The following is a 72,089-nucleotide window of genomic DNA, read 5'->3' as shown; positions in this document are numbered from 1 at the left end:
TCAGCCGCTCCTCCCCTTCCGCTGACGCACCGGGCCCACGTGTCAGCGTGTTCCTCGTGCCACCGTTGTCGTCGCCGTCTCAGACTCCACCGGCTGCCGCCGCCTCTGAATCCTATCCCAACAACCCCCAACCGACAGGATTCTTCACGCGTGCATGCCCCTATATATATCTGCCCCTCCCCTCTGTTTTCTTAAAAAATCTGAGTGTTGAAACCCTAGAACTCGCGCCGCCGCCTGCCCGCCATTGCCGCTAAAGCATCGAGCTCGGCGTCCGCTGCATCCGCCACCTTTCCACCGCATCCGAGTGCATCTCTAGCACCGCAAGCTCGTGTGGAGTCTTTTCCACCGCTTGTCGTCGCCTCTTCACCGCTGGAACTCCGTCGCCGATGCGAATCGAGGAGATCCACCACCTCTTCCGTCGCTGACCTCTTTCTCGAGCTGCGCCACCCGAGGCGAGCCGTCAATCGAGTTCCCCGTACGCCCCTCATTGTCTTCCACCACTCGCCTCGCTTCCCGCACCCAGCAACAACGTTTTCATCGAGCACCGGTAAGATCGCCGCCGTCCCGTGCTCCCTCTACCGGCAAGACCACCGAAACCCGTCAGGAGCAAACCCCAGCCTTCCAATCCAATTTCGAGCGCTGAGATTAGACCATCAACTTACCCCTTCACCCACCAATTACAAATTGCCACATCTCCCCCTTAATCCCACTCAGCCCAGTGCCACCTTAGCCGCCAAGTCAGCCGGCCACCTTAGCAGATCTGCCTACGTGGAATGCCACCTCAGCTAACCTAGCCCAGTCAGCAATTCTATCTTTTCTAATACAAAAATAATTCCAAGAATTCCAGAAATTGGTAATTTTGCAAATAAGCCCCAAACTCTTCTGAAATTCATTATAAGCCCCTTTCTTTTTACAATTTAGCCCCTAGAATTACATTTAGGTCCCTCTATTTTTACAAAAAGGCCCATAACCTTTCTTTTTTATTCAAAATAGGTTATTTTCTTTTTTAGATTAACCCTAAAACTTGTTTTTAGCATATCTTTCTCATTCTAGCTACGATTTAGGCTTTTGCGCTCCCGCTTTTGTAGCAGTGTGTACTATTGTTTAGTACATTTTTCTTAGATGTTAGCTATTGTTTGGTGTACTATTCTTAGTTAGTTTTGTTGTGTGCGTTTTTAGTTTGTTTTGAGAGCAGTCGAAGAGCAGTTCGAGAATCTCCATGACCAAGCCTTTAAAAAGTCCGAGCAGCAAGTTGGAAGAGGCAAATGTCCTTGAACATTTTGATCCCAGTTTTTGAATACATTATTTATTTCAAACATGCATGCTATTAATTTTGAATCCCATTTACTTATAGTACCATATTCCATATATTCGTTGTCTCCTAGCTGTCAGTAGTGGTTTATGGGTAGTTAATGCTTAGCTTTGCACAAGGGTATGGATGGGTTGTCAATTAAACATGACTAATGAAATATAAAGTGATGAGATGGGAATTATAGTAATTATCGTAGCAACATGGAACGTAGGGATATCTAGAAGAAGGTTGTTTGATGATGGTGCGTGAATCGCAGGTGTGTGAAACACGATGGTGGGTGGTAGTGACTACAGGTGTGTGAAACCCAAGAAGTAACGTCCAACCACAAGGCTTATATGGGTACGGCCTGGCTTAGTAATTAGCGTATCCTCAGCATAGAATGAGCCACTAGTGGTTTAGTGGAAGAGAAGAGTGATTCTTTTCGGAGCTATAAGGCACATGAGGGGTCTTTTGGGTGGTGTGACTCCACTTTGACGGGGGTGGAACCTTAGCAGGCTTATTCTTGTTGGGAGGATGCTCTGTAACAGCCTTGTAGCGTTCTCCGAGCGACACACCACTGGCGTGTGTTAAGTGCTTGGCTGACACGGCAACAAGAAAATCATGACTCAAGGGGAAAGCTGGACAACCTCTGTAGAGTGTAAAATATGATATATCAGTCGTGCTCATGGTTACGAGAGACGTGGATCCTCACATAATTAGTTGGTTTGGTTTAGTTGATTTGGTTGGTTACTTGTGAAGGGTAAATGTCAAGTGGATGGTTCTTGGTTACCTGTGATGAGTATCAAGTTGGTTGGTTTGGGACCCTGATGTGGAATTCAGGTAGTTGGGAAACATGTGGAGATATTCCTAGGAGTTGGACGTCTAGTGATGAATCACATAGTTAAATAGGGTGTTTTTATTACTCTTTTACGATAGCATAGTTTGCATTGATGGAAATTTACCTATTATAGTCTATTTCTTTAATCAAGCTTGCATGTCATATATTTCCCACACTTGCGGAGTACATTATGTACTCACACTTGCTATTTTCATCCAAATGTGCATCAAACCGCTGCTTAGACAATGGAGATATTGAAGGAGAGCCAGACTTCTACATCGATGAGGACGAAGATTTCTAGGCTGCTGGTTCCCCAGGTCAATTGCCTGTGGAAGATGGGTGCTTCGCTGTGTTTAGTTTGTGTGCCTTAGTTAAAGACTTTGAGGTCTATCTATTTTGTTTAAGTTAAACATTGTAATAATGACACTGTGTGTGATACACTGATGAAGTCGTTGCATGTATGAAACTTGATCCTGGCATACATGTGGTTTGTATCTGGTTTTTCCCCTTTATGAAACCAGGTGTGATAGAGGTGGTACCAGAGCCGTGTTGACCGTAGGATGCGAGCCTAGTTAGAGTGGTCGAGTCTTAAGGATTATTTTTGTTAAGAAAACTATTTTCGAAAAACTCTGCCTTGGCTTTTTTGTGCTTTTCTTGGCTTATGCTGTTTAAACCCTATTACTGACTCTCCCTGTTCTTTTCAAAATGTTATAGATGGCCCGGACTTGTCAGACTGCACGCAAGCACACTGGTGGTCGTCTCAATGCTCGATCGTTGACCCCGACCCGTGCTATGGCTTTTGCAAGACCGCAGCAGCCGCCCCGTGTTCAGCGTTGGAGCCGTATCTTCCACTCCGATGGACGCTGTGCAGGATGGTTCCCCACCAAGCTTTGGGAGATACTTCACAATCTGGGATCCGAGAAGGCACTTGAGTATGCAGGAGTAAAGATTGAGTATGTCGATGCTCCTCCTGAGTGGAAAGTTGAAGTGGTGATCTACGGCTCACTACCAGAGCATGGATCCTACCAAGTGACGAGCATTCACCATGCCATCTCACCGAGAGCTACTTTCGAGGCTGGAATTCATGACGTTGCACACCAAGCCCTTCTGGTCCTTTGTCACCGCCACAGCAACGACCTGATCTTCACTCAGCTCAACCATTACCCCCAGCATGTGAGTGGCTACACCGACATCACCATTACACCCGTCATGCAGAACGAACTACCAGGCTTGGAGAGCAGACCGCCCTAGCTTTGGAGCTGAGTCGTGAGTTGGATCATACCATTAAGGAGTTACAATATGTTAGCGCAGAGTGAACTACGGAACAAGAAGCGTCATCACCCGAATTGTTGGTAGACTTCTTCTTCTGACTCCGAGTCTGAGGAAGAGACTCCGCGCTCCCCACGCTGCCTTCAGGCCATCGTCGTCCGGCACCAGCACCCTGAGATGTCGGTAGAGTTATGAGTTCATTTAGGAGGTTACTTTTAGATATTTTGAGTCGTTAGAATAGCGTGTTAGTTAGGAGTGAGTTGGTGGTGTGCTTTGTAATGATTTGGATCTTTGTTTGAGTGGGTGATGTATAGTGAAGAGCTTCTTGATGGATGCATCATGATATTAATATATTAGTTAGTTTGGCAGTCTATCTCTATCCTTTTTCTGTCCGTTCTTACTTCTATTGTTATGTCTATTTCCTTGTTTCCTTATCTTCCTAGACCTATGTCAGATGGTGAACCTAAGGAACCGTGTCAACGTTAATGGCAATGCTTGTGATGGACAAGGCAATGACAATTCCCCTCCACCACCGCAGCCTTCCCTCGAGCAGTTTCTGGTAGTACAAACTCAGATTCTTTAAGGAGTGGCCCACATAATGACCCAAATGAAGCAGAATCACTTCGTTGTTGCCCCTGCACCGCCACAACAACCCCGTGACAAGCTCGGAGAGTTTCAAAGGACTAAGCCACCTACCTTCTCTTATGCTATTAAACCAATGGACGCTGATAACTGGCTCAAGGTCATCGAGAAGAAAGTTTCAGTTGCTTAGTGCAACACCAGGGAGAAGGTTTTGTTCGCTTCACACTAACTGATGGGACCTACCACAGACTGGTGGGATGCCTATGTCGCTGCTCATGAAGAACCTGACAGCATCAACTGGCAGGAGTTCAAGATTGCTTTCTGCGCTCATCATATCCCCCAAGGATCAATCAAAATCAAAAGAAAGTAATTCCTATCACTCAAGCAAGGAGGAATGACTATGAGTGAGCATGTCACTAATTTCACTCAGTTGTCCTGGTATGCACCAGAAGATGTGGATACTGATGAGAAGAAGCAAGACTATTTCTTAGAAGGCCTGAATGATGGACTACAGTAGTCTCTGGCTTCTCATGAATTCAAGAATTTCCATGCCCTTGTAGACCGTGCTATCATCTTGGAGCACAAGAGAAACATGATTGAGCGCAAGCGTAAGATGGACCGCCCAGGTCAGTTAAGCAGCAACACCAGGCCCCGTTATGACTCATCTTAGTAAGGATCTATGAATCATTCTGGTCAGCAATACAACCAGACCATAACACAGGCTACAAATCAGAACACATCCAGGAATGCGGGACAGTACCCGTGCTCCAATTTTCAGGTGCCCTGCACTTCAAATCAGACCTCTCAAAGGAACAACAACGCCGGTAACAACACTCAAGTTTCAACCAAAGGCAAACCTTGTTTCCATTGTGGAGTAGAAGGACACTTTGCCTATCAGTGTCCTCAGAAGCGTCAAAGTCAACCACCCGCCCAAGGATCAAACCAGCAACAGAACGCAATGGGAGTCAACCCCAGAATCACGCAAAGCATAATGTTGCTAGAGGTCGTGTGAACCAGGTGGCAGTTGATGAAGCTCAAGATGCAACTGATGTCGTGATCGGTATGTTCCTCATCAACTCCAACCCCGCTACAGTATTATTTAATTCTAGAGTATCATATTCATTTATATCAACCAAGTATGTGGCAAGATACACTCTACCTATAACTCTTATGAAGCATAGAATGGTTTTTAGCTCCCTACGTGGAGAAATGAAAGCAAGGTATATATGCCCTAACCTTAGTATTAGAATAAGGGGGTAGAATTTCTGGCAAACCTTATCATTTTGGAATCAGAAGGGATAGATGTCATTGTAGGAATGGATTGGTTAGGCAAATTCAATGGAATTATAGACTGTGTGAGAAAAGCTGTCCGCCTGACTTCTAAAGAAGGAGATGAAGTGGAATATGTTGCAAAAGTACCATCAGCAGTCAGAGGAATAATCAATCAAGCTGATGGAACCCCAATCGAGAGCATTCCAGTTATTTGCGAGTATCTGGATGTTTTTCTAGAAGATTTGTCAGGTATGCCACTTGACCGTGACATCGGGTTTGTTATAGAACTAGTACCTGGTACGGCTCTTATATCTAAAATGCTGTGTAGAATGGCTGCTAATCAGCTAGCGGAACTTAAGGAACAATTGCAAGAGTTGTTAGACAAAGGTTATATCCGACCTAGTTCGTCACCATGGGGTGCACCAGTAATATTCGTACCCAAGAAGGGCGATACCCAAAGGATGTGTATAAATTATCGAGCCTTGAATGAGGTAACCATCAAGAATAAATACCCTCTTCACAGGATCGATGACTTGTTTGATCAGCTTAGAGGAGCATGTGTATTCTCCAAGATCGATCTTGGCTCAGGTTATCATCAGTTAAAGATTCGAGCATTGGACATTCCTAAGACAGCTTTCGTCACCCGTTATGGATTATATGAGTATACGATCATGTCTTTCGGATTGACCAATGCCCCTGTCTACTTCATGTATTTGATGAACAAGGTATTCATGGAGTATTTGGATCAGTTTGTGGTAGTATTTATAGACAACATCCTAATTTTCTCAAAGGATGAAGAGGAACATGTAGACCATCTGAGTTTGGTTCTACAAAGACTTAGCGACAATCAGTTGTATGCTAAGCTGAGCAAATGTGAATTTTGGCTAGACCAAATTTCTTTTCACAGTCATGTCATCTCCGCTAGACGAATAGCAGTTGATCCAAGTAAGGTAGAGGATGTTTTGAATTGGAAGTCTCCCCAGAATGTCTTTGAGATCTGTAGTTTCCTTGGATTAGCTGGTTACTACCGTCGTTTTATAGAAGGTTTCTCCAAGATTGCAAAGCCTATCACCCGGTTAGTTGAGAAGGGTAAAACATTTAAATGGACCCCTGCTTGTGAGGCAAGTTTTGAAGAGTTGAAGAAAAGATTAACATCTGCGACAGTACTAGTTATGCCAGATACACAGAAGCCATTCTCCGTATATTGTGATGTCTCTCGAAAAGGATTAGGATGTATTCTTAAGCAAGAAGGCCACATTGTAGCTTATGCATCAAGGCAATTGAGGAAGCATGAGGAACAATACCCGACACATGATTTGGAGTTAGCTGCCATAGTTCATGCACTCAAGATTTGGAGGCACTACTTGATCGGAAAGAGATGTGAGACCTATTCGGAAAGTATATTTTCACTCAGCCAGATCTCAACCTCAGCAGCGTAGATGGTTAGAGCTTATCAAGGATTATGACTTGGGAATTAACTATCATCCCGGAAAGGTGAATGTAGTTGCTGATGCTTTGAGAAGAAAGGCTCATCTCAGTCTAATGACCATGCAAGATAGGCGACCCGGGTTATGCAAAGAGTTCGAAAAGCTCAATCTCGGATTAGTAAACAACATGGAAGCTGTGGTAATGGAAGTTGATTCTACTTTGGAACAAGAAATTCATAAAGGGTAACTCGAGGATGAGAAGATTTTGGATATCAAGAAACAGATTAAGGAGGGTAAAGCCACATGTTTTACCATGGATGAGAATGAAATGGTGTGGTTTGAGAAACGAATCTGTGTTCCGGATATCAAATCTATCAAGGAAACTATCCTTCGAGAAGCACATGAGTCTGCATATTGTATGCATCCCGGAAGCACCAAGATGTATCAAGACCTTAAGGATCGATATTGGTGGTATGGTATGAAGAGAGAAATTGCCGAGTATGTAGCAATATATGATATATGCTAGAGAGTCAAAGTGAAACATCAAAGACCCGCTGGATTGCTTCAACCTTTGAAGATACCAGAGTGGAAATGGGAGGAAATTAGTACGCATTTTGTCGTTGGATTGCCCCGAAAACTCAATCTAGATATGATTCTATTTGGGTAATAGTGGATCGTTTGACAAAAGTTGCTCATTTCATCCCAATGAAGACCACATACACATGACTAGACTCGTTGAGTTGTATATTGCCAGAATTGTGTGTTTGCATGGAGTACCTAAGATAATAGTGTCTGATAGAGGGAGACAGCTTACCTCTAGGTTTTGGCAAAAACTACATGAGTCATTGGATACCCAGTTAAACTTCACTTTGGCATATCATCCATAGAACGATGGTCAAACCGAGAGAGTAAATGAAATTTTGGAGGATATGTTGAGAGCTTGTGCTTTGAAAAACAAGGCTAGTTGGGATAAAAGTCTTCCTTATGCAGAGTTCTCCTACAATAATAGCTATCAGGCTAGTTTGAAGATGTCACCATTTGAAGCCATGTACGGAAGAAAATGTAGAACACCGTTGTTCTGGGATGAGACTGGTGAAAGCCAAGTGTTTGGCCCAGAAATTTTAAGAGATGCAGAAAGACAAGTACAACAGATCAGAGAAAATATGACAATATCTCAATCATGATAGAAGAGTTATGCTGATCATCGATGTCGTGAGTTGGCTTTTGAGGTAGGTGATTTCGTATACCTTCGAGTTTGACCGATCAAAGGTTTTCGCAGATTTAAAATCAAAGGAAAACTTGCACCCAGATTTATCGGACCTTTTAAGGTGTTAGAAAAACAAGAAGTAGTGTATCAATTGGAGTTACCGCCTCAGCTAGCAGATATCCATGATGTTTTCCATGTCTCACAGTTGAAGAAATGCCTATGAGTTCCTGAAGAGCAAATGCCCCTAGAAGAAATTGAAGTTGGAGAGGATCTCACCTACATGGAGCATCCTGTCAAGATTCTAGAGATGTCAGAACGAGTCACCAGAAACAAGAGCTTCCATATGTGCAAGGTGCAGTGGAGGCACCATTCAGAAGAAGAAGCAACATGGGAAAGAGAATCAGACGTCAAAGCCGAGTTTCCGCAGCTCTTCTCCGATCCTTCATAATCTTGAGGGCGAGATTCATTCTAAGGAGGGTAGGTTTGTAACACCCTAATTATCACATTTTTTAAATAGTAATGAATTTTGTTATAGATATTTATGTTAGCTCTTGAACAAAAGAGAAAAATATTAATTTATGGAGCAAATAATTGATTTAGGAATTATTTATCGCATTCATGTTGGAGTAGATGAATTAGGGTTTTTATTGTGTGGAAAATTCCCTTTTTGAAAAACCCCATGAAGCGCCGTTTAAAAATTGTGGAAGAAATCAATTCAAATCATAAAAGAAAATCCAGAAATTCCTTCTCAAGCCGTTTTTCTTTTTCCTCCTATTTTTTTCTCGGCATGTTCCTTTCGGCCTGGCCCGCACCTCTCCTATCTCTTTCTCCCAGCCTTGCTCTCCCACTTGGGCCGTCTCCCGGCTAGTCTTCGCGTCGGCCCGTTCTCTGCGCCAGCCCAGCCACTCCTCCCCTTCTGCTGACGCACCGGGCCCACGCATCAGCGTGTTCCTCGTGCCACCGCTGCCGTCGCCATCTCGGACTCCACCGATTGTCGCCGCCTCCAAATCCTATCCCAATGACCCCCTAACCGACGGGATTCTTCACACGTGCATGCCCCTATATATATCAACCCCTCCCCTTTGTTTTCCCCCAAAAAATCCGAGCGCTGAAACCCTAGAACTCGCGCCACCGACACCTGCCATTGTCGCTGAAGCACCGAGCTCGTCGTCCGCTGCATCCGACGCCTCTCCACCGCAACCGAGCGCATCTCCGGCACCACAAGCTCGTGTGGAGTCTTTTCCACCACTAGTCATCACCTCTTTGCCGTTGAAACTCCGTTGCCTACATGAACCAACGAGCTCTGCCACCTATTCCGGCGCCGACCTCTTTCCCAAGCCGCGCCACCCGAGGTGAGCCGTCAATCGAGTTCCCCGTACACCCCTCATCATCTTCCATCGAGCTCTAGCAAGATCGCCACCGTCCCGTGCTCCCTCCGGCGTCCAGACTGCCACCGCTGGTCAAAATCCGTTGGGAGCAAACCCCAGCCGTCCAATCCAATTCCGAGCACTGAGATTAGACCATCAACTTACCCCTTTACCCACCAATCACAAATTGCCACATGTCCCCTTTAATCCCAGTCAGCCTAGTGCCACCTCAGACGCCAAGTCAGCCGACTACCTTAGCAGATCTTCCTACGTGGAATGCCACATCTAACCTAGCCCGGTTAGCAGCCTAGTCAGCAATTCAATCTTTTCTAATACAAAAATAATTCCAAGAATTCCAGTAATTAGTAATTTTGCAAATAATCCCCAAACTCTTCTAAAATTAATTATAAGCCCTATCTTTTTACAATTTAGCCCCTAAACATTTCCAAATTACATTTAGGTCCCTCTATTTTTACAAAAAGGCCCCTAACCTTTCTGTTTTACTCAAAATAGGTCCTTTTCTTTTTCAGATTAACCCTAAAACTTGTTTTTAGCATATCTTTCTCGTTCTAGCTCCGATTTAGGCTTTCGTGCTCCCGCTTTCGTAGCAGCGTGTACTATTATTTAGTACCTTTTTCTCAGATATTAGCTATTATTTGGTGTACTGTTCTTAGTTAGTTTTGTTGTGTGTTTTTCCGGTTTATTTCGAGAGAAGTCGAAGAGCAGTTCGAGAATCTCCAGGACCAAACCTTTGAAGAGTCTGAGCAGCAAGTTGGAAGAGGAAAGTGTCCTTGAATATTTTGATCCCAGTTTTCGAATGCGTTCTTTATTTCAAACATGCATGCTATTAATTTTGAATGCCATTTACTTATAGTACCATGTTTCATATATTCCTTTTCGCCTAGCTGTCAGTAGTGGTTTATGGGTAGTTAATGCTTATCTTTACACAAGGGTATGGATGGGTTGTAAGTTAAACATGACTAATGAACTATAAAATGATGAGATGCGAATTATGGTAATTGTCGTAGCAACATGGAACGTAGGGATATCGCGCAGAAGGTTGTTTGATGATGGTGCGTGAATCACAGGTGTGTGAAACACGAATGAAGTCTGGTCCTTGATGGAAAGACCCAATCAAAATGTGATTGACACCAAATAGGTCTTCCGCAACAAGCAAGATGAAAACAGGATCATGACAAGAAATAAGGCACAGTTGGTTGCTCAAGGCTTCACACAGATAGAAGGTTTAGATTTTAGTGAGACTTATGCTTCCGTAGCTAGGCTTGAGTCAATACACATAATACCTATGCTACTCACCATGATTTAAAGCTATACCAAATGAACGTGAAGAGTGCTTTTCTCAATGGACCAATCTCCGAATTGGTGTATGTGGAGCAACCACCCGGATTTTAAGATCCCAAGTTCCCTAACCACATGTATAAACTCCATAAGGCATTCTATGGGCATTCTCATCAAAAAGGGTTTTGAAATAGGCATGGTATGAATGTCTTATGGACTTTCTCATCAAAAATGGTTTTGAAATAGGCAAAGCCGATTCTACTCTCTTCACTAAAAATATTGAGAATGATTTATTTGTTTGCCAAATATATGTCAATGATATTATATTTGGTTCTACTAATAAAAAATTTTGTGAAGAGTTTACTAGGATTATGACGAAGAGGTTTGAGATATCAATGATGGGGGAGTTGAAGTTCTTACTAGGATTTCAAATCAAACAACTCGACGAAGGGACATTTATATGTCAAACCAAGTACATCAAGGATATACTCAAGAAATTTGACATGGAGAATGGCAAGCCTATCAAGACTCTTATGCAAGCAAATGGACATCCCGATCTCCATGAAGAAGGCAAGGCTATGGATCAAAAGGTATATCACTCTATGATTGGATCTTTACTTTACCTTTGTACATCTAGACCTGATATTATACTTAGTGTATGCATATGTGCAAGATTTCAAGCCGCTCCAAAAGAGTGTCATGTAATGGCCGTTAAGAGAATTCTTAGATATTTGATTTATACCCCTTACCTTGGCTTATGGTATCCTAAAGGTTCAATTTTTGACCTAATCGGCTATACAAATTCCGATTATGCAGTTGTAAAGTGGATAGAAAGATTACCTCAAGGACTTACTAATTCTTAGGTAGGTCGTTGGTCTCTTGGTCCTCAAAAAAAATTCCATAGCCCTATCCATCGCCGAAGACGAGTATGTTATCGTGGGTTCTTGTTACGCTCAACTACTTTAGATGAGGCAAACATTGAGAGACTATGGCTATAATATGACCAAAGTTCCACTTTTGTGTGACAATGAGAGTACCATAAAAATAGCCAACAATCCCGTGCAACACTCAAGAACCAAACGCATTGACATCCAACACCACTTCTTGAGAGACCACTCAACCAAAGGGGATATCGATATTCGTCATGTGATAATAAAAAAACAATTAGTTGATATCCTCATCAAGCCACTAGACGAACCAGGTTTGGTGAGTTGAGAAGTGAGCTAAATATCCTAGATTCTCGTAACATGGCTTGATATGTTGCATACAATTGATTGTTTTAGTTTAGTAGCTTTGATAGCTAGAAGTTTGCAAAAATCTTCTTTTAAGTGTTATTTTCCAAAGATTTGATTATTTGATCTTATGATCATATTTCCTACTTGTGATCATTGTTATGTATTATTGTTTGTTGGCTGATCACAAGTGGTAAAAATTCCTTATATGTCTAACCTTCAAATCTCTCAAAAATCCGGATCGAATATCATCTTGAAATTATGTTCTGTCATCTTCCAGAACCCAAAAGTTCCGGATTCTAGAAGTCCCTGGCTCTCTAGCTGTCTATGTCGAGTTGACAGAACTCGAATGTTTTGGGTTCACCCGAAACTTTCGGATTCTGTCAGTTCACCCGGAAGCTCCGTGTTCTCCTCCGGGTGACCCCTCTTGGTTTCTATCTCTGCCTCTACCCGAAGGTTCCAAATTCTAGGGTCTTTAACCCTTACCCGAGAGATAACCCTTTCCACCACCCCTCATTTGTTTCTTTTCTCTCCATCAGCTCTCCTCTCTCTACCAAGGGTGCCCCCACCGAATATCCACATGTTTCTCCATCGAAATCTCATGATCTTCACCCAAGGTATCCCTCCCTAGGTTGGATACTCCGAGCAATCCTCCGAATCGACTCTAGTTCAATGGTTGTTCTTCAAGGTACATCTCAAAACCGTTTTTCCTGATCTCTCAATGCCAAGCTTTAGAGTCAATTCCCTTTGGTATTTTGGTTGCTTACCTATCCTAGAATCATGTTCCTTAAGGGTTTGAAATTCCGTTAGTTAAATTCCTCAAAACCCTAAATCCTACCCATGCTCGGGGAACCCAAAGGTTTCGGGTTGAACCCGGAAGTTCCAGGTTGGCCAGTAACTGCCATCAAGATCATGTTTCTCAATTCCAATTCTTGTTCGATATTTTCCCTATCTCAAGCATGTCACTCATGTGTTTCTCAGGACAGTGTGAGATGGGACACAAAGAGTTTATTGGTCAATCTTACCAAAGAAGAACAAAGGCTCGACATGATCCCCTAGTTGAAGCATCAAGCGATTCAAAAGGGAATGGCAGTGGCAATGGAAGTGATGGTGGCAATGAGCATGCACAGCATGGGGCCCGTAAGGCTTTAGAAAGTTCCACTATCTAGGTCTGGCGGTATTCACATTAACGAGATGGCTCAAACCGTCAATGTGGGTCATGGTGGTACTTTACCACCTAGAAGAGGAAAAGGTGTAGGCAGAGGAAAAGGAAAGGCAGTGGCCTCTGGCTATCGAGCAGAAGATGAAGAGATGGATGTGGATATGGGTGGACAAGAGGGAAGGTCTACCTTATCACCTTTGGAGCTTCATAAACCTCACAACACATATATGAATATAGGTGGGATGGGCAGAAAAGTGATAAATTACATGGTCAAGGCCGGCAAATGCAAGAAGGCAAGATATGAAGATCCTTTTATGTATGAGAAGAATGTAACAGATCCTCATTTTTGAAATGACTTCCAATTTGACTTCTATGAAACTATGATCCTTCCAAAGAAGAAGCCTATCACTCCCATACAATGGATTGATTGGGATTATATGGTCAAGAAAAATGATCCAAGTTTTAATGAGGTGAAATCCGCTTGTGAGCATAATAAAATCAAGCAAATCATGGGATTATAGTATAATTGGAGTGTTGAGGTGATTGCACAGTTTTACGATACTCTCCATTATGATCATGAATTGGATGATTGAAGGTGAAAGGTACAAGATCAAATACAATACCTTTGGTCGTTTGTTTGGGTTTGATGTTTGTGACACTAGCAAGTAAAAAATTTACGTTGAGCAACAACTCACCACCGATGAAATGGATTTCATGTATGATCATAATCTTGTAAAGTGAAATATGGAACAACTAAGGGCATGAGGCCTTTTTACAAATATCTAAATCTCTTGTTTCGCGCCACTCTCTCTCTCTCTCTCTCTCTCTCTCTCTCTCTCTCTCTCTCTCTCTCTCTCTCTCTCTCTCTCTCTCTTTCAAAAGTGGTGATTCTACTAGTGTGCAATCGATTACAAGAAATTTGCTTGCTAGGATGTCAAATGAAGGTGATCCCTTTAGTGTGGTTGGTTTCCTTTGGGAAGAGATTTTTACCACATCCCACACACCAAGCAAGAGTTATGCATATTCTCCTTACATTGTGTTTATGATAGAAAAGGTGACAAAGAAGGAATTCTGCAAGGAAGTCAAGCAAGAGCCTTTGAGAATAAGGTTGATGAGTACCAAATCACCTTCTATATCATCCTCTCAACTATCTTAAGCGACTCCTAGGAGGGGTCCTTCTCCTCCTTCACGTCAATCTTGATCTTCTTCATTGTCAATTCATCCTATGTTAAAGGCAATTTTCAATGTGTGCACTCATAATGCTGTGAAAATCAAAGAGCATAAGGATCACACCAACATGAGGTTGAGAAAGCTAGAAGAGAGGCAAAAAGCAATTCATACACATTTGAGGATTGAGCCTCTTGCTCTCCAGTGGCTTCCGAGGAAGAAGTTAGCGAGCCCGAGATTTTTGAGGACCCATGGGCTTGGTATGATACTGCTCAAACTGCTGCCGGTGCTGGATCATCTCATGCTCAAGCAAATGTTGAGGAAGAATCAGAAGGAGAAGATGTTGGAGGTGCCGAGGACATCTCCAATGCCGAGGACAATGATGAAGATGGAGATGGAGATGAGGAATATGAGGAGAACAACGACTGAGCTTTCTTTTTCAACTTCTCTTTCCTTTTTGGTGACTTGATGCCAAAGGGGGAGAGAACATATTTTTTTGCTATCTGTTCTATGGCAGTTCATATTTTAGCTAAAATCTTTATCTTTTCCGATATTGGACATGTAAGACTATTTATTGTAATGGTGTGATGAACTATGCGGTGTGCTAGATGTTGAACTTTAAATTTGTAAGAACATATTTATGTTAGGGTGAGATTTATGTGATGATAATACATGTGATGTTTTGGTGTAATGTTGTTTCTATCTTCTTTGTGTGATACATTTTGATATATGCATCACGATTATATGTTCACTCACATTTGTTGCACCCCATGAATGCTAAGATATAAGGGAAGCTATTGCAAAATCTTTTTAAATATGTGCATTTGATGTCAAAATCAAATTTTAATCAATGCACACATTTAGGGGGAGCTCACCATATGCCTTAGGATTCAAATTATTTATTTTAATTATCTTTTGAAAGTTTTAATTGTGTTGTCATCAATCACTAAAAGGGGGAGATTGAAAGTGCATATATGCCACCTATGTGGGTTTTGGATAATTGATGATAAATGATTAAGGGACTAATAAGTTTAATGAGTTTATTAACAGGTATTAGTCCCATGAAGAATTTATATGATGCTAGGAAACCTCAAAAAGGGAAAAAGAAGCAGCATGTGAATACTCTATAGATTTAAATTTGTTTTACTTTTGAATTTGAGTTTAGGAATGCCAAACTATCAAGAGGGTGCGTGTAGATCTACTTGAAGATGTCTCAATGCTCAAAGTACACTTTTAGATATAAAAAATGAGAGACACAAAACACCCCACGAACACCGGAAAGTTCTTTGGTGCCCTGTGGACTTAGAAGTTTCGGGTGCAACTCAGATGTTCCGAGTTTCTGGAACCTTCGGGTGGAGCTCCTAGCAGGGTTGCTTGGTTTGGTATGTTAAATCCAACCCAGGAGTTCTAGGTTGACCTAGAAGTTTCGAGTAGCTGGAACCCGGATTGATTCTAGGCAGGGGTGCTCGGTTAGAGCCTCTGAGTTTAACCTTGAAATTCTGAGTTGACCTAGAAGTTCTGGGTGCCGAAACCTCCAGATTGTTTCTGAGTAGGGGTCCTTGGTTGCTAAGTCTATAGCTAACCTGGAAGTTCTAGGTTAGATCCGGAAGTTTCGGGTTAGTCTAGAAAGTATTTTTAATGGCTAGTTTTTGGTGGTTGGGTATAAATACCCCCCTCATCCCCACCTTATATTGGCTACTGAACTACCTTGAGACAAAGCATTCAAAGCCCCTTTAGAAGCTCTCCCCACTCCTTTTGGTTTTAATTCTTACAAGGATTTGAAAGTTGGCTTGAGATTTTGAGAAAGAGTGCTAGTGAGCGTCATTCTCATCTTTGAGAACTTGAGTTCATCGTCAAGCCATTCAACACCGCGTTTGTTGTTCTTGGAGGTTCATCCTCTAGATGGCTAGACATCGCTCAATGAGCACCCAAGCTTGTGGTGTACCTCAGGACATTTGTGAAGGTTCATCCTCACCTCCGTAAGTGAAAAGTACATTTGAGTAAGCCCAAGATTAATCTAGGTGGTTGCTTAGTGAGGATTAGAGTTGAAAGAGACCGGCTCTTTGGAGATCCTCAACGGAGACGTAGGAACCTCAAGTTAAGGTGTCCGAACTTTGGGAAACAAATCTTTATCTCATTGCTTACTTGAGTTCATATTTATTCTGGTCGACTTTTGGGCGATTTGCCCGATCTACTTGATTGTGAGCTTGTGACTGCAGGAGAACTGTTGAAAAGTTTTTAGACATTATTTGGAACATGTGATAACCGTTACAATCAATTAGACTTGCTTAAGGGCACTTTAATTTCGAATTCGTGTTCTGTACCTAGATATTCTGGGTTGAGCTCGGAACTTCTAAAACTCGGAAGTTCTAGATTAAACCCAAAAGTTCTGGATTTCGTTAATCCGCTGTGAAGTTTTCTTTTATAGGAACGCTTATTCACCCCCGCCCTCTTGGCGATATATCGACCTTTCAGATGCTCCTACTATTTTCTATTTTCTCTACTAAAACATTGTTTATGTACTTATTGTTTACGTTTTTCTATTGTCGAACGCGCGTTAGGGCTGCCTGAGTTGTAAGCATATAACTGATTTGGTTGTGGATGTTGGGGAATTATTGAAGCACTAGTTATCCACCAATAGCATAGCTTAGTTTCTATCTAGGATCATGTGTAGTTCTTCACTCATGTGTGTGGATCGTTCTTTGTCCGATTGTGTTTGTATTGCCAATTTGTTTATCTAAATCACTGGGTTGTGTCAATGGGTATCAGAGCCGAGACTTCCTCAGCGAACACGCTAAGCAGAGGATCCAATCAAGGCGAGGGTTGCACAGTAATTGTTCGCGTGTAAAATTTTTGGAGCTGAGGCTAGGTCTTGCTGAGGTAATGATAGCGGAAGATCGGATTCAGGTTTGGGTTTCTCAACTTGTTCAAGTGTAAAATACCTCTACCAATCTCCGATCTCAAGCTGCGGTAGACAAGCACCCAAGGCTAAAGGTGAGGAGAAATCCAAGCTGCCTGGGAGTGGTGGTCTATGGTCAAGACGAGGCATCAGAACATCCAAGTGGAGATGAGTTCAATCGGAGAAGAATCCATACGGGCGGAGATCGACGAGATGAAGAAGGATCTGGCTGATCTGAAGGAGTTGAAGTATGAGATTGCTGAGATCAAAAGGTTACTGGTGAATGGTCTGACCAAGCCCCCCGATCGACAAGCTAAGGCAGATGCCAAATCTGGTGTGCCATCAACAAGCCTACCAGTGATAACTCCAACCGATGGTAACAACCTTCCTACTTTTAACTCTTCAGCAGTGGCTACTGTTCAGGTTAGTCAAGGTATGGGGGGAACATCCAGTGGACAATTAGGTGGGGTTGTGCAACTACCTTGCTCAGTTGATTTGTCTATCTATAGTGCATCTATTCTTCCTACAGTGGCTCCACTGAGAGAACCAAGCATGCGTGCTTACCCAGGTACAATCCATATGGGCTAGGGAATTGCTTAGTAGAGGGTAAGGACTTTGTGAGCACCAGGTAAACAGATTGAGAACTTGAACTAGAATTATGCTGAGGCTGTGATTAAGGGACCTAGGTTGGAGATACCCCTATTTGGTGGAGAGAACCCCGGTAGCTGGGTCAGACAATGTGAGTGTTTTTTTGACATTACTGGTACCCCTACAGTCAATGGATGAATCTTGCCACAGCTCATTTCACTGAAAAGGCTAAGAACTAGTTTGTTGGTTTAGGAGTACCTTGGTACATGATCACCTGGGATCATTGGAGCATAATGTTGCGAGATAGGTTCCCACCCCTTGGAATCTATGAAGCAATATCAAAGTTTTAGAATTTACAACAATATGGGACTGTCCCATAATAAATTTGAGGAGTGAATGGCACTTTTGAAGAGAGAACATCCATATTTACATGAATCATTCTTTTTAAGTTGTTTTATAGGTCGCCTCAAAAGTCATATTCAACATCAAGTGACCTGCCATTAGCCCAACAATCTGTTGGAGGCACACTGGTATGCAAAACATTTGGGGATGTCCAATCATTTTAGGAAGCATGTTAACACCAAGCCTATCACAAACAATATGAACTCAAACAAGGGTTACTTTCATAAGGAAGGAACTTCAACTAAAAGTCCTAGCAGAATGGAGAAGGATAAGAAGGCATGTTGGTTTTGCTAAGAGCCCTGGACTAGTCAACATAACTGTAAAGTCAAAAAGAGGTTACATGCACTTTTGTTGGAAAAATCAAGAGAGGAAGTGGAGGAGGATGAAGGAGATCACAACACACAGTAGACATTTGTGACAGCCCCAAGCAGTCCTGCAGAAATGCAATTCCGTATTCCACCTTCTCAATAGAAGGAGCAAGAACAACTCATGATGGTGTCAACACATGCAGTGAGGGGCGCATCTAGCCACTTTACATTTTTTTTCCATTATCATTTATGTGAATGGGGTCAAAGTAGTGGCATTGGTGGATAGTGGGAGCACTAACACTGTCATGAATTATGAATTTGCTATCAAAAGTAGCTATCCACTCAATCATGTTGAATATAGAAAGGTAACTATGGAAGATGGTGGATAATTAGTGATGGACACTATATTTGAGGGAATGAAGTATAATATACAAGGGACATGGTTCAATAACACATTCAAACCATTGACTCTCAAGGGCCATGATATTATTTTAGGGGCTGATTTGCTTTATGAACATAGTCCTGTGAGCCTAGACTTAGAGAAGAGGGTGTTTTCCATCATTAAAGAAGGAAAGGGGATAACATTCACAAACCATACAATTCCAAAGAGCAAGTGCCTAGTGAACTCTAACAAATTGGAGAAGATGCTTAGGACAGAGGTGATGGGCTGCATGATTAGGATAAACCTGGTACAAAGTCTGGCAGTAGAGAAGAGGGAGTTGGTTCCTACAACCTTGAAGGTTATGGATAAGAATCTTGCTGATGTGTTCCAAGAACCTAAAGGAATGCCCCCTGAAAGGAGTTGTGATGATGCTATACATCTCAAGCTTGGGGCAGAACCCCCTGCCTCATACCATACAGGGTACCTCACTATAAGAGAGGAGCTATGGAAGAGTTAATTAAAACTTTACCTGATTCAAAAGTGATAAGGCCAAGCATCAGTCCTTATTCATCCCTAGCTGTAATGGTGAGGAAAAAATATGGGTCCGGGAGGCTTTGTGTAGACTATAGAAAGTTGAACTCCTTAACAATCAAAAACAAATTTCCAATGCCAATAATTGAAGACCTCTTGGACGCACTTCATGGAGCTGCTATCTTTACTAAACTAAACCTATGGTCAAGATACCATCAAATTAAAATGCAAGTTGAGGACATTCCTAAAACTGCTTTAAGGCACACATGGGGCATTATGAATACACAATGATGCCATTTGAATTAACTAATGCACCTTCCACATTTCAGGCACTCATGAACTCAATTTTTGCTCCATACTTAGGTAAGTTCATTCTTGTGTTCTTTGAGGACATTCTGGTCTATAACAAAAATGAAGTTGATCATCATGAGCACGTTAGGATGACCTTGGAAATTCTTAGAGAAAATCAATTGTTTTCCAAGATAAGCAAATGTGTGTTTGTTGTTACTCAAGTGGAGTATTTAGGCCATGTGATAAGTGGTGATGGAGTTGCTATTGACCCATCTAAAATAGCAGATGTTATTAGCTGGCCTAAACCAAAAAATGTGATTCGGCTGAGAGGGTTCTTAGGACTCACAGGCTACTACAGAAGATTTGTTAAGAGCTATGGGAAAATATGTAGACCCTTGTTTTGGATCTATTGAAGAAAGGATCATTCACTTGGGAATCAGCTCAGGTAGAAGCTTTTGAACAACTGAAGAAGACCATGACCACATGTCCTGTATTAGCCCTGCCAAATTTCAACCAGCCAATCATACTAGAATTTGATCCCTGCTAATTTGGGATAGGAGATGTGTTGATGCAAGCAGGTAGACCCATAGCTTATTTTAGCAAGACACTTGATTCTAAGGCAGTTGCTCAATCAGTGTATGACAAAGAGGCAATGGCAATCTCGGAAGCTCTTAAGAAGTGGAGTGGAGGCATTACTTGTTAGGCAGCAAGGTAATCATAGAAACTGGTCAGCAAAGTTTGAAGTGCATTACTACCCAAATACTCATGGATGGGATTCAACACAAGCTTCTGCTTAAATTGTTAGAATTTGACTATTCAATAGAATACGAGAAGGGAAAGGAGAACTTGGTAGCTGATGCTCTATCAAGGAGAGGAACTTCATGCCAAGCCATTACTGTCATCAAACTTGAATGGATAGAAGATGTAAAGCTCAGTTATGAGTCTAACACTCAATGCAAGAAGATCCTAGAGCTTGATAGGCTAGATTCGGTCCAAAGGGAGAATTACACATTAGAAGATGGAGTCATCAAATTTAAAAGAAGGATCTATGTAGGGGAGAGTAATGAGTTGAGGGAAAGGCTCATCCACAACTTTTATGCTTCAGCCATGGGTGGCCATTCTGGAATGAGGGTAACCAATCACAGAGTTAAGAAAACCTTTTACTGGCCAAAGATGAAGGCTCATATAGAAAGTTTCATAATAGAATGCCCAGTTTGTCAAGTCACAAAGTCAGAACATGTGAACATGCTTGGACTGATGAACCCATTAGAAATCCAGATCTGGCTTGGGCTCACTTGAGCATGGATTTTATTGAGGGCTTACCTAAATCAAATGGGAGAGATGTTATACTAGTAGTTGTGGATAGATTGACAAAATATGCCCACAGTTCAGCAGGTAGTTCAGCTCTTCTTAGATCATGTGTTCAAGCTACATGGGGTGCCCCTCTTAATTGTCAGTGACAGAGATAGGATCTTCACAAGCAGACTATTCCAAGAAATATTCAAGTGCCTGAAGGTTGATTTGAAGTTCAGTATAGCTCACCACCCACAGACTGACAGCCAAACTGAGAGAGTAAACTAGTGTTTCGAATCATATCTAAGAAACATGGTATTTATGGAGCCCAAAGACTGGTATGATTGGCTGCCAACAACTGAGTGGTGGTACAATACCACCTACCACATATCACTTAAGGTCACTCCATTTTAAGCACTATATGGCTATCCTTCTCCACAAATTGGGGAATTTTCCATCCCTTGCAATGTGCCTGAGGAGGCCAAGGTTACAATCTCACAGAAGGAAGACATGCTGAAGGAGCCCAAGAGAAACCTACAGGAAGCATAGGAAAGGATGAAGAAGTATGCAGATAAGGAGTGAGAGAGTCTTTGAAATTGGTGACATGGTCTACTTGAAAGTGCAACCATATAGGCAAAATGCTCTGGGGGCTAAGGGGATCTCTAAAGCTCGGGTCAAAGTATTATGATCCCTTCAGAGTATTAGACAAAATAAAGCAAGTGGCTTACAAGCTCGTATTACCTGAAGACTCCTCTATACACCATGTTTTCCATGTCAGTCAATTGAAGAGACATGTTGGAGGGAGAGCAATTCCAATGCCGTGGGTGCCATTGGTTGGTGAAGATGGAAAAGTGAAGACTGAACCAATTGCTATCTTGGGCAAGAGGGTGGTGCACAGAAGAGGAGAACCAGTGGCCCAATAGTTGACACAATGGCTTAATTTTTTCATGCTACTTGGGAGGATGTTCCCTTCATGTGTAAGGTCTTTCCAAAGTTTGCACCTTGAAGACAAGCTGCTTGCTAAGGAGGAGGCATTGTCAGGACCTGAATCTTCAGCTTTCAGAGTTGTGGTTGAAGTGGCGATCTGTTGAGTTGACGATAAAAGTTGAAATCAAGGTGAGCTCATCCGACGGCTAGTCTGAAGGCGCATAGAATCGGATGGCTCCTACTATTTTCTATTTTCTCTGCTGAAACATTGTTTCTGTATTTACTGTTTATGTTTTCTTATTGTCGGTCGCACCTTGGAGCAAGAGTTCTTTTTGCCCCAGCAACTACGACGAGAGTTTCTTCTAAGGAGGAGACTCAAGCTTGGAGACGAAGTGTAAGAGAAAGGAACACCACGAATGTAAAATAGATCACTCTGGGAGGAGTATCAAAGCGTGACTTGGTGTGTTTTCACCTCTGCGTCTTTTTTATTGTCTTACCCGTCTCCTATGCCCAGATGACCATGGCCCCCTATTTATAGGGTCGTGCGTAGCTTGGCGTACAAGTTGTCATAATGTACAAATATCTAGGATCTGACCGAATTACTGGGCCTTATCTCGGATAACTACTTTCTACCCTATCAGGGAGATAAATATCCATCGTGGTAACTATCGTGGTGCCTACCCCCTGGAGTGCGGCGAGCTGGTCGCCAATTGCGGCCCAACGCCGCACTGTAAGGGGTGTCAGGATATCCTCCATTACGCTGGAGTGTCAGAGCGGCATCCATCAGCCTAGGCTTTTAATGCCGGTCACTTCCTTGCAGGCAAAGCACGACCGGTGCTCCCTTTCTAGCAGATCTTTTCTAAGGCCTGCTGACTCATCTTGTAGCCTTTGGGAAGGCGGCCCAAGCAGCCCGAGGTGGGGGCCTCGGGAGGCATGGATCTTGGAGGTGAAGGCTTCGGGAAGCAGGACTCCGGAAGCCCAGGGCTTCAGAAGGCCGAGGCTTCGGGAGGCCGGGTTTTTGGGAGGCTGAGCCTTCCGGAGGCTGAGCCGGTTAAGCCAAGGGAAGGCTTCGCAGGTACAAAGAGGTACCGTGAAGGGACCTGATGACTTCGGAGGTCGAGCCTTTGGTTGAGGGTTCGGAGATCAAGGCTCCGGAGGGACCTGGATGGTAATCTTCAACCATTATCCTCAGGCTGGTTTATTTTCCCCCCAATAGTACCAACCAATTCTCGAACCCTGATGTTTCGGAGGGGGGAGAGGATGTAGAGGAAAACCATCCCCAGCCTGGTATAGTATCAAGGATGCCTGATGGCAATTCCCTGTCCTTTGAGAAGTTTTTTCGTGGGCGTCGATGGCGAGCCCAAGGCTAATGGCGTACTAGTGGTGGTGATCTGCTCTGGAGCTTGTTGGAGCTATCATGCGTGATGTCGGGACCCCGGGCCAGAGGGACGTCAATGGATGTGGTGTACTTCCAGGGTCCGTGCTAAGACCGATATAGGTTATCCGGATTCCTTCGGCATGGTTCTTCATGCCTTTTGAGGTCGCCAGAGTAGAGGTTACGTGTAGGATTGGAGAATCCTATGCGTTTGCCTGGCAGGATAAGACATACCACCGCTGCTTTCTGACTGGACAATGCGAGGGATCGTTTAGGGTCTTGTGCCCACGCCCCTGCCATGTGCCGAAAGGAGTCTCGGTTATTAATGTGACGGGACGCCCGTGTGAGAAAATGAGGCATTCGTCGTGGAGCGCTGCCACGTGTTGGCGGAACGACCGGGGCATGGCCACGGTCCCCTCAGGCATTCAATGGGGGACACCGCGGTGTTGGTTCCGCTTCATCTTCCGGACTTACGTGGCTGCTTGGCCCGGGTATAAAGCTGGGGCCACCCGGATGGAGTCTCCACAGCCCTACGAGCGAGCAGTTAACTTTGACTTGAGTATGGTGTCGTCTTCCTCCTTATCCTCTTCAAAGATGTCGATGATCTTGATGGCTTCTTCGGGAGCATGACCATTTCGGTCATCAGTAGAGGTGCCAGTGGCCACTCCGCTTCCATCTCTGCAGGGGAGGCAGCTGCCTGCCGCTCCGGCCCGACCTTTGGCTGGGGAGGCCATACCCATCGAGATCATTGATATCTCTGATGACGATGAGGAGATCGACTGGGATCTCCTGCGGGGGAGAGCGAGTAGGAGTCTGTGGAGACGGCGACGAAGGAGGGGGCTGGGAAGGCGAGGGAGAAGGCCCCGCCGGTGACCTCCTCGGACTCTTCTTCGTCCTCCGACAGCTCGGGAGCTGGCTAATGTATCAGCTTCCGCAGCGGTAGGTTACAGATGAGGCGCATACGCCGTCCCATGCGTGGCCCCTGCCGGGATCCGTAGGAGGTGAAGGCGGTCATCGGGATGGCGTACTTAGTGACATCGTGAGGCATCCATGCCTCACGGTCGACCATGGCCTTGCTGTCGGCTCATGGCTTGACTTAATCACCTTGTACTCTTTCTCACCCTGTTTTGCTCCGTCGGGATCTATCTTCTTCATGGCAATTTCTTTACTGTCGCTTTTGTATGTGTCCTCTAGATGTACTATTTGTTTAATAATATAATATGGTCCTTCGGGGACGGTCGTGTCTTCTTCTGTGTCAAAGTGCAAGGGGATCTTTCGATCGGGTGACCATATGTGTGTGTGCCTTTGTGCCTTCAAGCCACACTTCTTTGTCCCCTTCGTAGGCGATGGCTAGTCTTTCTGATGACCGAGGTACCGAGCCTTCGCATAGATCATCACCGGTTTCGTTCCTTCTAGAGGAGAGGTGGCCTCGGGAATCTGGTGGTGGTAGATACATAGGGTAACTAAGGAGAGCCGGGTGAAGCAGTGGCAACCTCGTCGTTCCCAGTTATTGCGTACTCCTCGAGCTCGGCACTGGTAGGGCCTTCTTCCCAATTTGTTCCAGATTTCTCACTCAGCGAAGTCCATCTAGAACCTTTGGAGACAAGCTCTGGAGGTGGTCCTTGACCCTTTGGGTTCCTTAGCGACAGCCCGGGTTGAAGGCGACGGTGTGTCGGAGGTGAAGCCGAAGGCTAGGCAGGAGATGTGGTCCACGACCCCCTCGGCCCTTAGCCACTGCTCGGCTCCGGAGGTGCTTTGTCCAGAGCCTGGCGACGGCGTGTCGAAGGCGAAGCCGAAGGCTAGGCGGGAGACGTGGTCCGCGACCCCCTCGGCCCTTAGCCGCTACCTGGCTCCAAAGGTGCTCTGTCCGGAGCCTAGCGACGGCGTGTCAGAGGCGAACCCGAAGGCTAGGCATGAGAGGTGGTCCGCGACACCCTCGGCCCTTAGCCGCTGCCTAACTCCTGAGGTACTCCGTCCAGAGCCTGGCGACGGCATGTCGGAGGCGAAGCCGAAGGCTAGGCGGGAGAGGTGGTCCGCGACCCCCTCGACCCTTAACCGCTGCAATGAATTGCGATTTCTACAATGGACAGTCTAGGGTTCCACTATGTTTCCCGTGCCACGCAATGTGGGCTTTTATTAAATGTTAGTATAACACTCATAAAATGATGTATGAAATGTGTCTTTAAAGGAGATGGTAGGGTAACGATTTTACCTTTTATCATACGTGTTTGAGTCACGCGGATCATACCTTTCCCTGTAGGGAGGGGGATTTTTATACCCCTTTGATCTATGTGCTGTGCTCTTTGGAGGCCAGTGGGTTTCATATCCCTTCGACACGGAGGCATTTGCCTTCAAGATGCCAGGGTACTCTTCCTGCTAGGTCCTTTCAGAACCTTTTCACCCGGTGGAGTTTTCGGAAAACATCCCCATTGCGGGGTTTTTTGGAAGTCTCTCCGTTTTTGCGGAGGTTTGGTAAGACTCTCCGTTGTGCGGAGGTTTGGTAAGGCTCTCTGTTTTTGCCGGAGGTTTGGTACAGCTCTCCATTGTGCGGAGGTTTGGTAAAGCTCTCTGTTTTTGCCGGAGGTTTGGTAGAGCTCTCCATTTTGCGGAGGTTTGGTAAGGCTCTCCATTTTTGCCGGAGGTTTTGTAACTCTTCGTTTTTGTCGGAGGTTTTTTAAGACTCTCTGTTTTTGCCGGAGGTTTTGTAAGGTTCTCTGTTTTTACCGGAGGTTTTGTAAAGTTCTCCATTTTTATTGACGGTTTTGTAAGACTCTCCGTTTTTGTCGGTGGTTTTGTAAGGTTCTCTGTTTTTGCCAGAGGTTTTGTAAGACTCTCTGTTTTTGCTGGAGGTTTTGTAAGGTTCTCCGTTTTTGCCGGAGGTTTTGTAAAGTTCTCCATTTTTGTCAGAGGTTTTGTAAAGTTCTTCGTTTTTGCCGAAGGTTTTGTAAGGTTCCTTAGCATGTATTAATGCCGAAGGCCCTGCACACTATCAGAGCTACGCAATACCTTCCACGAAACCTAGGCATTCTTGCCTTCCAGGTGACCTAGGCATGCTACGTCCACGGCACGTGGGCTTGTCACGCCACCCGAAGATGTCCTACGGGTGGCGCCGCAACACGGTCTATCAAGAAAATCCCTTCATATGTGGTAACTACATTTCCAAGGCCGCACAATGCCTTCCAGGAAACCTGGGCAGACCCGCCCCCCAAGCGACCTAGGCACGATGCGTCTACGGGAGTGTAGGGATTTTGTATGGTTATACTAGATAAGTTGCAATCTACTGTTGGAAATAAGAAGCTAGTTGTAGCATAAAACATAGCTAGGTTATATAACTGTTCATGCTAAATGAGAATGTAACTTAAGTTTTACTGCTTCTACCTAGTGGCTATCTATTGCAAAAGACTTCTAGCAGTAAGGTTGGAGGCCTCCAACAGACTCTAACCTTACCGTATAAAAGACGGATCACTAGGTAAACTACTTGATACTTAACAGTGGGCGTACCTTTGTAGGAATAAGGCCTCTATTGTGAGGCTTGGTGGCCTCGAAGCCTGTGGCTAGGCTGGGAGAGGCGGTGCTTGACCCCCTCAGCCTTTACCCGTTACCCGGCCCCGAAGGTAATCCGTCTGGAGCCTGGCGACGGCATATTCGAGGCGTAGTCGAATGCTAGTCAGGAGAGACGGTACTCGACCGCCTCGGACCTTAGCCGCTACTTGGCTCTGAAGCCTACTGACGACGTGTCCCCAACTCAGTTCTCGTTGCTGGATGTGGTACCATTGGTAGTAGGGTCAGTAGTGACGGTGCAGGGTTGAGGGGCCGGGGATTTGCCAGGAGTTCGCCCCAGGCCTCCGAACCTTGCGTCATCCTTCGCTCGCTCCTTCTGTGGCCAGGTATTCTGCTTGTCTTCCGAGGTATTCCTCCCAGAAGGTCATGAGGGTGCGGCAGTCGTTGGTGTTATGGCCGCGCCCTGGTCCGTGCAGGATGCACCCGTGTGCCTCTAGGGGCGCCCGAGCTTGGAGTTGTCGTTGGGGTAGTTGCCGAAGGCAGTGTGTCCCGGAGCTTGTGGCTTCCCTAGGGTCTCCTTCCCCTTTGGGAGACCATCGAGGCTGCCCGGTGAACCAGCTTTTGGAGCCTAAATGGTTCTGACTATGCCTCTCCGAATGAGGTGGGCTTGGGGTTCCCTGCGTGCGGTTGGCGTTGCAAGGGAACATCGAAGGTACTGGTGGGGTCCGCGCACCCAGGAGCCCTCCGTCTCCTTGGAACCCTCTTTTGCCTAAGGGGCCCAAGGAGGACGCTAGGTCGACAGACTTTCCAAAGATGTTGGCTCTCTCGGGGTATCCCAGGTGTGGTCAAAGGGGATACCTGGGGACCAAGCTCAGGTGGGAGCACACCTGGGTTGGACCGCCTAGAACCATTGGAAGGCGGCCCGCTTGGCTGTGGCTTCGGCCGCGTCCTCTCCTGAAGCGGTGAGGTCTTCGTCTTGCAGAGGTTGGAGTTTTTGTACCAACCCAGGGTTCTGAGTTGACCAAGGTCGGAGGAATGCCGTCCCACACGGCAGCGGGGCTGGAGCATGCATACGGTGCGTATGGCTGAGACAGCCATGCATATGGTTGCATGCTTGCAACAGTGGGTATGACGGTTTTAGCTAGCCCTTTGGTGGTTTTCCTGGTGGATTCCTACCTCTCTTAGCACTTTTGTGTTCGAGTCCCCATGGACGGCGCGCTGTTGCAGCAAGAGTTTGTCTTGCCCTACCAAGTACGACGAGAGTTTCTTCTAAGAAAGAGACTCAAGGTTGGAGACAAAGTTTAAGAGGAAGGAACACCACGAATGTATGATGGTAGAAAAAATAGATCGCTCTAGGAGAAGTATCACAGCGTGACTTGGTGTGTTTTGACCTTTGTGTCTTTTTCGCTATCTTGCCCGTCTCCTATGCCCAGATGACCATGGCCCCCTATTTATAGGGCCGTGCGTAGCCTGGCGTACAAGTTATCGTAATGTACAAATATCTGGGATCTGATCGAATTATTGGGCCTTATCCCGGATAACTACTTTCTACCCTATCGAGGAGATAAATATCCACCGTGTTAACTATCGTGGTGCCTGCCCCCTAGAGTGCGGCGAGCCGGTCGCCAATTGCGGCCCGGCGCCGCAGTATCAAGGGTGTCAGGATAGCCTCCATTACGCCGGAGTGTCAGAGCGGCGTCCATCAGCCTAGGCTTTTAATGCCGGTCACTTCCTTGCAGGCAAAGCACGACCGGTGCTCCCCTTTCGGCAGATCTTTCCTAAGGCCTGCTGACTCACCTTGTAGCCTTCGGGAAGGTGGCCCGAGCAACCCGAGGCGGGGGCCTCGGGAGGAATGGATCCGGGAGGTGAAGGCTTCGGGAAGCAGGACTCTGGAAGGCCGAGGCTTCGGGAGGTCGGGTTTTTGGGAGGCTGAGCCTTCGGAAGGCTGAGCTGGTTAAGCCAAGAGAAGGCTTCACAAGTACGAAGAGGTACCGTGAAGGGACCTGATGACTTCGAAGGTCGAGCCTTTAGCTGAGGGTCCGGAGATCAAGGCTCCGGAGGGACCTGGATAGTAATCTTCAACCATTATCCTCAGGCTAGTTTATTTTCCCCCAACAGACCATTTACACGTCCATTTTACGTGGTGAGAAACCAGAGAAAATAGAAGTTTTCCGATTAATTCACAACTACAAAATCTATTTTTCAAGACACTTAGAGTACTTTTTACAAACGGCTCATTTGAAAAATCGTCTAGACAGTTATTGAGATCCCCTACGGTTACGGACAGCCTATAAATTTTCATAGACAGTTCATTATATGAATTATCTATGATAATAGATGATTATCACATACGGTTCATATGGAACCGACTGTGTAAAAGGTGGAAATACGGTTCCTTATGTTAACCGTCTTTGAAAATAATCATCTATTAAAAAAATCATAACTTTTTCATATGAAGTCGAATGAGGGAAAGCTCTATATAAAAATTGTAGCCCTTGACGAGATCTACAATTTTGTAGTTGTACTTTTTCATTTGAAGTCATTTAGATATCAAAAAAATCATTTAAAATTTTAAATAATTATTTGGATATCTACGTGAGTTCAAATGAAAAGGTTTTCAACTACAAAGTTGTAGATCTCGTCGAGAGCTACAGTTTTGATATAAAGTTTGTCCTCGTCCAAATTTGTATGAAAAAATTATGAATTTTCTAAGATAAGATATCACTTATTTTCATAAGCGGTTTCTTACGTGAACCGCCTATAATAATAAATGGTTATTTTCAGAGATGGTTTATTGCATGAACCGTCTGTGAAAATAGGTGATAGTTTATCTTAAAAAAATCATAACTTTTTCAAAAGAAGCCGGATGAGGATAAAATTTATATCATCATTGTAGCACTCAACGAGATCTGTAACTTTGTAGTTGAAAGTTTTTCATTTGAAATTATTTAGATATCGAAATAATTATTTGAAGTTTTAGATAAAAGATATCAAAAGGATTACATATGCTATTTGTATCACTAGTAGTTATGTGGTGGGATGGTAAGCAGGGTTCGTACGAGCTGAGAGGTCTCGAGTTCGAGTGCAAAGAACTGCACGTGCGAAAAATTGCGTGACTTGTGACTTACGACCGTGGGGTGCTGATCGGGCAAAAAAAAATTCGCTTTTTTCATGGCAAGAAACGTTGACTCGTGGATCGATTATCACACGCAGTCGACTTAAAGAACCACCTGTGAAAATAGGAATTACCACAGGTGATTTCTTAAGTAAACCGCCTATGATAATAGATTTTCATATATGGTTCCTTAAGTGAACAGCTTGTGGTAATCTATTTTCACAAGTGGTTTCTTTTACACATGTGGAAATCATCTATTTTTGCATGCCTCGATCACGGACAGGTGCACTAAACGCTTATGAAAATAGATTACCACTCGTCTCTAAAAATAATTTTTATAGTAATAAACCCACTACTAACTCAAACTACACATGACCTACGACAGCTTCAATTCAATACATCATGTGCCGTTACATATCTCCATGTGGGTTATACCGTCATCCATGCAGGTAATGGTCTCAAGCACTCATCAGATTAGGGTGCGTTTGGTTAAAGAGTGAGGTTGGATGAGATAGGATCATCAATGTTTTTCTGGATAGGATGATTTAATTTTCTATTTATTAGGATGGATGAGATGAGCTAGTTTTCTGTTTGGTTGCTAGGATTAAAGTAAATAAGATGAGCCAGTTTTCTATTTAGTTGGTAGAATTAAAGAACATAGTATGATTAATTCATATTTATATGAATATTATAAATATTTAAGTGAATTTATGCATGTTTGAATTCAAATCAAATTAAAAAGAGAATAGCACATGAAATGATAAAAATGTATATAAATAGAGCAATACAAAGGAACTTATTTTTTTACCAAATGACTACGGTTGGAATTTTTTTATCAACTAATACATAATATGAGAAGAATATTAGTGAATTGTTTCAAATTTTTAGAAATTTATTTGGGCATTAAAAATTGCTAGAAGTTATAAAGTATACTTTTTTAGAATTTTAATAAATATTAACTTAGATTTTTTTATCAAACTAATTAAAACAGGTTAGAATTTTTAGACCACTCTTACACTTAAAAAAATCGAGAGTTAAATAAAAAATAAGCACGAGCGTATGTTACAGACAACGAGCAGGACGCAACCTGGATGGCTCTGTTGGCATGTTTTCGCCTGGCTCCTTCCAGCAAATGAGCAAATATACCTCCATCCTGATCTCCCCATCCATCTCATCTCTGCAACCAAACGTCACAAAAATTGAATGACTATTTTCCAGATGGATTCATCCATGTAACCAAACGCATTATTAATGACGATTTTATGATGAACTCAAAATTGGCCGGATAATTGTATTGGTTGTTTTCCAATACAATGTAATTATCGTGGATGCAGTAAACCCATGGAATTAGATTGGATTCAATGGGGGAATATTATTTGTGTACATGCCATTGCTTCTAGGTATTTCGATTTTACCAAGCGAGGGTAAATTTGGCTTCGTAATTTGTCACAGTTGGATCGAATGCTACAAATTTTGGATAGGCCTCGAAGAAGAACTTTTAAGTGATCAACTCAATGGGTTGGTCATGGGCTGAAAGTTAGATTGGGCGTAGTTGTGTTGGGCTAGGTATGACAGGAAGCACTTCCCTCCTAAGTTTATTTTTAAAAAGTCCTAATAGTGAAGCGATTTCTTGTTTCGGTTTTGAAGAAACTTCATTTTGTTTTTCGGTGCGACGACAGTTGGCTGTCTCGTTGTAATAACGAACGGTTTTTGTGCATCCTTTGTTGATGCAGCGGCTGGCTAGGATGATGTTTCCATTATTTAAAAAAGTGAAGCGATTTCTTGTATTTGCCTTGTAAAAAGTAGAGCTACCCCTACTCACTAATTATCAAGTACCAAAGACGGGTTAGAAAGCTATCTGTCACTGGGAATCGATAACTAGTGACGGATGTATCATACACTCATCATTAATGATGGTCAAGTGACGGGCAACAAGCCTTCTTAGGCCATAGGAGACGTATTTTAGTGACAAGTCTCAATTATGGTCCGTCACTGGTGACTGTTATTAGTGACGTAATGTGTTGTTCTGTTGTAGTTTGGTTAGAGGACGAGGTTAGATGGGATAGTACCATCTATATTTTTTTATGAGATGATTTAGTTTTCTATTTGGTTAGGATGGATGGGGTAAGCTATTTTTCTGTTTGGTTGTTAGGATTAGAGTGGATAGGATGAGGTAGATTTCTGTTTGATTGGTGAAATTAGAGTGCATAGGATGATCAATTCATATTTGTATGAATTTCATAAGTATTTGGATGAATTTGTGCATGTTTGAATTTGTTTAAACTAAATTAAAAATAGAATATCACATGAAATGATAAAAATGCATTTAAATGAAACATTACAAAGAAACTCATTTTTTTCACTAAATAACTTAGGGTTAAATTTTTTTTATCAATTAATACATCATATGAGAAGAATATTAGTGAATTTTTCTAAATTTTTGGGAATTTATTTGAGACATTAAAAATTGCTATAAGTTATAAAAGTATGTTCTTGGAGAATTTTAATTAAATATTGGCTTAGACTTTTTGGATCAAACCAATTAAAATATGTTGCTAGTAAGCTCTAGTTTGCTCATAAAAATGTTTAGAATTTTTGAATCACTCTTACACTTAAAGATAAAATCGAGAGTTAAATGAAAAATAAGCACGAGCGCACTTACAGAACAACGAGCATAACGCAACCTGGATGACGTCCGGATGGCTCCATCCAGCATTTGAGAGAATATGTTTCTATCCTGACCGCTCCATCCATCTCATCTCTCCAACCAAACGTCACAAAAACTAATGACCATTTCCCAGCTGAGTTCATCCATCCAACCAAACGTACTCTCAGTGATGATTTTATGATGAACTCAAAACTGGCCGGATAATTGTACTGGTTGTTTTCCAATACAATGTAATTATCGTGGATTTAGTAAACCCATGGAATTAGATTGGATTCAATGGGAGAATATTATTTGTGTACATGCCATTGCTTCTAGGTATTTGGATTTTACCAAGCGAGGGTAAATTTGGCTTGGTAATTTGTCTCAGTTGGGTCGAATGCTACAAATTTTGGATAGGCCTCCAAGAAGAACTTTTAAGTGATCAACTCAATGGGTTGGTCATGGGCTGAAAGTTAGATTGGGCCTAGTTGTGTTGGGCTAGTTATGACAGGAAGCACTTCCCCCCCTAAGTTTATTTTAGAAAGTCCTAATAGTGAAGCTATTTCTTGTTTCGGTTTTGAAGAAACTTCATTTTGTTTTTCGGTGCGACGACAGTTGGCTGTCTCGTTGTAATAACGAACGGTTTTCGTCTATCCTTTGTTGATGCAGCGGCTGGCTAGGATGATGTTTCCATTATTTAAAAAAGTGAAGCGATTTCTTGTATTTGCCTTGTAAAAAGTAGAGCTACCCCTACTCACTTGCTCAGTGTCAACCATCAGCATTCACATTCATCCGCAAGATCAGTCGGAGTCAGAGTCAGCAACTACTCTTGGCACTAAAACCACACCGCAAGCTAACCCAATGGAGAAAAAAAACCATCAACAGGTAGCACACATAGGTATAGCACGCATGCAAAATTTGTCCTCATCATAAACATAGACAGCACCGAGGGGCGCAGCACGCGTCGCTGCACCTGGGGCACGTGCAAGTGCAGTCGCACGAGCAGCGCGGGCACGGCGCGCAGCAGCCCGCGTAGACGACGCGGCACCGGCAGCAGCTGCAACAGCAGCAGGAGCAGCACAGCCTCCTCAGCTGCGCGGCGCAGGAGCAGCTCGTCGGCGGCCTCTTGAGCTGGAACGGCGAGCAGCCGCCGCAGCAGCAGATCCACGAGAGGTAGCTCAGGCAGGTCTTTACTCTGCACAGACGTCAATCGGATCGGCGATTATTAACCCAGGCAACAAACAGTGTGAGTTGATGGCTCACTGAACTGATGATTATCAACAAGTTCAGCAATTATTAAGCCAATCATAGTAACTATGAGTTGATGGTTCTGAAAAGTGTCATGTAGATGTTTGATCAGTGCAGGTGACGACAAGTTCAGTAATTATTGAGGCGAGTAACAGTGATCGAGTTCATTGTTGTGTCAAATGTGATGTTGATGATGATTAAAGCAAGAAACAAAAATTAAAGTTTTTATAGTGGAGGGACGTCAAGCTGCAGTAAGAAAAGTAGCAGTGATCTAGTACAAGCTGATCTGAATTTCTAATCAAGCTTAAAATTATATGCGCAAAAAGTGGGAAAATTATATATGCGCAAAAAAGAGGGAAAATTAATAGAAATCGAGCTGAAAATTAAATGATCTTACTTTTCTGTCCTAGTAAAGAGGAGACAGTCAAGTTTTTCCTTCTGAACTAACTACACTGAAGAATCAGATAATGGACAAATTGTTTTCTCGCTAAAAAGAGAGATACCATGTTACGTATTGTTTTTTTCTGTCTTATGCTAAGTAACTGAGAGGTACTCTTAGGTAGTGTTATTTTGGTACCTCCTCCTAAGATAGAGGTAAAGATAGTGGAATCAGGAGGTATTGATGGCAGATTATCTGGTACCTTTTAAGCACCTAAAAATCCTCTTCTTGATTAATTAAAATAATAGTCCATATTTTTTTCTTGAATATGTAGGAGAGCTACGTGTCATTGCATTAAGAAAAAGAAAATAAGTACAACACACCCTACATCACACTGACCCAAATAAGACCACCTACCGGCCGAGGGACACAACTCAAAACTCAAACCACAACTAATTGTCGCAAACCCCTAGCCTTAGCCAAACCCCAGAGGTTGGCTTCCTCACCAGCCAAGCTTACAACCCTCAGAACACTCGGAGCAGCCCCGTTGAAAACACATGCGTTTCTATATTTCCAAATTAGCCACGCCCCAAGAGTCACCAAGGAATTGAGCGCTGAAAAAGCCCCGATTTCAGCGGAGAAGCGTCCATGTTGCTGATGTGCATCCATCAGGATATGAAGGCCATGTCAAAGCCTTATGGTGAGAGATCAGGTAGGCCAAACCTCCGTAAAAGGAAGAACTAGACTCTATAGTAAAGACACATGTGACTAAGAGGTGTTGGATGATATCCTCTTCTTGATCACATAGAGGACATCTTTCATGGTGTGGCAGTCCCCTTCAGGATAGACGATACGCAGTCCAACAACAGTTATGGGCTGCTAGCCATAAGAAAATTTTGCATTTCCTCGAAGCCCAAGAGTTCCATATATGTTCCCAAGGCTCAAAGCGAACAGACCCATGGAAGTACACGAGATAAGCCGATTTTGTAGAGTACTGCCCAGATTCCGAGTGCTTCCATCTATGCTCATCTTCAACCTCAGGCTGCAAAGTTACTCCAGTCATCAAATCCCATAGACCAAGAAATTCTGAGAGAGCAGCAATAGAAGGTGCACCAGAAATATCCCTAACCTAGCTCAGCCCCTCCAAAGCCTCATGTACAGTACGTTTGTTGGCACACCGTTTAGAGATGATGCCAAAAAGATGGGGAGCCAAATCTCTGATGGCTTTGCCATGAAGCCAATGATCCGTCCAAAAGAGAGTATTAGACAATTCCCCACTGTGATGGTGATAGAGATGGAGAAGAGAGCTTGAATATTAGCATGAACCGGGATAGAGAAAGCTACCCAAGGCTTATCCAGTTGTGTCTTCTTAAGCCAAAACCAACGCATACGCAATGCCTAGCTTAGGGTCTTAAGATCATGGATATCGAGACCACCAAGCTCCTTTGGCATGCTAACTTTCGGCCAAGCAATTAGACAGTGCCCACCATTAGCTTCATTTCATCCTTTCTAAAGGAAACTTCGACGAATCTTATCAATAGACTTCATGGCCCAAGGAGGAAGATCCATGGCGATGGCGTGATAGATTGTCATGGAGGTGAGCACGAACTGAATAAGGATTGCCCTACCAGCCCGAGTCATCAAAGATGCCTTCCAAGCCTGTAGCCGAGTGGCAATGTTGTAAATAATGGGCTAGATCTGAGCTTTTGTTAACTTCCGAATAATAGTAGCAGCCCCAAGTATGTGGACGGAAAGTCTTTCATCTCACAAGGGAAATTTCCCTCCTGAACCACTGCGAGCTCATCATCAGAGCAACGAATAGTAGTGACACTGCACTTTTGGATGTTTGTTTTGAGACCCGTTGAAGCATTGAATACAAAAATAATGTCCCAAATCATATCCAAATCCTCAACGACGGCCGAAGAAACAACATGACATCATCAGCGTACATAGACACCCAATGTTGTATACTACGTGTGGCCAGGGGCTGAATTAGGTTGTTAAGCACATCCATCACTATAATAAAGAGCATCGGAGAAAGAGGATTACCTTGCCGCAGACCTCGGGGATGCAAAATAACCTCACCTTGAATATCATTCAAAAGCACTCTAGTAGAGGATGTAAAGAGCATTCCAGACAGAAGCTCACACCACACAAGACCAAAACTAAACTTACGTAAAATATCCAGGAGGAAGGGCTAAGAAACCAAGTCGAAGGCTTTAGAGATATCAAGTTTTAGCATAATTCAAGGTTGCTTCTGTTGATGGAGAAACTTAGTTGTTTGTTGCACTAACATAAAGTTATCATGGATGCAGCAACCCTTCACAAAAGCACTATGATTGTTGGACACCATATCATGAAGCTTCCTGGCCAAACGGTTTGCCAAAACCTTTGTTAGCAACTTGGCCAAACTATGGACTTATAGAAGTCTTTGACTAGCACAACCTCGTCTTTCTTTGGGATGAGAGCCAAGAGGCCGTATTAAGAAGCCTCAGATTTCTTACATGGCCACGCTGAACTGCAAGCAAGGCAGGCATCATAGCATGCTTAATGATCGGCCAACACTCCTTGTAGAAACACCTCGTAAATCCATCCGGCCCAGTTGCTTTATCTGCCGGGAGGAGTTTTATGGAGACCCACACCTCCTCCTTTGTAAACCAGACATCTAGAGCTTGTAGATCATGTGACTGGATACTCAAGGCATTGAGGTTAATGTTGAGATCTCGTTGTTCAGTCGTACCAATGAGATTGGTATAAAAATCCAAAACAGCTTGTACCTTATCTTCATGACTGGTAAGCACTTGGTCATGAGACATAATTTAGTGATGCAATTCTTCCTTATTCTATTCCGAGCATGCAGGTGAAAAAAAATGTTGTGTTTGCATCCCCATCTTTGAGCCATCCAATTCTCAACTAGAGTCGCGCCATTGTCCGCAAGAGAGAGGACAGTGCTAGACAGTGTTTCTTAAGGTTACATTAGAGCCATCTTTCATCCACAGATAGCAACCGCATGTCCTGCGCAATCTCTAGCTGATGCACAATCTCTTTTGCTAATAAAAGTTGAGTCTCGATATGGCCCACTTTCTTTTGGCTCCAGCTTTGTAAATCTCTAGTAAGCGCCTTGAGTTTGATGGACAACATCTCCATTGGACAATGTCGGGGTGTAGCTAATATCCATGCATTGGAAACAGTCTCCATGAAGCCCTCCAATTTAGGCAAAAAAGACTCAATGAAAGCGACGTTTACCCGGAAGATTATCACGCAGACCGAGAATTAACAGATAGTAATACGAATCCTTAGAAGTTGTGCTTTGCAGGAGGCAGTTAGGAAACAATTGATCCCAATCCACATTACAAAACACCCAGTCCAGCTTTACTAGCATCAAGGGATCTCCTTAAGCTCAATATCATCAAGCATCCGACGAAAGAGACTCATCATAGCTCGATCCAGATTTGGGTTATTCTTATCTTCGGAATGATAAATTAAATTGAAGTCTCCCGCCGCCATCCATGGGCCAATACATTGGACGTGAATATCTCTTACTTCTTGCAGGAATAGAAGCTTATCATCATTGGATTGAGGCCCATAAACACACGTTAGCCACCAAGAAACCTCGTCAGTCGAACGAAACTGGACAGAAGAAGAGAAGTGATCGACTCTAGAGAGGCCAGTATGGCTGATCCTGTCTTTCCAGGCCACAAGCACACCACCCCAGACACCAACAGCCGGCAAAAACACAAAGTTACTAAACTCAGTCCCAAGCAAAAACAACACAAACAAATCCCCATGTGTTGACTTCATATCCCGGGTCACAAAGTCAACCAACAGCATGCTCCCTGCTCCGATGGTCAATAAAATTAGGAGGTGCTGGGAGAGCTTCTGAGTTGTCGGACTGTAAAGCATTAGGCTTGGACTTGGCGCGGAGCTGGGTCCGTGAGTAAACCTTAAGGCCAATCACAGAGAGGGATCTTAATGGAAAATGGAAGTCATGTTGAGATGAAACTAACGCAATTTGTGGCCCAACTACTTGGATCCTGGGAGGTGTGGCCACCTCAAGCGGATCCTCTGTTGTGGTGGAGAAGGATACAGGTCCAAACCGATGGCAACAGAGGGACCATGACTTCCCTGGCAAATGTCAGTTCCAACCTGTCGAAAGACAGGGGACATGCACCATACACAAGTAGCGTCCACATTTAAGTCAGACAGAGCAAGCTTCATAGAGAACACATGATCGCCACAACCAAGGGAAGACGCGCTTGAAGAAACACAACCAAACAAAAAGCCTTCATTCAAGACATGGACATTATTGTTCCTCCCACGGTCATCATCATGAAGAACGGGAGCCGTGAGAGGGTCCGGCGACTAGAGAGCGCCAAGCATGAATCGCGAGCCTTATCCTCCAATGGGGGCGTGAATGAGTCATCAAAACCAGGGTCCTCGTGTACCATATCAGAGATTGACTCGAGAGCGTTGAGCTGGCAAGCCGAAGCGTTGTTGTCTTGCACTCCAACCCCGATCGTGTCACAGTCGATCCTAGGGGGTGGCACCACCTGGGAGGGGACCACCACCATGGTAAGTCAAGGAGCAACGGCTCCAGAGCGCATTGTAGAGCCGCAAGTGAAGGAAAGAGGTCAGGCAACGCGATTGGCGAGGCTGTGAGAGGCTGCGAGGGAGTCGGGTGACCTAAAAACCAACGGTTAAGAGCATCCTTAAAGTACATAGGGTTAGAGCGAACAAAGAGCAACTCAACAACGTCATTGTTGTCCTGCTTAGCACTGATGAAGACGTGAAGAAGCTCATCCGGTGACAGCTTCCTACTTTCCGGGCGGAATTGTTGATGTATGATGTTGTTCAGTTGCATGACGGTGGCAAGCAATGAGGTGAAACGGACCCTCAAGGCCATCTTCTTGGACTTGCTATGCCTCAGCAGCGATGGAGGGGTCGTCGGAGAAGTGGTCTTCTCGGAGGGGTGCCTGGCTATTGAGCATCTATCTTGCGAGGTGCTAGCCTGCCGACCATGGTGACCGAAAGAATAGACATCACCTCTATTGCGATCGTCCCAACAACGGCCCACATACTCCCAGGCATCACAGTAAGGGTGCGGGATACTGGTCCACAAGTAGCTGGATCGGAGTCACCCGGAGCCTCGGCGCCAGAACCCGAAGCCTTGGCGCCAACAACCCGATCCCAACGAGGTGAGAAGCTTGACCTGCGGTGGCTCGTTGAAGGCCCGTGGTCAGCATCAACACCATGAGCCGACACTCCAAAGCTCTGACCCACGATGTGGTCGTGGCTCCTACACAGGTACTCATACCTTGCAAAGGCACCAGACGACGATCCGTGAAGACACCTGCCAAATTGAGTGGGACGGCACAGTGAGCTTGTGGTGGCCGGAGGAGCCTTGCAGATCGGTAATTTGGGCGCACGATTCGGGGAAGAGATCTCGCCATCTGCCGGGGGGGGGGGGGACTGAGAGAACCTGCGACGGGTGGTCTGTCTGCCTTGCCAGGGTTGTTTGTGTGCCGAAGGGAGAATCGGGAGCGGATGTGGCGGTGGCGCCAAGGTGGTGTGGAGCGGAGACGGCGGAAGGGAACATTGGACTTCTTCTTTGTTGCTTTTTCTAGGGATCAACCTCCGCGTGTAGGATAAAATATATTTTAGGATATATATATTCACGTGCAAATAGCCAGAAATTTGAACATACTGCAGGTGAGGTTGTTTAAAACCCTATTTCGACTATGTGTTGATTAGTCTTTTTCATGCGTCCCGCTTAATTAGAAACAACATAATTAGGTGCTCCAAGAATGAACAATATTGAGAACTGGGAATAAAGAAAGTACCGGAGCTTCTTCAAAAACTGTTGAGATTGATCCTTACGTCCTTTCTCTGGCCGACTGCTTTAGTTTAAAGAGAGTTAATAAGAAAATGAACCATTTATGTGAAGTTAAAGACAAATTTTCAACCTGAAAATCCATACATCGTTATGAATGGATCGGGATTTCTTCCTACTACAAACTCATCGACCCTGCAAAAATTATCAAAGAGACAATCAAACATAATCATCCTTCTCCACGTTGTCAACAGCAATTCATAATGTGCTCTGCGCGCACAAGAAACTTAAACCAGTTATTTTTGGATAATTTGAATAAAACTAATCGCGGAATCAGCTCAAAGCACAATAACCCAAAGTGCGCTACTCAAAACATAAAGGTTTACAAGTTAGTGCAGTTTCATGATACAGGCAGTTTCTTTTCTGAGGAATTGATACAGGCAAACTACTAGCACAATTCTAAATACGTAATGTGTGTCTTCTGCTCAATTCCCTGCAGAAAACTGGTTTACGCTGAGTTTCTGAATAGATTGCACATAACATGGTGTTCTAGTATATAATCCTAAGCATGTACATTTGAATGGAGAATATGCTTCCAATTCTCAACAGAAAGTTCACTAATTTTAGCCTATTTCCCTATATAGCATTTTCAACTATTCTTGTAAAATTACACCTCGCGGAAGGCGTAGTTAGCAATCGCAAATTCATTCCTCTCGCGAAAAAAAAAATCCTTGCAAATTACTACCACGACCTGGAAGATCCTTGACGGCACTCCAGTTTTCGTGACAACCCCACATAGGTAGTCAAGGGTAAGAAAATGCAATATTTCTGCAGCTTACTCATTTTTTTAAAAAAATGCAGCGCTTACTCTTTGCAGCATCTGGAGGCAGCGTGGACCCCTTCAGTGGAACTTATTTCACCCTGCAAGGAAATTATTTTCTTGAATTAAATTTGGTGTTTCAGGATAATAATATTTTATTGATAACAGTAATACCATACAGTAATAGGTAAAAGCCATGTGTTCAGCTGTCAACTTTTCAGGTGCTGTCTGGGATATTTTTAACACACGACACATTCAAAGTTGAGTGCTGAAGAAAATCAGAGGGCTTCCAATATTTTAACCAGATATACTGCAATCTTAAACAATTGACATCAACTTCGTTGTTGGAAACAGTAGAAGCATCAAACAAATTACGAGGATGCATACCATGCTTCAAGATACTAATCAAAAGAGCAGATTAACATAAACACGAATTTACTTCTCCAAGATCAACAGATAACATGTGGTTGGTAATTCTGAGTTCGTAGTAGCATGAATCGATTTGCATTTTTTAGGACTGCATCAATTTGCATTGAGATGAATTTGTCAAACACATTAATTCTGCCATGCTGATGTCGCGAAGGCGCCCTGCATGCAAGGCTGTATTTTTGCTGGCTCATCTGGCAATAAATATTATTAATTAATAAATTTTTGCAAGACTATTTTATTATTCCCAACGAACAGGTTGGACAAGATGAGTAACTAGAAATCTGGAGCAGTCCCTATACCATTGTCAGCAACTAGTGCTTACATATAAATTAATGGTGATGAACAAGTGCTAAGTTGCTGACAAGTTACTCCCATACAACGTATGTAAAACCCCAGCTTGGAAGAAAGTCATGAGCTGGACCCTTTTTGAAAGCGGTTTAAGCATTGCATTATCATCCTAAAGCATCATTCACATATATATAGTAGCAAGATTTTACAAATGGCTAAAAAGTTATAGGGCACAAGCATGCTAAGCGCGGACTGGTCAAAGCCAAGTGACGTGTACATGATTAGTCAAACTCAAACCGGGCTTAAATAACCATGCATGACATAACAAAACTATAATATATTGATGATTTTTCAAGACAAAAATATATATCTAACAAAAATATAATATTATAAAAATATTTTCAAGACAAATCTATATTAATAATTTTTATGTTGTCAAACTAAATATTTTAAAAGTTATTAACGGTTAAAGTTTTAAAATTTTAACTAGATATTGGTTAAAACCATAAGTATTTATGATAGGCAAAAGGAATAAAAAGGGCAAGTTAGCCTTGACACGCGCGTAAATCGATGGTACAATCCGCACGTGCCCAGAGGACAGACCAGCGATTAAACTGACAAGCTAGAATAAACTAATCTTGCTCCCCCAGGTTAACGGTCTTATCGCTCCTCCTAAGTACTATAATTAAATGGAGTATTTCAATTTCTTGCTTGCTCTCCGTGTGCGTACTTAATTTCGTTGACCCCCTAGTATGCATTTTATTTATAGGTGTATCTTTTCCTTTTTTTTTTCTGTTGGCCCCCTAGTGCATTGGAGAATTAAGAAAGGCTGAGAACAGGTATTTGAGGAAGGAGAAAATGGTGTAAACATCGGAAGGTGCAATAAATCATGATGAAAGTGTTATGGTATAGAATTACAAAATGTTCTAAATATGCAAGAACTGAAGAAACGAGCAATTAACTAATAAGTGGTGTACCTCGAGGAAGCGGATCTCCCGGTGGAGCGCGTCGACGGCGAGCTGCAGGCGATGGCGGCCGGAGGGGTCGGGCGAGGCCGGCGGCGACTTTGGTCTCGGCGCGGCCGCCGCCATTGCCTTCTTGCACTACCTGTTGGACGGCCGGCCGATCGACGATCTGAACAGCCAGCTGCCGCTGCAAAGCTGTGTGGAAGGAAGGAATGATGGAGCGGCTGCTAGTGCGAGGGAAGCGGAGGATTAAATGGTGGTGGAGTGAGCTGCAGACGAGCACATGGTGGTTGGAGCGGGGTTGCCGTTTCGGGCGGTAATGATACGATGGAGAGAGAGAGAGGCCTTCTTTTCTGGCCTACGTACTGCGGCGCTAGCTCTGGAGGGTGGGGACGGAAGGAGCTCAGCTAGGCCACCGCCGCCACCACCACCACCACTGATCGGAGAGAGAGACACACACAGAGGGGTGGCAGCCAGGCAAGAGGCGAGAGAGGATGGGGTTTGAAAGATGGTCGGGGCCGGATCTAGAGAAACGACGGACGGACGGACAAACGGATCCAGGCCGCGCAGGATCCATGTGTGTACTGTTACTCCCGCTACTCGCTGCTGTCACGCCGGGCATAGCGGCCAGTGTGCTACATGTGCTGCCAGCCTCCTCTAAGCTTCCAAGTGGGAAATCCTTTACAAAATAAAAACTAACCCATATATCAAACGGGAGAGAAAGTTCAGTCGTCAGGAAACTTATTTTGTCCAATTTAACTCTGGAAAGGTTGGACACGCACTCGGTCCAACCATATAGAACATGTTTCTACCTTCCGGCTAATCGTCACAGTTAAAGCCTCACAACGTAGTACATGTTATTCTTATACAAGAAAACAAATAAAAAACCAAATTGAAATGTTGTTTGATTTATATGTAATGAGTGATTGACAAGATTGATAATTTTATTTGATAATTTTAGAATTGTATAAGCACGTTTATATATTGTAATTATAATCATGACTAATCAAAGTAAAAAAAAACGGATAATCTAGCGTTCAGAAAAGTGAGCTCATCGAATGATCTGGTGCTCAAAAGTTTTCACGCCGGAGTATTTCAGTGCAGAAGCAAGATTTAAAGTGTGCACCGGATGATCCGGCGATGGAAAGCTGGGCACGCCGAACTAATTTTTCCAAAGAGGTTGCAAAGCATATTTTGTGACGATGTACATGTCAGGTGGTCCGACAATTGGATCTGTGAATGCCGAAGAATTCAGTGGAGTATTTGTTCAAGAGATGTTGCAAAGTAGCATGTCTTGTGGGTTGTATTCATCGGATAGCCCGGTGTTAAAGAGTTTGCAACACCGTATCATTTGACGTTCACGATTTTTCTGATATGAGTTTTTCAATTGGGGATTTTTATTTTGATTAATCTATAATTGAGTTGAAGATACGTATTTGCTTGTCTTATAATGTGTAGATAATGGATGTAACTTAAAGGTCGACGGCGGGATAATCGGGGCTAAGCAGGGTGCTTAGTGCCGAAAGATCAAAGAGGTAGGACGGAGTCAATGGTGATCCTAGCTGTACACATGGAGATCAAGCAAAGCATGAAAAGACAGATGAAGACGACATGTTGATAAAGTCACGGAAAGAGATGACGGTATAAGTGACAAGACGGTCTGAGGGATCAGAAGTAAGAGAGACTTATTAGTGATCAAGATCGTATGATGGAGTACACACATTAACATCAAATCACTTGCTTAAGGTCTAAGCAAGTGGCGGTGACTCACGCTTTGAGAAACGTGTAAGGTGGTTTCACAGTTTGGTCTCAAAATCGTGAGAAATTGTGAAGTACACGTGGTATCATCGCAAAGCTTGCGTTGAGACAAAGGTAAATCATGAAGGCGTCACGACCATTTGATGGACGAGAAAAAAGATGGACGAAAATCACCTGATTGTAGGTAAGAGTGTATTGAAAGAGATGAGTATTTTGATAACAATCTAGGAAACTGAGGAGGCTAAGGAACCTACGCTATAAATAGAAGAAGAGGGTTGGTTGAGCCCTTTAAGCCATCCATTTAAGAGTTGTGTGCTAGGGTTTTGAGGGAGAGAGAGGAGTGCTTAGCCTATATATTATGTGAGAGCTTTTGTATGAAAAACACTTTGTAATCCGTTGTAAATATTATGTTCCTCTACAAGAAATGAAGTTTATGTTTCCTTTTGTGCTTGTGTTCATATCCTTCTAGTTTCCCTCTATTGGCTCTATTGTTTCATTGCGAGTTTTTTAGTTTTTATTGCGATTTTCATTTTGGTTTGGAAGCTGAAATTTTTCACCATGTTGAAATGGTTCTTTTTGTTGCTGGAGGCATAAATTCACATTCAAAATTGGTTTTGAATTCCCTTGCATCTAAATTATCAATTTGAAGAGTTTCTTCATCCAGTGACTATCTCCTTGGATTTAAGTGTTTCTTTCTCAAATTGCAAGCTTTTGTGTGCGATGATGTATGGATTGGTTTTCAATGGAACCTAGTGTTCAATTTTATCCATAAGAGTCACGCTTTCTTAGAGGATCTTTTGGTGCAACATATTTCTCTTGAATTTTTGCTTCTACATGTTGTTTTGTGGCGCGTTGGGTTTAAGATTAGGAAAAGACCATCAAGAAGTTGGTAAGGTATCTATTCACCCCCTTCTAGTCGTCATTCTCAGTCCTATAATTGATATCAGAGCCAGTTTGATCACTTGATAGCCTTAACTAGCTTTGTGATCCATAAGCGATAATGGAGAGACATGGGAAAATCTCTTTCTTAGAAGGTCATAATTTTTCGTACTGGAATATGTGCATGAAGACTTATCTTTTAAGCCAAAGAAGTGTTATATGGGAGGTTGTAGACTCTAACTATGACATTCATATCGCTCGCACTTCTCAGGTCTAGATTAAACAATATGACACCAATAACAAGGCTAGAAATATATTGTTCGCTAGTCTGAATTGTAATAAGTTTGATAGAGTTCAGCACATCCGTACTACTACAGAGATCTAGTCTACTCTTAATGTCTTTCATGAGGGCACCAACTAGATCAAGGCTCGGTGCCAAAGCATGTATAATCAGGAATATTAGATATTCATGCAAAGCCCCAAAGAGTCTTTGGATACTATATTTGCAATATTTAATAGAATTGTTAGCAATCTTAGATTCACTTGGATTTTGCCTTACTCTGATCATAAGAGGGCGATCAAACTTCTCTATACTTTTGATCGTAGTATTTGGGAAGTAAATACCTCAAGCATTCAGGAGTCATCCAGTTATGACACGTTGACTTATGATGAACTCTTCAGCAAGCTAAAATCTACAGAGATAGCCAATGCGGCTAGGATAGGTCTAGACAACCCCCTATCTCAGAATATAGTGTTGTTTTTAGGACCCAGTGGTGATAGTCAGGTTGGAGTTGATTTTTCTTATGCTAACTCTTCACCTAGAAAATTTGCTTTATGTTCCTTGGTCTCTATCACTGAAGAGCAGGTGGGTGCAATTGATGATAAGGATATTGCTTTGTTGTGAAGAAGTTCATCCACTTCTACAACAACCAACGAGACCGGAGTAGAGATGGTTCTCACACTTGTTATGAGTGTGGTGACACTACTCATTTCAAGACAAATTGCCCCAAACTAAAGAAGAAGAAAGACCGCAACCATGACCATGAAAAGCACAAGAAGAACAAAAGGCCTTTCTTCAAGAATCATGACAAGATGACCAAGAAGGCAGTCAAGGCAGCTTCACAAGCTTTTGTGGTGGCGCTCAGCAACGTCGACACGTCCTAAGTGAGGATGAGAGCTCGAAGCAGGAGGAGCCACCCGTGAAGAATAAGAAGAAGAATAAGAACTTCACCAGCCTTTACTTCATAGTAGACGACAACGATAGCGACTCTAAGCTTAATCCTTCTAAGGTATCACCTTTCTACAACCAGCTTTCTGCTTAGGTTGATATCTTGAATGATGCTCTTGTTAACCAGTATATATTACTCAAGAAAGCGGTTTGTGAGGTTAGGGAACTTAAGTCTAGGCTAGAATGTTCTTTATCTGAGCTTGAGTTGCTTAGGTCTAGGGCCAAGGATGAGGAATGTGATATTTGTCTTGTGGTCATGAGTGAGCTTTCTGAACTTCAGACTTTGTATGCTCAAAACGCTAGTCGGCTTAAGGCTGGTGACAAAAAACTCCTTGAGGAGGAGTCTAGACCTACTCTTTTAGCTGCTTGAAAAATTTGTCCTTTGCTAACAAAGGATGTTGAAGTGAAAGTCGAGCGCGTTAAAGAACTAGAGTCTAGTTTGGATAGTGCTGAGAGTTCTAAGAATATACATCCAAACTTTTCCACTCACATCGTCCTTTAAGACAAACTCAGCTGGGTTAAAGAGCAAGTTCAGAACATCATAGCTACGTATGAGTATCTTATTTCTCTTGGGAGAATTGCTCAGAAGGAAATGGCAAAATGGATTTGATCTTGGTCAAGACCAAGATGTGCACGAATAAGGCATGATTAGCTTTGGGTTCGATTTTGAGATAGTTGCCTACAATGTGCTAAGTAAGACTGTGTTCACCACAGCCATCATCCTAGAGTCTGCAAAATCCATAATAAATGATACACTCCTTGTGTCAGAAAAGAAAAATCTCATACCACAAATCAAGAAGAGAGTGCTCGGCCTAAGATGAAAACTTCTATAACAGAACCTAGAGTGATCAATAGGCCAGTTCTTGAAAGATGCTATGTGTATACCTACTGTCAGAGAGAGGGTCACCTGTTTGAGTTTTGTTTTTGTCGTAGGAGAGATGAGAGGCGTGAGTGAGAGTGAAGTTCTCAGGACATGTACCTCTCCTCTTTTGATGTACATGAGCATTTTCCTCACTCTCACTCATGAGTTTTTGACGCTTCTTAGCTCCCTTCTAGAGGTGGTGCCCGGTGTAGACCGTATCAATGATTCATATGATTTTGGTCCATGTGTAAGAGGCTTTGAGTCACAACGCTTTGCTGGACCATATTTTTCTCATCGTGGTGTTCATCCCCAGCGTGCTAGGATTGATTTACATACATTGTTTTCACCCCTTCTCCTCAGGCGAATCGATGCTTGAATGTACGAGATGTCGCCTAGAGGGGAGGGGGGGTAAATAGGCATTTCCTGAAATTTAAAAACTTCAAAGCGGATTAAAATGTCCGGATATTCCGGGTAAGTCTGGAGACTCCAGGTTATATAGACCCGGATACTCCGAGTGAACCCGGATAGTCCGGCTTGATCAGGAAATAAAAAAACTAAGAACTTTTAAGCAAACCAAATTTAGTCTATGAGTTACCACATGTTATAATAGATGTCTAAAGATCTATTGACTTACAACCTGCAACAAAACACTCACAAGCAAATAGGTCGGGGCAAATCGCCCAAAATCAACTAGAACAAGATAATGTTCACAAAGTAAAGGAGACAAGAATTTGTATCCCAAAGTTTAGCCACTCCACAAAGAAGTGTCTATGTCTCCGTTGAGGAGCTCACAAAGATCCGGATCTCTTTCAACCCTTTCCTCAACCAAGTGGCCACCAAGATCAAGTTATGGTTGCTTATTCGAATCGTTGGGGATAATACAAACTTTCCAGGGCACTCCATAATCTTGGGTGCTCTCCGGGCGACGCTAACCATCTAGGAGCTCAAGGCTCCAAGAGTAAAGAACACAGATCAACGGCTTGGTGATGAACTCAAGTGCTCAAGATTGCATTTAAGCTAACTAGCTCTTTAATATCACTCTCCCAACCCTACTCTCCAAATCTTCGAAGATTTAATACTTTAGAGGAGTTAGGAGTGCTATTGAATGGCTATAAATGAGTTTGTACACAAGTAGCTCAGCAGGAAATGAAGGAGGGGGTGAGTGGGGTACTTATACACACCCTCTCAAAAATTGGTCGTTACTTTGCTTTTTGAACTGATCTGGAGTATCCGTGTCAACCCAGAGACTTCGGGTTGGCACGCCACACACAGTCATGAGCCTGTCCAGAACCCTACCCGGAGGGTCTGGATGAACACAGAACCCCGGAGTATCTAGGTCAACCTGGAGACTCCAGGTTAAACATTTAGGTGCAAACCAAGACTCTCTACTGGAGAGAAGTCCAGAGACTCCAGTCACCCAAAGTATTCGGGCCAACTTGTAAACTTCGGGTTAAAACAAAAAACCTATCCTAAGAGCTCGGCTCGGAGCTCCACCCAGAGACTCCGAGCTGCTGTCCAGAATCCGGAGTATCTGGCCTAACCCGGAGACTTCGGGTTCAATCAAGACAAAAATTTTCCCGGTGTCTGTGGATTATTGTGTCTCTCAATTTTTTGTTCTAGAAGGATATCATGAGCACAGAGACACCAACAAAACTATCAATACACGTCCCTCTTGATAGAACGGCATTCCTAAACTCAGTTCGAAAATAAAACAAATTAAAACCTATTGAGTAACTACATGCCGCTTCTCTTTTCTTTTGAGGGATATCATCATCATTTAATTTCTTCATCAGGACTAAAACCTGTACATAACCTCAATAAACATGTTAGTCCCTTAATTGTTTGTCATCAATTAGCCAAAACCCACATAGGAGGTCTAGATGCATTTTCAATCTCTCTCTTTTTGGTGATTGATGACAACATGATTAAAGCTTACAAAAGATAATTGAATTAAAGATTTTTGAATTCTAAGGTATATAGTGAGCTCCCCTTAAATGTGTGCATTGATTGTAATTTGAATTTAAATCAAATGCACATATTTAAATGAATTTTTTTATAAGAGCTCCCCCTATATCTTAGCATTCGTGGGATATAAGAGAGTGAACATGATAAGCGTTGATGCATATGATAGGATATATCACAAAAAGAAAGAGAAAAACAAACATTACATTAAGCATCTCATAGCATCATAATAATATAAATAAAGACTTACAAATATTAAAGCTCAATTACTAGCACACCACCACAATGTCACAAATATTACATAGGTCTTACATGTCCAACGGAAATGATAAAGATTGAAATACATAAGAGAAAAGACACACTGCCCAGAACAGAACAGAACAAAACAACAGAACAGTTTAGGCATTCTCTCCCCCTTTGGCATCAATCACCAAAAAGGAAAGAGAAGCAAAGATGAAGAACTACTCGCTGTCTGCTGCAAAGTCCTCATCTTCATCACCATCGTCTCTGTTGCCATCATCATCATCATCATAAGGAGAGCTAACCTCGGCTCTTCCTACGTCCTCCTCCTCAGTCTCCTCATCATCAACTTCTTGGGCATGTGAAGTCCCAGCAGCATCTTGAGCATCGTCATACCAAGCCCATCAATTGTCAAAGGTCTCGGGCTCACTAACCTCTTCCTCGGAGGCAAGTGGAGAGCAAGGGGGTTGAATCCCCAAATGAGCATGAATGGCCTTTAGTCTCTCCCCTATCTTTCTCAACCTCACATTAGTCTTGTCTTTGTATTCCTTGATCTTTGTGGCAATATGACTGCATAGCCTTGAGAGCCCTTTTGATAAAGGAAGGAGAACCACGTGAGGAAGATCGACGCTTCGGAGCCGCCCTTTGAGCACTTGGAGCCTCGGGTGGAGGAGAAGGTGGAGGTGTATAGGATTTTGTGCTTACTAACCTCATCCTATAGGGCTTATACTTCACTTCTTTGAAAAAGTTTTTCTTGGTGACCTTCTCAAGCATGTACATAATGTATGACCCATAGACACAACTTTGGGTAGGAGAGTGTGATGCAGTATGAATCTCTTCCCATATGAAATCCACCACACTAAAGGGAGAGGCCTCATTTAACATCCTAGCTAGGAGATTTCTTGACATACCTTGTACTGTTGTGGCATCTCCACTGTTTGGAGCCAACGTGAGACATAACAAGGAGTTAATATATTTGTAGAAAGGCCTCATTCCCGTAGCCGTGCCAAAAGTCACCTTTCCATGATCCTCATACATAAATTCCATATCTTCGGAGGAGAGTTGGGTCTCATTGTGAATTTTGGTCTTTTGCATATCACGAACATCAAATCCAAATACATGGGAAAAAGCTTGATATGTAATTTTGTATTGCTCTCCCTCGATCATCCAAAACATGGTTTGATTTTCCTCATGATCATACCAAAGTGTTGCATAGAATTGGGCGATCACCTCCTCACTCTAATCACATTTTAAACACATGAGATCTTTGATTCTTTTCTCTTCGCAAGCTGCAATAACTTCATTAAAAATCATATCATTCTTCCTTTGTATATAATCCCAATTAATCTATTGCATTGGAGTTATTAGCTTCTTCTTAGTGAGAATCACTGTTTCATAAAAATCTGCTTGAAGGTCACTCCAAAATCGATGATCAGCCACATTTTTCACATACTCAAAATGGATTTTCATATCTTTCTGTTTTCACTTTGCTTGCCTTCTTCATATAGTTTATGACTTGTTTAGGCGTATCCATTGTTGTATGTACCCTGAGAGGCATGTGAAGCTTCAAGGGACCCATTATTGGATTTTTCCTCTTCCTCAATTTCTTCTTGCCTATGAGTACTTGAGCTGGAGCCATGGCTTTTCCCTTGCCTCTATCTCCTATTGTTCCTCTTCCTCTTCCTCTGCCCCGAGATGCCAAAACATCACTATGAGGTACATTTGTGGTTTGGGCCACCTCATCAATCCGAATATCACCAGCTTGGGTTACCCTTACTTTCCTAACAACCTTGCGAACTAGCCTCTGTTGCCACTTTTGCTTCCACTACCACTATCATTGCCACCAGATTCAGTAGGCTACGGAGGCGAATCGCTTTGAGCATGCAGACCAAAACGAGCTTTCGTCCATCTTTGATAGGTTTGAGAATCAAACTTGTCACGACCCATCTTGATATTCCCTAAGATAGATATGAATAGAACGCTTGAGATTCAAGAAGAATTGCACAAGATTTGAACAGATAAACGATTCTCAGACGAACAAGTCTGGACAACTCAGAGTATCCGGGCCAACCCAGATACTTTGGGTAGCCCGACTCTGAGAGAAGAATATGGGATTTGATGATTTGTCCAATGCATTGCACAACCCTTGAAGTATGAGGTTCTAGGATGGATAAGGAATATTTCTTCCAGATGGATTCGACTCTAGATAAAGATATTGAGAGATTGGGTAGAACATTCTTGAGGAGTACCTTTAGGTCACACAATGCTCGAAGAGTCAATCCAGAGGGAAGGACGGAGAATCCGACCTAGAGATGAAGGTGATTTGATGAAGAACTGGCCAAATCCATAGTGGAGACTTGAAATCTCCAGAGGGGGCTTCTTCACAGTGCGAGGGTTGAAAGAGGAGTTGAAAGAATGAGGTGAGGGGTAACTTCTCGGGAGGAAATAGAATCATGGATGACCTGGAGTATCCGGGTGGACCAGGAGACTCCGGTTTGGAAAATAATTCCAAACCGAGAGGCTCTCCCGGAGGGGAACCCGGACCCTCCAGGTGAGTGATAGAATCCGGAGTATCTTGGTTAGCCCGGAGACTCCGGGTTCTGTCAACCCGACAAATGTGGCTAGAGAGCTGAGAACCTCCAGAATCCGGATACTCCAGGCTAGGCTGTGCTATCTAGGTTCTGTAGCTGACAGAATAAAATATTGAGCTTAGATTTGACGAGGATTTTAGAGAGATCAGATAGTTGGACATATAGGACACTTTTACCACTTGTGATCAGCCAGCAAACAACAATACATAACTATGATCACAAATAGCAAATTATGATCAAAAGATCAAGAACCAAATATTTAGAAAATAGCACACAAAAGACATTTTGCAAACTCCCAGCTACAAAAGCTATAAAGCTAAAGCAATCAATTGTATGCAACATATCAAGCCACGTTTGTGAGAATTTAGGATATTTAGCTCACATCTCAACTCGCTAAAACTTCGCTCATCTAGTGGCTTAGTGAGAATATCGGCTAGTTGTCTTTCAGTTCTAAAACATGACGAATATCGATATCCCCATTGGTTGAATGATCTCTCAAGAAATGATGTCGTATGTCTATATGTTTGGTTCTTGAGTATTGCATGGGATTGTTTGCTATTTTGATGACACTCTCATTGTCACACAAAAATGGGACTTTGGTCATGTTGTAGCTATAATCTCTCAAAGTTTGTCTCATCCAAAGAAGTTGAGCACAACAAGCACCCGCGGCAACATACTCGGCTTCGGCGGTGGAAAGGGCTACGAAATTTTGTTTCTTAGATGATCAAGACACCAAGGACCTACCCCAGAATTGGCAAGTCCCGGATTTGCTCTTCCTATCCACTTTGCCATCGGCATAATCGGAATCCGAGTAGCTGATGAGTTCAAAGGATGAACCTTTATGATACCATAAGCTAAAGTAAGGGGTATGAACCAAATATTTAAGAATTCTCTTAACGACCACTAAATGGCACTCTTTAGGAGTGACTTGAAATCTTGCAAACATACACACACTACGCATAACAAAGGTAAAACAAAGATCCTATCATAGAGCGATATACCTTTTGATCCACGGCTTTCTCTTCTTCATTGAGGTCAAGATGTCTATTGGTTTGCATGGGAGTATTGATAGGCTTCGCATTCTCCATGTCAAACTTCTTAAGCATATCTTTGATGTACTTGGTTTGACATATGAATGTCAATTCCTTTAGTTGTTTGATTTGAAATCCTAGAAAGAACTTCAACTATCTCATCATTGACATTTCAAACCTCTTAGTTATGATCCTACTAAACTCTTCACAAAATATTTTGTTGGTATAACCAAATATAATATCATTGACATATATTTGGCAAATAAATAAATCATTATCAACACTTTTAGTAAAAAGAGTATAATCGGCTTTTCCTATTTCAAAGCCTTTCTTGATAAGAAAATTCTAAGACATTCATACCATGCTCTAGGTGCTTGCTTAACCCCATAAAACACCTTATAGAGTTTATACACATGATGAGGATAGTTAGGATCTTCAAATCTGGGTGGTTGCTCCACATAAACCAATTTGGTCCATTAAGAAAAGCGTTCTTCATATCCATTTTATATAGCTTGTAATCATGGTGAGTAGCATAAGCAAATAATATTCGAATAGACTCAAGCCTACTACGGGAGCATAGGTTTCACCAAAATCCAAACCTCCAATTTGTGTGAAGTCTTGAGCAACCAACCTTATCTTATTCATTGTCACGATCCTGTTCCTATCTTGCTTGTTGCGGAAGACTCATTTGGTGCCAATCATGTTTTGATTGGGTCTTTCCACCAACGACCATCCTTCATTTCTCTTGAAGTTATTGAGTTCTTCTTGCATGACCATCACCTAATTCGGATCACCAAGTGCATCATCTATATTCAAAGGCTCCAAAGAGAAGACAAAATAGTAATATTCACAAAAAATGCAATTCTAGAATGAGTGGTTACTCCCTTTTGTATATTACCAAGTATGTTATCGATGGGATGATCTCTTTGGACACTTTGATGAACTCTTGAGTGTGACACTTGGGATTGGGGTTGAATGTCTTCCACTTCATTATCATCGAGGAATTTGTTGGAGTTATCATGAGCTTGATCTTGATCTTAAGTTGTTGTAGGTGACTCCACTTGAGTTGATGAAAATGGATGAGCTTGATCATTATTGGCCATTTGTAGTTCTTGAGGCTCTTGGGGCTTAATTTCATCTATTGCCATCTTCTTTATCGTCTCATTTGGAATTTCTTCATCTCCTAAAATATTGGAATCAACTTGCTCCACTTGGGAGCCGTTAGGTTCATCAAATGTCATGTCATGCGCAATTTTAACACAACTGGTGGTTTTGTTGAAAACACGGTAGACATAGGCATTTGATCCATAACCAAGTAAGAAACATTCATCTACTTTAGGAGAAATTTTGGAACTTCTTACTTTCTTATTTAGAATAACACATTTACTACCAAAAACTCTAAAGTATGAGACATTAGGCTTGTTATCGATTAGAAGCTCATAGGCGGTCTTCTTCAAGATCTTGTGGAGATACAACTGGTTGATGGTATAACATGCGGTGTTGACGGTCTCTATCCAAAATTAATCCGAAATCTTGTATTCATCAAGCATTGTCCTTGCCGACTTTATGAAAGTATTATTCTTTCTCTCGACAATCCTATTTTATTGAGGGGAGTAGGGTGCCGAGAACTCATGCTTGATTCCTTCTTCATCAAGGAAAATTTCAACTTGTGAATTCTTGAATTTGCTTCCATTGTCACTTCTCACATTCTTGATCTTCACATCAAATTCATTTTGAGCTATTCTCACAAATTTCTTGAGGATGGCTTGTGCTTCACTTTTTTCATTCAAAAAGAATACCCAAGTAAAACGAGAATAATCATCAACAATAACCAAACCATATTTATTACTGCCAATGCCTATATAGGCAATTGGTCCGAATAAGTCCATGTAAAGGAGTTCCAATGACTTTGTGGTCGTCATCACATTTTTAAGGGGTGAGGAGCTCCAATTTACTTTCCCGCTTGACATGCACTACAAATTCTATATTTCTCAAAAGAAATATTTGTTAGTCCAAGGATGGGCTCCCCTTTAGAAATTTAGACAAATTTCTCATACCAACATCGGCTAGTTGGCGATGCCATAGCCAACTCATGCTAGACTTAGCAATCTAGCAAGTTTTAAGTCTCATTTCATTTGTTGAAAAATCAACAAGATAAAGTTTATCCTTCAGCTTGCCAGTGAATGCTATTGAGGCGTCATCCCTTCTAGAGACGGTAACACCCTTATTAGTAAAAAGACAATTGTAACATATCTCACAAAGTTGTGATATGAATAATAAATTATAACTAAGAGATTTAACTAACAAGACATTTGAGATAGAATGATCATTAAAAATAGCAATTTTACCTAAGCCAATTACCTCTCCTTTCACATCATCACCAAAAATGATATTTTCATAGGATCCTTTATTTTCTTCAAATGATGAGAACATCTCCTTCTCTCTGGTCATATGATTTGTGCATCCACTATCTAGCACCCAACTCGATCCATCGGAGGAGTATGCCTACAAAACAATTTTAAGCCTTTGTTTTAGGTATCCAAATTTGTTTTGGTCCTTTCATGTTAGTCACAAGCACTTTTGGTACCCACACATTCTTTTTCACAACTATATCTTTTGTGCGGGCGCCAACATATAGAGCAGCCACTTTACCACGGTGATTCTTTTAAGAACATAAGATGCATAAAATGTGGATTGAGGTACATGGCATTTGGATTATTTGGCTTGTGTGGTGAGATCATTTTGCTTGCCTCCTTTGATGAACATAAGTCACTCCTTGCGATTGATCTCCGCACGCTTACTTGGCTTGCTTGTATACATATCAAATCCAAGACCTCTCTTTTGCCTATTGTTTTTGGTCTCAATTGTCTTGCATAGTGCATCTTTGGATTTGTACGTCTTGATGCACTCATACTTAACCAAGGCGTTTAGCCTCCTATTTTTCTTTTGCAATGCTTGCAAAGATTGAATATTAGTAACACAAGCATTTATATCAATATTGTAACAACGAGAGCAACAATTACTAATGGAAACACTAGAGAGCAAGGTTGCATCATTAGAGGTGAGGGATCTATTCTCAAGAGCATCAAATTGCACTTCAAGAGTTTTATGAGATTCATCTAAATATTTGAAATTCTCTTGAAGTGTAACATTCATACTCTCAAGACTAGCAACGGATTCATTGGCCAAGTTAAGTTGCTTGGGCACCTCCTCAACTTTCTCCCTCTCTTTAGCAAGAAGCTCCTCGAGTTCAAGGTTTCTCCCCTTCTCAAGGATGAGCAAGTCCCCTTGCTTCTCAAGGATCTCCTCTTGACTCTCTATTATTTCCATTAGTTCTTTTATTTTAGACATTGTACTTTTGCTAAGACCTTTAAGCATGCTTTTACAATCACAATCACTATCACCATCGCTATCACTATCTAGGAGCTTGGATTATGATTTTACCTTGCGACTTTTTGCCATGAGACACTTAGGAGTGTCGTCGTCGTTGCTCATGACTAAAAACTGACTTTGTTGGTGTAGAAGAGCGAATGGCGATGGTGGCGACTCCTTCATCATTGGATTCGGAGTTGGAATCCCACTCCTCGCCGATATGAGCTTGACCCGAGAACTTCTTCTTGTGGGTCTTGTACTTATCCTTCTTGTGAGTCTTGTTCTTCTTCTCATCCTTATCTTTGCTCTTTTTCTTGTTCGAACAATCGGCAATGAAGTGGCCAACTTCGCCACACCCATAGCAAGCCATCTTGGATATTCTTCTCTTAGGCATATCTCTCTCGTACTTACTATAGCCACCCTTTTTCATGAATTTCTTGAATTTTCTTACAAAAAAGGCTATCTATTCATCATCCGAGCTTTTCTCTTCACTTGAGCTTGATTCTACAACTTGCTTACTCTTACTTGCCTTGAATGTGACTTCTTTGTTCTTGAAGGTGGAGCTTTGCTTGACAAGATTCTTGACTTCATTTGCTTCCTCCTTTATAAGCTCATGAGCAAGAATCCTCCCAAGTACATCACTTGGTGTGAGCCTCTTGTAATCCCTTCTCTCTCGAATGAGTGTGACCAAGGTGGGGTTCCTTGGTGCAAATGCTCTAAGCAATCTTCTCACCACCTTGTGATCATCAAGCTCTTCATTTTCAAATCCTCTAATTTTGTTCACAAGCACCATCATCGGGTCATACATGGCTTGGGGGCTTTCATCATTCTCCATAACAAATCTTTCCAATTTATCTTCAAGTAACTCAATCTTTGATTCCCTCACACTTGTGGTGCCTTCATATGTGATTTGAAGTGTGTTCCATATCATTTTTGCCTCCTCAAACCCATCAACCTTGTTGAACTCCTCGGGGCTTAAGGCGCCAAGTAGCACACTTGCAGCTTATGCATTGCTGTGTAGGTTTTGATCTTGATCGGAGTTGAGCTCATTGTTTTCATCCAACAACTAAATACTTGTATTAACAATCTTCCAAATACTTGGATGAAGAGATATTAGATACAATTTTATTTTGTGCCTCCAAGAGGCATAATATGTACCATCAAAATATGGTGCACGCCCAGAAGGCGCAGAAATATAAGAATTTGAAGCATTTAATTTTTCATAATTGAATTCAATTGCAGCTCCCTTACCCTTACCATTACCCAATGTTGAAATAGCATCCTTCGGACTTTTCAGGCTTCCCACACCTTTCTCCCCGGACGATGGCATCTTCAAATCCTCTAAGCGGTGAAGCCTTGTAAGAGGTTAGGCACTGATACCAATTGAATGTACAAGATGTCACCTAGAGGGGGTGAATAGCTGTTTTCTGAAATTTAAAAACTTCAAAGCAGATTAAAATGTCTGGATACTCTGGGTTATATAGACTCGGATACTCCGAGTAAACCTGGATACTCTGGCCTAATTAGGAAATAAAAAAACTAAGAACTTTTAAGCAAACCAAATTTAGTCTATGAGTTACCACATGTTATAATAGATGTCTAAAGACCTATTGATTTACAACCTGCAACAAAACACTCACAAGCAAATAGGTCGGGGCAAATCGCCCAAAATCAACTAGAACAAGATAATGTTCACAAAATAAAGGAGACAAGAATTTGTATCCCAAAGTTCAGCCACTCCACAAAGAAGTATTTATGTCTCCGTTGAGGAGCTCACAAAGAGCCGGATCTCTTTCAACCCTTTCCTCACCTAAGTGACCACCAAGATCAAGCTAAGATTGCTTACTCAAATCGTTGGAGGTAATACAAACTTCCCGGTGCACTCCACAAGCTTGGGTGCTCTTCGGGCAACTCCTAACCGTCTAGGAGCTCAAGGCTCCAAAAGTAAAGAACACGGATCTACACCTTGGCGATGAACTCAAGTGCTCAAGATTGGATTTAAGCTCACTAGCTCATTAATCTCACTCTCTCAATCCTACTCCTTAAATCTTCAAAGATTTAAGGCTTTAGAGGAGTTAAGAGGGCTATTGAATGACTATAAATGAGTTTATCCATGAGTAGCTCAGTAGCAAATGAAGGAGGGGGTTAGGGGGTATTTATACCCAGCCTCTCAAAAACTAGTCATTATTGTGCTTTTTGAACTAACCCGGAGTATCCAGATCAACCCGGAGACTCCTAGTTGGCACGCTATGCACAATTATAAGCCTGTCCGGAACTCTACCCGGAGGGTCCGGATGAACACAAAACCCTGGAGTATACGAGTTAACCCGAAGATTTTGGGTTAAACATTTAGGTGCAAACTGAGACTCTGCCGGAGAGAAGTCTAGAGACTCCGATCACCCGAAGTATCTGGGCTAACCTGGAAACTCCAGGTTAAAACAAAAAATCTATCCCGAAAGCTCGGTTCGGAGCTCCACCTGGAGACTCCGAGCTGCTGTCCAGCTACACCCCGACGAAGCGACATGAGTATATCACATTCGGGGATGACAGAAAAGGAAGAGTGAAAGTCAAAAGTATGGTAAAGGTTAGTGAGAGTTTTACTTTTAAATATGTGACTTTGGTAGAGCATCTGTGATATAATTTTCTTTTCATATCTTAGTTGTTGGATGAGGACTTGAAAGTGCATTTTAAACGTGATTCTTCTCAAGTTTTTTTATTCCTCGGACGTTATGGTTTGTCGGATTTCTCAAGTTGGGAGAGTCTTTGGAGCCAGTTTTTTTTTGAGTTTTATGGTTCTTCTTAGTGTTTAATTGCACAACCTTCTTCTAAGTTTTGGATGTGACATAGGAGGTTAGGACACATGAGTTTTGATTTGCTCTCAAGGTTGAGTGCCCTAGATTTGATCTGAGGATTGCTAAAGCTCAAGTTTAAGAAGAACCTTGTTTGTGGTCCTTGTCGGCATGGCAAGATGTTTGTTATCTCTTACTCACCAGTCAATCTATTGATGACTGAATGACCGAATGACCGGAAGAATTTCTCCATATGGATAATGTTGGTCATTCTCGAGTTCGTTCGACGAGTGAGAAGTGGTATGTACTTGTCATTATTGATAACTACTCTTGCTACTCTTGGATCTTCTTTCTTGTGAATAAGGATGAAGTGTTCTCACACTTTCAAAGGTTAGCTTTGAGATTGTTCAAAAACTCCTTAATGCATTGAAAGTAATTTGTAGTGATAATGGCACCAAGTTCAAGAATTATCTCTGTAATACGTTTTGTATTGAACATAGTATTGAGCATCAATTTTCTACCCCACGCGTTCCTCAACAGAATGACGTGATTAAGAGAAAAAAAATCAAACTTTGGTTGAGATAGCTAGGACAATGCTTGATGAGTATAAAACTCCTAAAAAGTTTAGGCAGAAGCTATTAGCACAACTTGCTATATCTTCAATAAGATTTTTTTGCGCTCGAGTTTAAATGTGACTTCTTATGAGTTGTGCTTTGGGAGGAATCAAAAGTTTCTCACTTAAGAGTATTTGGATGTCGTTGCTTCATCCTAAAGCGTGGAAATATTAACAAGTTTCATTCTTCCGATTGGATTTTCTTGGGTTATTCTGTACATGGTCATTCTTACAGGGTTTATAATCTTGACACTAACACCATCATAGATTCATGTGATATGACCTTTGATGGATCAACCCTCTGTGCTAGCCCTGTTCTTAAGTGTGCAGATGATGAAGAGATGAGTGAAAACATCTTCGTAGATGGTGACATTTTAGCTCTCGATGATGATGAGTATGATCAACTACTTTCTGCTATTACACCTGCTTCAGAGTTAGCTCCTGTTTCCTCTACACTGGCAGAAAGTTTTGCAGCCTCTACTTTTACTTCAACTGCTTTTGAGCCTGCTCTAGCAGCATTTGAGGGGGAGATCATTTCACAATACGAGACTCCTCAACACATTCAGCAGAGACATCCCCATAGCTGATGATCAGTGACCTTAGCAAAATAGTAACGAGGTCTAAATTTGCTCAACATGCTCATTTCACTGATTTTGTATTTGTTGCTTCTTTTGAGTTCTATGATGTTGACACACTCTTCCTAATTCAAATTGAGTCAATGTCATACATGAAGAACTAGAAAACTTTAAGAAAAACCAAGTTTGTGTCCTTGTAAAACCACCCCAAATATTTATACCATAGTCATAAAATGAGCCTTTAAAAACAAACAGGGGAAGGATGGGTCTGTAGTTAGAAACAAAGCTAGACTTGTGGCACTTGGTTTCACTCAAATAGAAAGGATATACTTTGAAGAGACATTTGCACGAGTAGTTAGGTTAGAAGCTATTAGGACCCTTCTTATATTTTTGACATCTCAAGGTATTAAGTTGTATCAAATGGATATGAAAAGTGCTGTATTAAATAGTTTTATAAAAGAAGAGGTATATGTAAAGCAACCCCTGATTTTGAGCACCCTAAATATCCACATCGAGTATACAAACTTCAAAAGGCTTTATATGGGTTTATTCAAGCATCTAGGACTTGATATGATACGTTTAAATCATTCTTGTTAGAGCATGGGTATGTGATGGGACTGGTTGATAAAATATTATTCACATTTAGATATGGCAATAATTTTCACTTATTCAGATATACGTGGGTGATATCATTTTTTTGGCTCTTCTCATGCACTTGTGGCTAAGTTTGCAGAAACTATGAGCAGTGAATTCGAGAAACTTCTTCCTTAGGCTTCAAATCAAGTAATGCAAGCAATGTACATTCGTCCACTAGACGAAGTACACCAATGATCTACTGAAGAATTTTGACATGAGCGATATAAAGCCTTTGGCAACACCGACAGCTATCTCAACTATACTTGATCCAAATGAATATGGTGTGGCGGTAGACCAATGGGAGTACAAGAGTGTGGTTGGCTCCCTCCTGTACCTGACGACGATAAGATCTAACATCAACTTCGTTGTCTATTTGTGTGCTCGCTTCTAAGCATCACCAAGGACATCATACTCGTCAAGCGGTGAAGCGCATCTTGAGGTATCTCAAATACATACTTGAGTATGGTCTTTGGTTTTCTGCATCTTCTTCTCTTTCCCTTCAAGATTTTTCGGATGCCTATTTTGTTGGTTATAGGATTGATATAAAGAGTATCTCGGGTACTTATCATTTCTTAGGTAACTCTCTTGTTTATCGGTCTTCTCTCAAGCAGTCTAGTGTTGTGCAATCTACTACTGAAGATGAATATGTTACTGCCGCTAGCTGTTGTTCTTAGGTTTTGTGAATGGTTGCTACTTTGAGAGATTTTTGTGATAGATTTCAAGAGTGTGTCACTTTTATGTGACAACATCAGTGCCATAAGCTTAGCTATAACCTAGTCTAACACTCCAGAACCATACATATAGACATGAGATTCCACTTCTTGCGAGACCACAATAAGAGGGTGGACATTAACTTCAGATATATAGATACCCAACACTAAATTGTTGATATCTTTACCAAACCTCTAGATGCAACAAAGTTTGCTTTTTTGAGAGAAGAGCTTAAAGTGTGTCATCCTTATAGCATTGTGTAAGAGGGAGTTGCAGTTGTACATACTCTATCTTATTTTTATTATCTTTGTATTGCATCATATTATGTAAGATAATCATAGCAGTTAAGCTTTTAATTGTATGTCTTTCGCATTTTTAGTTGCTAGTCTTGAATTTGGAATACGTGGAGTAGTTGTGCGGAGCAATCTTTTAATCTTAGACTCTTTTTAATACTTTGATATGAAATATTTCAAGCAAACTAGCTTTCCTAACGATGACATTTGACAATTTTATAAATCATGTAGACTATAAAATGCTACATTTTTTATCACCATATTCATAATTACTTTGGCTTAGTTAATACTTGTGTTAAGGTTAGGTTGATGAATATCTTGCTCTAAGTTTTTTGGTTCAAGATAGTGGATTGAGTAATATTGCACTATATTATCTATGTTTGTCAAATATTTAGCTTATGATAGAATCTTAGAGGAATATGTGTTTCTTATATCGCAAAGACACTACTTGAAGAATTGAGAATTTATGTCATTTGAATAATATTGAACAATCAAGTTTCTTATGCTAAAATGTGATCTAATACGGCTATCTTGAAGACTCGAGGTGTTTGCTATACCCAATCGTACGACACTTTGATTAGATAAGAGACAACTTGATAATAAAATAAATGACAAAGAACTATGTCTAAATGCTCAATCTTTTTAATCACTTAATCTAACTAAGTCTTGGTTTTATATGTGAGCGTTTGCAAAGCCTACTATCATTAATGCTTGTTTTCCTAATTTAAGATTGAAGTTTGCTAGTTCTTAATGCTGGTCTTCCGTCAGCACGAGGAGATGCTTATGTGGTGGTCGCTTTTACTATGACTCGACTATGTGAACTTAAATACGTCAATAATTTTTCAAGTTTAGCTTGTAAAGCTTCATACTATTATGGCACTGTATCTTTTTGAACCTTTGTGCGATTGTGAGTTTCTTATTCTACTTTTTATAGCCCTTTGATGTTTCTAATATTTGCAAATGTTTCATGATATACTTGTGAAAGCTCGTTATGATTGCATATTCATACATTGCAAGATATTTTGTCTATAATGTTTGCTTTGCTAAAGAGAGAGAAAATATACACTAAATCATAAAGAAGAATGTCGTATAATAAAAATTGTGCATTTATCGAGGAGAGTTTTTTTATTTTTGGTTGTCTTTGCTTTTTTTTTGACTTATATAATTCTCTTATGTCAAGTGACTTATTTTAGTCTTATTTTACTTTTTCTTTAGTTTTTTCATTCAAAATATAGCGACACCGCACCCACGGTGCGAAGAGGTACGAAAGACACAAGAGCCTACTGCGAAAGACACAAGATGCGGGCGTGCATTGGAAATGCGGTCGAGCAGGTTTGGGGCCATGGATATGATGGGCTTTTGCAGAGAGTACTTGAACTTTCTTCATCCTCGAGTGCGTGACAAACGACATTTGTGTCCATTTATTATTCCAAGTGGAGTACGTACGTAGCGTTTCCTCTCTTTTCGTCACCTCCGATCCATCATCGGTGAAACATGCAAGCTAGTGGAATGGAGGATGGACACCATTGATCCACTGACCAGGTGACTGATCCTCCAATATTACGTGAAACAAGTACTCTTCGTTTTATTTAACTTGCTGATGAGAAGGAGAGGAAAAGGTCGTAGTAGAACAGTAGCCTTAGTACTAGCTACCCCTACTCGAGCGTGCTCTCTTTATCTCTCGCTCTCTCTTTCTTTCTTCCGCTATCTCTCTCGTTTTACAGTGATCTATACGAGCTAGCTGCACAGCCCTAGTGCCGGACCTAGCTAGGTCTGCAGAAAAGCGCATCATGGGAGCCATAGCCTGTACGTCCAGATCTGAGCCGCTCCTTTCCGATTCGACGGCCTCGATCGGAGCAGCTCCGGTCGAGCTGCCCTCGCGGTTAGCTGTACTGTAGAGGAGTCAGCAGGAGGAGCTCATGCAGAAGGGATGGGGGGGGGGGTTCGTTAGGCGTGGTCACGTCACGCCAAGACGACCGACGGAGCACGCGACGCGACGCGAATCGAAAAAAGTCTGGATCGAATCTATAGGACCTGCACCACCTGATCGAGGATGTGGACCGGGCTGCATGCTGCCACCGTACTGCTCTGCTGGACTCTAGTGTACCGTCGGTCAGAGCACAGCAGCGTACTGATGGCAGCCATACCGGTAGGTTCGGGTGCGGGTACGGATTTAGGTCGTAAATCCTGTTCACGAATCTAACGGATCGAGTACCTAATCCGTAGCAAATGTAGGCTCAGGCATGAAATTTTTCCTCATGGTGTCCACGAGTAACCGAATATCTTAGCACATCCAAACTCCTAAGATCATGTCCAACTATTTCTTTTCGAAACAAAAATTTTATCGTGAAAATTTTTTTATTCTCTTTAGTATTCTAATGGCTTCCCTTCACAGTTTTCGTCACGAAGAAATTTACAAAATCATTCCTTTTTAGAACGTGTTATCTTCTTTCCCATTCACAATTCCCCTTAAAAAGAAACTATTAAAAATAAAAGAAAATAAAAAGAATATAAAAAAACAAATAAAATAAAAATATATAATTAAAGATAGTCCAGCAACCCAATAGAGCAACGGCACATCCCACCTCTTTCAAATACCTAGAGTCCAATCGATCGGTCAACCCAACGCCCTGCCCTCGAGGTCGCGCCCTGCCACGTGTCGCCCTATGTTGTACGTGCCGCTATTCGCCCCTACACACATCCACGCCAGCAACATATCAGAGTCAGGAACTCAGACATGTTGATCAGCATTACGGAGTTAACTGAAGAATAAACTCCTATTGCAACTTGAGATTTTTTTTTTCTTTTACCAGGCCACCAGGTCACCAGGAGGAGGAATGTACCTTGAGCAGAGGTAGGCACGCAACATGAAAAATTACAGAGATAAATAAGGTTTAAGTTAGAGAAGGAGATGAAAAATTAAACTAAACCATGATATATTGTCATGTTCTCGTGAATAGAAGATTCTATGTAGCATATCTTCTCTCCCCAGTGTAGGATACAATCACTTAGCACACAGGAGTCGGACGGATCAAGCCTTGGGACATAGCACACAAGAGTCGGGAGGCCTATTGCATGGACTGTTGGGTCGTGGGTCAAGAAAATTCAAGAATTACTGTTAGAAATTAACAGTTCAAAAAGAAAAAACTCGAAAACTATAGGAATATCATTTCTGCTTCTTCAATCAGAAAAGTTCAAAAGCTAGAAAACTATAGAAATATCATTTTCACATAGCTTTATCGTTTCCATTTATGTTTTTAATATCATTTCCGGTTTCTCTGATCAGAAAAGTTGGAAATGATCTTTAAACCTGTAAGTTTTACCCTTTTTATTTTCATCCCTAGCGACAAGGGTGGAGCGGAGAAGAACTGTTAAACAACAAGCTGCGAAATAGATATACTTCAGCATTATATGATTGATAAACCACCGACAAATCTACCACGCAAGGATCCAAACTAAGGTGATAGTAAATGGAATATTTGATCCAATGTTGCCCGTATATTTTTGCAGCTAGGAAAATCCTTGTGTTTTTTTCTTCTCCATGCTGCCTTTCATATTTGGGCCCAATTGATAATCCGATTATACTATAATATTTCTTATAACTAAACCTATAAAACAAGATCCATATGTCATATTAAGAATTTTAAAAGACATCGATATGGTTACAATCCAAACCACAATTTTCTCTTAAAAAATTGTTATTGCACATGATTAGTATGACATGAATCCAAACATCACTTTTTTCACCCATGATTTAGCATTGCCCGGATTTTGGTTTTACCGAATTTTGGTTTGGCTCATATTGAGCATGAACCAAACAACCAAATTGAGCTGCAAAAGATTCAAGTGGCCCCTGCACCACTGCATCCTTTGTCCTAGGTCTAAAAAGCCTCCCCTGCCCTACAGTATGTGCTTATCTATCTAGGCACCGCAACAACAAAAACAAGACAAGTGAGCCTGTGCGACCACATCATGGGGCTGTACTTTGCCTTTTCTTTGTTTCTCACCGTAAAAACAAAAAAACAAATGATCCCAAGCCTATAGCAAGTTAGCAACCAAAAGAAACAAGAAATTACAAGAGGGGTGGAATCCTGAACCCCGTAACAAAGGCAGAGAAGATCACCTAACGACCTACGTACGTTTTACCCTACACTTTTCCTTGTCCAGGCATCTGCCACTCCCAAAACTCCTCACTTTGGGCTCTGATGGTCCTCTTTGGAGACCTGGCCGCTTTGGTATGCCTTCTATGGCCATTGCCATTCCCCTTGCTCCTGTCTCTCTCGCCATGTCTTCTCTCCTTTGTGTCCTCTTGTGCTGCCACGTACATTAACGGCTCGCTGGGCACGTCGCCGGTGACGTCGAGGAGGAGCAGCTCTAGATCCTGAACGACTTTGGACATATCGGGCCTGCTCTTTGGGCTGCCACTCAGGCATTGGTACGCCACTAGGGCCGCCTTATGGGCCGCCCTGGCGGAGTACTGGCCCTCCATGGTCGGGTCCATCACCCGCCCCAGTTTTTGCGGGTCCTTGAGCCATGACCGCATGTGTTCCACCAGGTGTCGCTCCCTGCTGGGCCGAGTCTTGTCCACCGCCCGCCTCCCGGAGAGGATCTCCAGGAGGACGACGCCGAAGCTGTAGACGTCACTCTTGGCGGTGAGGTGACCTGTGAGGATGTACTCCGGGGCGGCATACCCATGGGTGCCCATCACACGGGTGGAGACGTGGGTTTCATCTCCCTCTGGCCCGTCCTTGGCGAGCCCAAAGTCCGAGAGCTTCGCCTTGTAGTCCTGGACATCCATGCATGAGAGCAACTGCATGTTAGCAGCCATCTTTAGCGTAGACCCCTGTGCTAGCTCTAATCAAAACTGGGCCGGCCCATTCTTGGAGAAGGAGAAGAAGAATTAAGAAAGGTAAAGAAACACATTCTAATCCTTAATCAATCGAAAGCAATAGTTTGAACAATGGCAACATGTGGATTAATCTTCCTTCTCTTATTTGCTCGCTTTTCTTCGGTCCCTTTTCGAAGAAAAACAGTATGAAAGGATATGAAAAGTAGCATTGCAAATTTGCCATACAGAGACACTGATTTTCCCTGCCCTCCCACAAGTCGCCGCGCCGCCGCCGCAGTTGAAAAGTTAACAGAGCCACGCTACTTGAAGTGAGGGTTTACTACGATTTATCTACCAAGTCAAACTACGTACTGACACGCAGCTTGAAGATTCATTTTGATCAACCAGTTTATTCCTGTGTAGTCAACTCCAGTAAGTACTACTACCCAGGGGCGGAGCTTCTCTATGGCCAACAAGGGTCATGGCCCCCCTCTCATAGAAGTTCTCTAGTAATTGATATTATATAACCTAAATACTAAGTAATTTTTCTCATTTTAAGTTTATCTAAGGCTGTAGGCATGTTTTTAGCCCCCTCTACAATTCACTCCAAGCTCCGCCACTGCTACTACCAGCTAGTAGTAGCATTATTTGGTGAAGAAACTGATGTTAATTTGTAAAAAAAGCAGAGGGAGATTTTAAATTAAATTCAATTAAATAAATTACCGGATCGAGCAGGATGTTGGATGCCTTGAAGTCGCGGTAGATGACGGGCTTCTCCGCGTCGTGAAGGAAGGCCAGCCCCTTGGCGGCGCCCACCGCGATGTTCAGCCGCGTTGACCACGACAAAACGGGCGGGAACTCTGCATGCATGCGCAAAACCATCACAAATTATTACAAATTACTAATTGATCAGCTCAAATAAACAAAGAACATTTGCTTTAAGAAAAATATAGATTACAATGCTAGCTGCATATGTATGTTTTTTTCCTGCTCCATAGATCAACAAACTGCGTGTGTAACTAAAAGTTTGGCTTTGGTAGGTGAAAATGGTATTGTCATATTTCTCATCGACGTCTTTCTAAAAATAAAAGGATTTCTCATGAAAGCTAGTTATATATGTGGTTAGAAAACAGAGACGACAACAGATCGAAAGAAAACTAGATTATATGTGTGGTTCTCAATGTCAACGTGCTACGCATGCAAACTACTTGTTATGAGACGTGCACCTGTTTAACTAACACGCGCGTGACATATGTACAATAGCTAGCAAATATCAGCATTATTGATGTAGAAAACTAGCTAGCGGCGATATTGATCGATCTCTTGCTTGTCAACTGTGCTATATTTGCAGCTTATATTAGTTAGCAGGCAAGCATGCACTCCTAAATAATTTTTATATGATCAATTATTCCTATGACAATACTTAGACTTTATATATCCACTTATATATCGACCATTGGAACCAAGGTAGGTATAGTGGCTTAGTTAATTTGGTGTGTAGAGGTCAAGGTTTTGCTTTGCCAAGTTTTTAGCGTTTTTCTGTCGAGTGAGTCAGAGTAGTTGGAGAGAAATGTAAAACCTAGCTGCTTCGTTCTTCCTATCCTTTCTTACCATCCGCCCACAGGAATGCAAAATGTACTTCTTTGTGCAGCCAACGGAAGAAAGAAGGAGCCGATCGATAAATAAAGTTTGACCAACCACCTTTAATTTGGTCCGGCCCTTTCTTCCTTGGCCTCTTTCCGACTTTGTTTGGTTGTTTACTAATCGATCGTTGAGTTGAACAAGTTAGTGGTAGCTAGCTGGAGAGAGAGAGAGAGAGAGAGAGACTATCGATGAAAGCCATAGCTAGCTGCTACCAAGAACGTTATAACGAACTCGTCGATCGATCGTTGACGAAAGGTCAAAAACAATTAGCTGTATGGCCGTAGTGCAGTACAACTAATCTGGTCGATCGGTCTAATCCAGTTAGGTGATGTGATGCATACATAGCAAAGCAATTAGGCTGATCCAGTTAGGCTGTCAGCCTGCCTGCGAAGTGCGAACGATGACGCCGTCCATTCTGCTGACGCGGCAAGCATGGCGGCCTAATTAAGAGTTTGTTTGTTTCAGTTAAAGATTTTGAAAAGTAGTTTATAGAAGCTGAATTGTGAAAAACTAGATTGTAAAAAGTTAGATTGTGAAAAGTTTTTAGATTGTAGATTTAAAAATTTTTGATGGATAGTTTAGTAAATGGACTTTCATAACCTTTCAAAAGCTGAGAAAAATCAGTTTCTCAAATTCTCACAATCCAACTAACAAATTTTAAAAAACTATAACCAAAAGCTGTCTGTTTGTTTCAGCTTCGGATTGTAAAAGCTGAAAGCCACAATACGAAGCTGAAACAAACAGACGCTAACTTTAACGGCAGATATACTGCATGCATTACTGCTAATTAAATAAGCTGCGAGATAGAATTATTTGTTGATAACATGCACGGACTAATTAACAAAAAAGATATATAAGACACTAATTAAGTATATGTAAAATCAATGTACTTGACTATAGTGAATACCAATTACTCACTCTTGAAGAGGTGGTTCTCGAGGCTGCCTTTGGGCATGTACTCGTAGACCAGCAGGCGGTGCTCCTCCTCGCTGCAGTAGCCCACCAGCTTCACCAGGTTCGGGTGCCGCAGCTGCCCGAGGAAGATCACCTCCGACTGGACGTCATGCACGCAGCAATTAGGTATACTAGCTGTATATATACACACACTCGTCTACGTATGTATATACTCTTGTACGGTACAGCAGCACGTTGGGGTATGCGTACGTACCAGCCATTCCTTGTGCCCCTGCGTGCCCTCGGGGTCCCAGAGCTTGACGGCGATCTGCTGCGCCTTCAGCCCCGGCTTGGCCCCCTCGGCGACGGCGCCCTTGTACACGGGCCCGAACCCGCCCTCCCCCAGGAAGTTGCTGTCCAGGAACCCCTGCGTGGCCGCCTTCAGCTCGCCGACGGTGAACACGTGCAGGTTCGACCCCACCAGCGACACCGACAGGTCCTGGTCCGACGCCGTGCTCATCACCTCCGTCAGCGACAGGCGCTGCTGCAGCAGCCCTGCCGGAGACGAACCGGCGCCTCGTTCGTCAGCTGGCACGTGCTTCGTCCTCGGGCCGGGACGGACCCTGCCGCTCCGGTCGGCCGCACCGCCGCCTCCCAGGCAGCCGCTGAAGAGTATCCTCCACATCGACCGCTGCTGCTGCTGCTGCTTCTTGGACGGCCTCGTCATGATCGCTGCACCATGCAAAGCTGCCGCTGCGCTGCAAATCTGCTGATCGATCGATCCGTTGACAAAGCAAGCTGGCAACACCAAGATCTGGTCTGAAAACTCTGATCGACTCCAGCCGAGTCGAGTCGAGAGATAATGTATGGAGGTCTGCTGCCTGGGGAGTCGGCGAGAGGAGTATTTGTATTTGTAGAGCTAGGGAGGTGTGGAGGGATGACCTACCAACCATGCCGAATGGATGGACGCCTTCCTCTTCTGCTGCTACCGGTAACGCGGCCGCGTTGAGAGGCGTTCGACTTCCATTCCGTCGGAAGACATGTCTCTTCGCTGACCGTTGACTTGTCAGACCAACACATATTTCTTCAATTCACATTTTCCTTTTTCTTTTTTTGTCTCCTCGATTATTGCTACTGGATTTAGTCGCGACGTTTAGACGGAAATGTTGAAAATGCCCGCGTGCTCCTAGTGACTATGTCTTTGGCCTCCAAGTTCGGTGTTAATTTCACATTTCCACTTGGTTAACTACTATCTTTATCTTCAAGAACTGTGAATCAGTTGCATCTTTCCATGCTAAGAAGCTGAACGGATAGTGGTAGTTTACTTGTTGATGAAAACCTCGCCAATGCTGTTGCCAAAGCCTTCCTTTCTGTAAACAAAAACATCACATTTTCACCAATCACGCATATCCTGTTGACGATTATAGCAAACTCAAATTATGAATGAAACCAAACCACGCTCAAGTTGCCAATAAAAGCAAAGCAAACTTATGAGATAAACTATAAACTATGAATGCGCTGCATAGGCAATTTACAAGAAAATGGGTCAAAACCAACAATAAAAGAGGAAAATTGGATTGAAGTGTTATACCAACAATTTTTAGGTCCGGCATAAAAACAAACACTCATATTAGACGTGTTGTCTTTGATGGTTTTTTTAACCATGTGCGATAAATTGTCTAAGACGGTCTGCATTAGAAGCTGTCTGGGATATGATATACGACTAGAGTCATTTGAGATAAGTTTTATCTCAGACGGGTCCAACATAGAGCCGTCCTGGATAAATTTCTCAGAATAGTCCATATTGAAATCGTCTGGAATACTTTAGAAATGTGGAGGATATTGAGGGGCAAAGCTATATGGTTCCACTTAACAACCGTCATGTAATAAATGCTCTTTATCATTTCCCATGTTGGCTACTTTAGTTCTCATGGCTGGCTGGCTCCACCCTCTCACCTCCCAAAAAGCCCTAATCCCATCCTCATTCCTTCTCTGTTCACCCAATCCAGACACTATGAGCTCCTCTGCCACTTCGATCCCCACCGCCACCACCGGTGCCTGCTCAACCCTCTCCTTTGCATGTGGGCTTGGTGTGGTCGCCAATATTTGGCTGTCAAAGTTATCAGAGTCATCGTTGGAGGAGGCAATGGTGGTCTCCTCCTCCGAGGAGTCCAGTGGTGATGACCATGATGATAACTGATGAGATAGCGCTCCGCCTCCATCGGTCTTGTAGGAGGAGGATTATTGGCGCCAGTTATCGCCATTTTAGAATTAAATTCTTAATATATTATCGATAAAAAATATATCTGACAATTCTAGCTTAGCACCGTTTGAAATATAACTTATCTCATATGGTTTTTTACCTGTGTGAGATAACCGACCATTATCACCGATACAATTACTCTGTCAGCTTACAAACTGTCTGAGATGAGAGTTTTGAGACGTCTGAGATGAGCTTTTGTAGTGTAGTGTGCGAATGTGACAAAACGACATTGATCTCAAGTAAATATAGATATACCAAGCTTTGTACGCAGTTGTGGAATTGTGTATGGACGTAACACCTTACACTTTTCAGCCGCGCTAGACGAATATATAGAGTCATCGAGAGGATCAGATCAAATCATGGTAGGAGAAAATACTTCAATCTAGGCCTCCAATTCCCCATCTCATAGACCAAATATAGACTTGACAGCAGAAATGGAAGTCCATGTCATCGGCCATCACCCTCGATCACACACACACACACACACCAATTCCCCATTTCATAGACGCAATATAGACTTGACAGCAGAAATGGAAGTCCATGTCATCGGCCATCACGCTCGATCACACACACACATAGAGAGAGAGAG

General features: G+C 42.6%; 2 protein-coding genes across 3 annotated transcripts; both read right to left on the bottom strand.

The window, feature by feature from the left end:
• Positions 1 to 33,165: 33,165 nt before the first annotated feature.
• On the bottom strand, positions 33,166 to 42,921 carry LOC133914285 (guanine nucleotide-binding protein subunit gamma 4-like). Its single transcript, XM_062357405.1, has 5 exons — positions 42,344 to 42,921; positions 40,698 to 40,750; positions 39,977 to 40,024; positions 39,840 to 39,893; positions 33,166 to 33,567 (listed from the first exon to the last, which is right to left on the bottom strand). Exons 1-5 carry the CDS (start codon positions 42,455 to 42,457, stop codon positions 33,300 to 33,302), a joined length of 537 nt encoding a protein of 178 aa, XP_062213389.1. The 5' UTR covers positions 42,458 to 42,921; the 3' UTR covers positions 33,166 to 33,299.
• Positions 42,922 to 65,902: 22,981 nt separating this feature from the next.
• LOC133915961 (serine/threonine-protein kinase RIPK-like) lies at positions 65,903 to 70,194 on the bottom strand. 2 transcript variants are annotated; one of them, XM_062359402.1, is made up of 4 exons: positions 69,512 to 70,194; positions 69,262 to 69,397; positions 67,423 to 67,559; positions 65,903 to 66,714 (listed from the first exon to the last, which is right to left on the bottom strand). In XM_062359402.1, exons 1-4 carry the CDS (start codon positions 69,962 to 69,964, stop codon positions 66,019 to 66,021), a joined length of 1,422 nt encoding a protein of 473 aa, XP_062215386.1. In that variant the 5' UTR covers positions 69,965 to 70,194; the 3' UTR covers positions 65,903 to 66,018. The 2 variants fall into 2 exon arrangements, with proteins under 2 accessions (XP_062215386.1, XP_062215387.1); XM_062359403.1 differs by having other exon boundaries at positions 65,903 to 66,657; positions 69,512 to 70,191.
• Positions 70,195 to 72,089: the final 1,895 nt, after the last annotated feature.

This window comes from Phragmites australis, chromosome 4, assembly GCF_958298935.1.
Source record: "Phragmites australis chromosome 4, lpPhrAust1.1, whole genome shotgun sequence".
NCBI classification, from domain to species: Eukaryota; Viridiplantae; Streptophyta; class Magnoliopsida; order Poales; family Poaceae; genus Phragmites; species Phragmites australis.
The sequence above is the reverse complement of the archived record's forward strand: the minus strand, read 5'-3'. Positions and strand labels throughout refer to the sequence as shown.

Coding starts and splice junctions, on each gene's coding strand:
- LOC133914285 (XM_062357405.1), bottom strand. CDS start 42,457: ATGGCGGCGGCCGCGCCGAGACCAAAGTCGCCGCCGGCCTCGCCCGAC. Junction 40,751..42,343: donor GGGAGATCCGCTTCCTCGAG/GTACACCACTTA, acceptor ATTTCCTTGCAG/GGTGAAATAAGTTCCACTGA. Junction 39,894..39,976: donor CCCGATCCATTCATAACGAT/GTATGGATTTTC, acceptor AAACTAAAGCAG/TCGGCCAGAGAAAGGACGTA.
- LOC133915961 (XM_062359402.1), bottom strand. CDS start 69,964: ATGACGAGGCCGTCCAAGAAGCAGCAGCAGCAGCAGCGGTCGATGTGG. Junction 67,560..69,261: donor CGAGAACCACCTCTTCAAGA/GTGAGTAATTGG, acceptor GCATGCATGCAG/AGTTCCCGCCCGTTTTGTCG. Junction 66,715..67,422: donor CCAACATCCTGCTCGATCCG/GTAATTTATTTA, acceptor GAGCTAGCACAG/GGGTCTACGCTAAAGATGGC.